General features: G+C 38.3%; 2 protein-coding genes and 1 long non-coding RNA gene across 4 annotated transcripts; 2 read left to right on the top strand and 1 right to left on the bottom strand.

Moving 5' to 3' along the window:
* Nucleotides 1–2386: 2386 nt before the first annotated feature.
* Nucleotides 2387–9123, bottom strand: LOC139137548 (uncharacterized). Of its 2 annotated transcripts, none has more exons than XM_070705710.1 (2): nt 8790–9123; nt 2387–7445 (listed from the first exon to the last, which is right to left on the bottom strand). In XM_070705710.1, exon 2 carries the CDS (start codon nt 6252–6254, stop codon nt 4242–4244), a length of 2013 nt encoding a protein of 670 aa, XP_070561811.1. In that variant the 5' UTR covers nt 6255–7445; nt 8790–9123; the 3' UTR covers nt 2387–4241. Both variants share the same exon structure in this region, with proteins under 2 accessions (XP_070561811.1, XP_070561812.1).
* Nucleotides 9124–12259: 3136 nt separating this feature from the next.
* Nucleotides 12260–20057, top strand: LOC139136234 (uncharacterized). The gene is made up of 4 exons (XR_011553162.1): nt 12260–12417; nt 18935–19069; nt 19247–19417; nt 19794–20057. It is a non-coding gene; the product is annotated as an uncharacterized lncRNA (long non-coding RNA).
* An 857-nt stretch (nt 20058–20914) lies between these two features.
* LOC139137547 (uncharacterized) lies at nt 20915–40602 on the top strand. The gene is made up of 8 exons (XM_070705709.1): nt 20915–21256; nt 21854–21889; nt 22083–22226; nt 22559–22658; nt 22950–23281; nt 23831–24302; nt 34636–34760; nt 39666–40602. The coding sequence occupies exons 1-8, from the start codon at nt 21221–21223 to the stop codon at nt 39717–39719; spliced, it is 1299 nt and encodes a 432-aa protein (XP_070561810.1). The 5' UTR covers nt 20915–21220; the 3' UTR covers nt 39720–40602.
* Nucleotides 40603–60948: the final 20346 nt, after the last annotated feature.

Raw genomic sequence — 60948 nt, 5'->3', positions numbered from 1 at the left:
CCCAGTCACAATCCGCGACCCAGCCACCGATTTTTCAACTCCAGTTAATCTGCAAATGCGGGTGTGGCTTTGACATCTATTTTGGAACAAGTTTAGAAACACTGTATAGTATCACCTTTGGACTCACTACTTCAGTGCGCGAATCAGGAGGTCACCAACCAATTGCATCGGAAGAAACCCCGGACATTCTTTCAGGAGATGCATGGCAGAAACTCTGGGTATTTCAATCTGGTGACCAGATTTCCATCGGACGGGGAGGAAAAATTGACCCAATTCTTACCTTCACAGCCCAACAGTCGGTTTCCTTTCGAGGACTTGCCGTCAACAACTCTTGCGGGATTTGTTACGTCTTATTTTGTGAAGCAATAGGTGGGTACTGCCTGTTGCCTGTCGGCAACATCAGGCATACCATATAAAATGTATATCAAGTGCTTTTGTATGAATACTTCTCTTTATGGAGCTCAGAGAGAGAGAGAGAGAGAGAGAGAGAGAGAGAGAGAGAGAGAGAGAGAGAGAGAGAGAGAGAGAGAGAGAGAGAGAGAGAGGGAGAGAGAGAGAGAGATGAGTGAATGTATGATGAACGAATAATAAATAGATAAATAAAAAATAAACTTAAGGAAAGAAGGGAGAAAAAAAGAAAAACCCAACTAACACTTTTTATTTTCAAAAAAAGATCACCTTCGAAAAAGCAAACTTAACTTGATCTTGTACGAACGTAATTCCTTGAAATTATGTTTTGACCAAAAGTGTTGGCAAAGCAGGTAACTAAATGCGTTACATTGTTCCTTATAACCGAATTTGTTTCGAAAATATTACTTTTTCCGGTGGCAATTTCATGATATTCATCCTTACTGAAAGCACGATAGCCGACACGTTCAAATTTTACCTGTCACGTTCAAATATTGCCTCTAAAAAATTGATGTCTCTCCCTAGACTTCTGCCCTGGTCCTGTATCACCATCAATGGGGATACAGATCAAGCAGCCTGACTTTCCTAACACAGAAGGGTCCAGGGTAACGTACGCATGCACTGGAAATTACACCTTGCTGGGACCGAAAACTCTACGATGCACCGGGTCACAGTGGATGCCGCGAATGCCTTATTGCATGGGTAGGTTTCTTAATCAATAATTATAAATATCATGCGATCAAGTAAATTGCGAATTATGATGACACTCACTTAAATTTCCATTAATATATTTCTTAATGTCACATCGCTTCAGTCGAACTTTCATCTAATCACGTGACCTTTAATTACCGATTATATATATATATATATATATATATATATATATATATATATATATATATATATATATATATATATATATATATATATATATATATATATATTATCACGTCCAAAATATACTCGGAGAAGGCTTAGGCTTATGTGGGAACTTAAAAGAAAAGTATTTTATATATCACTCGTTGCAAAACGAGTTTCTAATAACGGTGAGAAAAAATTGGAGTGATATATAGGTTACAGAGTTGCAAGAATAAGTTTAAAATGAGTGACAAGTCTTGTAGGGATAGTTTGTATACGTTGAATGTGTTTGAAAAAAAACATGGAATTCAACCCGTATAGAAAGGTGATATGAATCTATCTTAGATCGTTTAATTGTTCAAATTTATCAAACGTATCAGGTACCCTACAGCTCAAAGTTACAATATTACAAATTATTCATAAAAACAAGTGAATTGCCAAAAAAAGAAAAGCAGATGAGCTTAAAATCTGCTGATGAAACTAACAATACTGCAATATCCTATTGTCCGAAATTAGTTCCAATCGTATTATATTTCAAAGGTCAGTTTTGTCACAGGGGAAGGAAATCAGTCCCCTATGGTGGGGAGGGAGGGTTTTTTGTGCAACGGTTTACCTTATTTGATTTAATAATTTTGACTGTGAGATTCAAAATAAGGATGTCAGATCCAAACCGTCTGACTGCTTTCTTTATTACTACAAGTCCTTATCTTCTCTCCAACCTATGTACATTCCACTGTAATTGCTCAACAAACATTGCCAACTTGCTAATCAGCTGTCCGTATCAGCGGATTAATTGATTAAGTCAACAACTTAATATTTAAAGCCGTATCACTTCGCTCATGGGTATAGCCTATTGTTATAGGATTGGGCTTGAGTCCTGGTCGGCTAAACCGTGGCGAAGCTATCCAAAACTCGGCTAGGGTGGGGTGGGCGGGATCCGAACTTTTATTCCGTTCCATAAGAGCCCTTCAACTCCTTGTTTCTCTCTCTCTCTCTCTCTCTCTCTCTCTCTCTCTCTCTCTCTCTCTCTCTCTTCTCTCTCTCTCTCTCCCCTCTCTCTATCTCTTCTCTCTCTCATGTTCTCTCTCTCTCTCTCTCTCATGTTCTCTTGTTGTGTCGTCTTCGCCGTGTTGCAATGAAGGAGATAGTCCGTATGGTATGTCTCCTATTTATACCCCCTTAATTTACATACAGCGTAGTAATATCGCTGCGTGATGCGGCTTTGAATAACTTAATATTTAAAGCCGTATCACTTCGCTCATGGGTATAGCCTATTGTTATAGGATTGGGCTGGAGTCCTGGTCGGCTACCTATAGTCAGTCGCCTTTCCCTTACTCTCACCACATACGTCACCATACCACCCATACCCCAATCACTCAAATCTTCTAAGCCCAAACCAGAATATTTATGCAGCACATTTATTTTATTCATTTCGTTATTAAAGCATTATCATATACACCGACATACTGATTATTGACACCAGTAAAATTCTCCATTCGCCAATATCTGCATAACTAATGCACGAGTCGGGTGTTTAACCTGTGAGTAACTTTCAGCAAAGTCTTATAATCGTTCACCCATCCCCTATCCTGCTATATGTGTGTCATAATTTAGAGTATATCATCTCTTTCAAACGCCCTGGTGAATCCAGTGAGTTCATCCATTTTTCGATAGGCGTTTACATTGAAATTAGGGGTTTCTACAAGCTGTGCCAGTCTATCCGCCGGAGCTGCTGGCTGCATTACTTTTGATAGTTGCATGTAATATCTTGCTGTCTCTTCCGCCCTCCAGCCCACGTGGGTCATGAGTGATTTTAAGTCTGTCCCAGTCATTGCAAGGGAAATCGCGCATGCGCTTCTGCATCCGTGTGGCGTTTCTCCAGCATCACTGCCTACTTCTTGCAAATATGATTTTAATCTGCTGTAAATTAACTGAGAGGATAGCGGTTTCATTTCGACTTCTCCACGTGGGCTAGTAGGACGAAAAAGATAGCCTGTTGTGAGGTCGATGTCAAGTTTTCCTGAGAGTTTGATGTATTCTTCCAACGTATTCACAGGGCACATAAGTAAATCGTCACATCTCTTAACTGCAAATAAATTTGTACCTGAACCTCTTAGTGTTTTCCCAAATGTATGGTTGAAAAGGAGGCCAGAATTGTCGGGAAACCGCATAATTTCTTGAGTTTTGACAAAACCAAGATCGTGAGCTCTGTCTCCTGAGAAGATTAGAAGCTTAAGAAAAGCCATGTCCCTGGCTAATATATACATTAAACTCGGAGACTGAACGGCTTCCATTTTATGAATAATGTGCTGACAAATTAGTCTTATTTTATCAATGAAGAGAGGCTTTGCTTGTTTTGGTGATATTAGCGCTTTTGCTTGTTCCTCAGCGAGTTTCTTAACGTACCTGTCAATTAAGGTCGATTCGACAGGATTTGAGACCATACAAGCGGGAGTGCATGACAGCGATTGGTAGAAAGTTTTTAATTTCGAAACTATGTTCTTCACCGTGCTAACCCGAAGTCTTTTCGGGCATGCACACCGATGGCACCCTTGGCGACCTAAGTATGGGCAAGTGACGGTGTGTACTTGAGTTTTTGCGTCTCTGTCTTTATATACTAAAAACCGTAAAACATCATGGGTTGAGGCCGCGATCACACTTTTGGGTTTGCTAAGGTTGACTAAGAAAACTTCAAATTGCTGCACCAGACGATCTTTCTGAATCTCATGAGCCGAACGGTTGCCTAAAACTTCTTCCAGCCGCTGGTCAATGGCAGAAACGTCAGGTTCGCTGCTAATTAAGTGATCTGTCTTCTGTAGTTCTGGTCCCGATAACAGTTTTGTTTTGCAAACTTTGCAGTTGGTCATGTCGTCATTATGTGTTCCGCACATCCAGCACACCTGTTGATGAGGATAGTGAGATTGTTGAAAACCTTCGATAGGAGTTCATTGTTGTGCACAGTTGGGATTGCTGTCTTATAAAAAATTGAAACTAGCTATGTACAACTCGCACGGTGTTTCGCAGGGCGTGTATCCATCGCGTGAGGGTGCCAGGATAACCCCAATGTCCCCCTTGTCTGCCAGTTTGACCACCCTCTCTGCTACCTGTTTGACAACAGGCCAGTATGGCGGATAATTTGAAGGTTTGGATATGATGACTGTCGAGTTAATGCGCTCCTGGATCACATGTTTAATGACGGCATGAGTACAAGAGAATGGCGGATATATGTACGCCCTGTCCTCGGGATGAAAATTGTGGTGGAAGAAATTAGTACCGACACTGCGGTCTTGAGGAAAAGGGGCGACAAATTTCTCCACTTTCGTGTTTGAAAGAGTGGCCATAGCATCTACGGAGTGAGGTCCGAACTCGTACTCTAACCTGCGCCATACTTTGTCCGATATTTTGGCATCTGACATCGTGAGTTTTCTCGAAGGGGCATCCGCGAGATTTTGTTTGGATCTGACATGGATGATTTTTAGTCGTACGTTGTTTTGCACACATAAATGGAAGATGCCTTTGAGGAGCTCATTTAAACGGAAAGATTTCGAGCCGGGGTAGCCCGCGTTCCAGGCATGCATCAGTGTCGCCGAGTCCGAAAAGACATCAAGACGCGAGTTTTTGACATGGGATTTTAGTGCTACCAATGCGCGAGTGAGGGCTTCTGTTTCTTTTTCAATGATCGGTCTGTCCCTCCATTCTTCTTCCCAGCTATCACCGATTGAAACTGATTGTGATGAATTTGGTCGAAATATGGCACCCCATTTATATGAACTCGCGTCAGTATAGGCCTCCAGTGACCCATGTTTTTCATCTAGCCAGGGGAACGGGCCTGTGTTGTTAAGAAGGGTCCGCCACTCGTCCAACTCCGCCTTCAAGGGGCCACGTATTTTGATGATATAATTCGCACTCTTTTGTGCCTTTGAAACCGCCTCTGCCATCCGTCTGATGTATAGCCGAGCACAAGGGATGGCTAATGAGAAAGATATGCATTTTCCCATGATTTTCTGCACTACGGTGACAGGTAGCATAGGTCGCTGAATTGCGTCTTCCAGTATTTGCAAAAACCTGATCTTTTTCTGCGGTGGTATCGCGAATGTCATTTTGACCGAATCGACAATCAAACCTAGGAGAACTAGCGACCTCGTCGGCTTGAGAACGCTTTTACTCAGTGCTATAAAATAGCCGGCATTTATGCACAGTTTTAGGAGGATGTAGGCGCCCGCTTCCGCCAGTTCAAGGTTGCTCCACTCGTTGTGATTTTCACGTCCAGTCTTGGTCATTCTCAACGGGCCCCCGTGTCTATCGTCGATGTATTGTAAGCACGGGACCCCCAACATTCGAGCATAACTAGTTATGGTATACCCCAAAGTATGATACACATATGCGGATAACTTCCATCCAAACGGCAGTGTATTATTAATATACCAGTGGCCCGCCCATTGAAAACCACAATATTTTCGATCATCAACCCTGACCAAAACATGATCATAGCCACTTTTGTCGTCGCATTTATAGTGGTGATCATCCTGCTTTAAATATCGGGTAACCTCTACCAACTTATCCAGTCGAAATGGAATATCGGTGATCCAAAGATTGAGATATCGCATATCTATGCACATTCGAGGTTTGTTTGGCTCGATTGTAATCGGCATTACAATAAATGGTGGTGGGTCTATACCGACCCGCCCGGCGGTTGAAATTGCTCCAGTTTGCAATCTATCTGTGATAGTCTTTGATATAAAGTCAACAAAATCTCGGCAAGTTGGGTTATTTGTAAAGACTTTACTTGGTGGCGTGGGACTATCGTACGCTGTGCCTTTGAAAGTGCCTCGGTATGGTTGGAAGTGTTGAGATATGCTTACACCATCATTTACCCACTCCATAATTTGCTCGAAATTATCTGCGGCTCTTGCGATTGATGACCAGGCGTCTCTGTGCTTATGTATCTCCCCTGCTGTAAACTCGTCCGGGTTACGCAAGGCAAGCATCGATGGGGAGGCTTTTTGTTTCCCCGTGACTACATCCTGGATACTAGGACAGCATTCAGTGGGGCCCTGTCGAGGGGCACCCTCAAAAGTCACCCACGTTGTCGTAGTCCTGACAGGAGACGTCCCCTGGTGAGTTTTTCCCAGCTTAACGGTACTTGCTGCGAAAGTGAAGAAAAGGGGGAAAGCTTTCACAAATTGAGTCTTACAACCTGTAAACTTTTGAGGGTACCCCTAGACAGGACCTCGGAAACCGAGGCTGCATAAGAATGCAAAAGGGTGCTATGGACCCTCCCTGCCTAAAGGGTAAGTGTACTTATAGGGAGAGCTGTGAACGAGGTCAGTGTCCGAAACTACACATTCTACTATGAGGATGTCCACTTCGAGTGGGACCGGGATTTGGTAATGGCAAGGGGAACATGTGCGTTGTCTCTATATGGATTTCGGACTTTGGGAGAGGTATGAGGGACTAACTTTTCTGATGATACATTTCAAAGTTTGTGACAAGAGGGGAAATTCAACCTCAGATTGGTCTCCCGGAATATGAATGTTCCAACACGCAACCACAACTCGTCCAATCACGCCATAGAACACAATACAAGTTGTATTATTTGCAAATGAAAAAGAAAAAGAACTTATTTTATTATCTTGAACTTCAAAGAACAAGGAATGTGCGTACACGTGCGTAATAATTTACCACACATTAATCCGAATTCGGCAAGCACACTAGATTTTCTTTTTTGGACATGACCGGGCCATATGCCCAAGCTCGTGACATGTAAAACACTTTATTTCGTCGAGAGTCTTTTTTTTGCGGGCATAAGGTGCATATCTGACGTCAGCAAATTTTTTGTAAGTGTGGTTTGTGTGTCTCATAAATTTCGATACTTTAGCTGCTATTTCTTCTTCTTCCTTGTTGCCTAGGAGTAGAACCAATAGGCGTCCCGCCTCTTCTCCGAAGTCGTTAGCCTCGAATTGCGCCAAGACTGCGCGAAACCTGGGAAGTTTGGGGTGGGCTGCGATGGTTGCTCTGTCCACTAACGCTCGGAGGGCGCTTATTAGCTGTAGTCTCGTGGTAAGAACCGGTGTATGAGCCAACTCCATTACTTTAGCAAGAGCGTCTTCAACGGATGCCGACTCGGCCATGTCCTGCAGTTTTTTTATCTGCTTCTTCAGAGCAGCAATCTCATCCACCTGTGGATACGGTCCAAACAAAGATAGTCACATATAAACTCTTCCCTTTGTTACTCGCACACCACCAGAATGTAAAACATACAGGTATACATCTTACCATTGTATCTCAAATTATGCATACGCTCACAGTGAACCTTAACGGGTTGACTGCCTGGCTAGGGGCCCGGGCCGTAAATCTAAGACAGAAGCACTTTTTTTTTTTTTGGTCTCGAGATCTCTTTTTTTGATAGTAATAGTTTTTTTGTTTTTTTGTTTTTTTTTTTTTTTGAATTTTGTAAATTTACTACAAAATCGTTTTTTGGCCTCTTATTTTAGTTATTGTTCATTTTTTATTTTTTTTATTTATATATATTATTATTATTATTTTTTTTTTTTTTATATTATTATTATTAGGCCCCACAGTAACCTTTGGGCTGAACCCAAGCCGAACCCTTGTAATTCCTGGCGCCCTCGCAGCAACCCTTCAGCGGATTAACTGCCCGGCCATCTGTGAATAATAGCACCCTCGCAGTAACCCTCGGCGGATTGACTGCCCGGCACTCTGTAAACATGGCACCCTCGCAGTAACCCTTAGCGGATTGACTGCCCGGCACCCAGTAAATCATAGTACCCTCGCAGTAACCCTCAGCGGATTGACTACCCGGCACTCTGTGAATCATGGCACCCTCGCAGTAATCCTCAGTGGATTGACTGCCCGGCACGCTGTAAATCATGGCACCCTCGCAGTAACCCTTCAGCGGATTGACTGCCCGGCACCCAGTAAATCATAGCACCCTCGCAGTAATCCTCAGCGGATTGACTACCCGGCACTCTGTGAATCATGGCACCCTCGCAGTAACCCTACAGCGGATTAACTGCCTGGCCTTATTATTTTAAAACAAAACAACAAAGAGAGATACTGGTAACAGACTATCGTATAGCGCTATAGTGGACTTGCCGTGACCATGACACGGCCACGGCACATAGTACACCAGGTGCGCGTAACAAGCATGCAAATTCAGAATGTAAGCAAGCCGAGCTGACAGATTTGTGCCGTCGCTGGCGTACTGGACAGGTGGAGACCTGCACTGTAATAGCAAGTAGCGAAATCCACGTGGCGAAGTTAGATAAATCTAATTCTAAAAAACAAACACAACCTGCCAACTACCACTAACGGGACCATATCAGGTGCACGATACGCCAGAATGCCTATAGTGGTGGCCGAGGCCTAACAGACATGTGAGAATTATGCACTATCACAACTGGTAAGAAACCAATAAATGACGAGAATTATACACGGTCTAAACGCCCTACACAGAGTCTGAAGGCCTGGCTGAACAAATAAATTCAATGGCCCGGACGTACCTGCGAGCCTTTATTTTCACCAGGTGGTGTTCCCTGTGCATCATTGGTGGCTATAGCTGGCAGCCGTTGCTCCCCCGAAGTGCTCGGGCCTGGAAGAATATCCCGGGGTTGGCGACTTGCTTGGTTGGTATGCGCTGCAACAAACGTATGACCAGCCGTGGCGGGTGTCGTAGCGGGTGCCGTGGCCGGTGCCGGTTGAGACGAAGCCATGGTGTCGGGTGCTGTTGTCTTCGCCGTGTTGCAATGAAGGAGATAGTCCGTATGGTATGTCTCCTATTTATACCCCCTTAATTTACATACAGCGTAGTAATATCGCTGCGTGATGCGGCTTTGAATAAGGCCAAAGCCTCACATACGTAGTAAATTTTTACTACGTGTGTGACGGCTTTGGTGTTGACTTAATCAATTAATCCGCTGATATAATCCGCTGTCCGTATCAGCGGATTAATTGATTAAGTCAACACCAAAGCCCTCACATACGTAGTAAATTTTTACTACGTGTGTGACGGCTTTGGTGTTGACTTAATCAATTAATCCGCTGATACGGTCAGCGGATTAGCCAGTTGGCAATGTTTGCGGAGCAACTACAGTGATGTATACACACATTTGAGAGGAGATATGGACTTATGGTAATAAAAGCAGTCAGAGGGTTTGGAGTTGAAATCTTTCTCTGAATATCACAGTCAAAATTGATAAAATCAAATAAAGTTAACCGTTGCAAAATAATCCCCCCACTCCAGGGGACTGACTGCTGTACCCTATGCAAATACCGTCACAGATAAATCGTGTTTCAAAACTCAAATAAGTGAATGCGTTCCTAACGTCCGTCACTATCGCTCTCCTGGCAAACTGTATGCTTTTGCTCTTTGACGTAATTTTCATTTCACTTCGTGGTGGTAGACTAGTTCTGTCCAAAACCCGAATCCTTCCCTTCTTTTCCCGTGTGCTAACAATTCCTGATTGTTCCACGGCAGCCCACTATAATGGACGTGATATCATAGTTGCACACATTTCTTCTTTCCTTTCAGAATACTCAGTCGAAACCCCAAAATCAACAAAACAAGTCGAATTTTGGGAGAACGATTTCGGAATCGCAAATTTTCAGTTGCAAAACGAATTCATTTTCAATATGACTGTGTGTTTTTGGTTGAAGAGACTCGATAGATCGGATGCAACGATTTTCTCGTACATGTCACTAAGATCAGAAGAAGAGTTATATGTTACAACACCATTTGAAATTTGGATGAAGGGCAAACGCGTGCCCTCTCTTGAACTACCATTCGATACACAATGGCAACATTTTTGCATGAAGTATTTTCAGGTGACGGGTAACTTGAAGTTATTGGTCGGAGGTGAAACAAGACTGACGAAATGGCGTTTCTATCCTAATCTAACATTTTCTGGTGAAGGGTCGCTAATCATCGGTAAAAGACAGGATAGCTTTGCTCACATACAGCCTGACAGTCAAGGCGGCCATTTTATTCTAAGTGAATTTAATGTATGGAACTATGTAATCTACAAGAGTTCTACGATAAAAAAGATGGCTGACTGTTCACTGGGCGTTGATAGAGAACAAGGAAACTTGATAACGTGGAATGACGTCATGTTTCTTAACCAGGAGATTCCCAAAGTTTACGAAATGCAGTCCATGTGTTGTAAGTACTATGTCCTGCGTTATACTTATAGCAGCAGGGTGGCTACATATTGTATTTTCAGTCGAACAAGATCTTTTTTGTCATCAAGGCATGATGTAATGGAGCAAGATGTAAACATATCGTGTAAAAATCATTTCACACAAACACCTATCCAATAGTAGGCCCAAGGTCTTTATTTTAAGCATTGTTTTTCATAGTTAAGGTCTTTGAGAGACTCCGCTGCCAAGTTGCGTTAGCGCGTCACTCATAAATATATATATCTCTTCTCATTGTTTAATGCAGCAATGCCTGAATTAGACCTGGAAATACGGTAAGAGAGAGAGAGAGAGAGAGAGAGAGAGAGAGAGGAGAGAGAGAGAGAGAGAGAGGTCAGTTAGTTTATAACGATGTGATATGGAATATTAATAGGATGGGGCATCCAGAAACTGAAGAGATATGTTTCAGTCTTACATTTCAAGAACATGAACATTTCTGAGTCTAACATAAGGCATGATTTTGATACACACGTGACACAGTACAGTTAGGCACCGTCCCTCCGTGTGCTAGGTCATTGATCGAAATACAATTGTTTTACTAGCAGTGACCTGCAAAGAAAACTTCACGTTAGGCCAGAGAAAAAAAATCTTGTTCATCGGATTTTTTGGACCAAGTTCCAGGAGCGGCGAGCGAAAATTTTTTTTTATTTTTTTTTAGGCCGAAGGTAAACGGGGTTCTCTGGCATTTTTGCACAGATGCAGACAAGGCAAGATAATTTTTTCCCTTTTTACGAGAAATATCTCAGACAAGAAACACTGATACTGGTAACTGAATTCAATACTATATTTCCCAACAATAACATAGGCCATTACATTCACAGTTAGTGTTTGCACAACATATTCTGAGTATTTCAACATTCCCTCAGAATAAAACTGAAATGTTTTTCAAAGTTTTTTCTTTTTACTTTGGCCCCATGTTTTGGCCTCTTTACCACTGTCTCTACACATTTTACACAATGGTCTAACAACACTGTACTGTGATCGGAGTGAAGTTATATAGTCATCATTCAGATCGTACTTTAACATCTACTCAACCATGTGTTTTGTCATTGCCGTAATTTTTTATACTTTTGATGCAATTTTCATTCAATCGGATGCACCGTCCATCTGCTGTCACGATCTTGTTGAACAAATCGCCGAACGTAATATCAGGACAAACACTGAATATCCTCTTTGGAACTAACAGTTGGCCATCACGTCGAATGTTGGCGATCAAATTAATACTCATGATGTGACATGTACTAACCTTTACAAAACGAGGAAATTTCTGGCCAAATCGACCCACTTTGCGTCGTGATTCGCCAAATTCAGACGTCACAACAAAGTGTTGGCGGTCAACTAAGTCCAAACACGTCGGAAGTCTCATTCAAAATCCTATGCCCGTGAAAACCCGACAAAGTGTAGGGCGCCACCAGCGGCAGTACTAAAAATATTTGTAATGCGGAAGTAAGAATTTGCCGCGATCAAAAAAAAAAATTGTCCAAATATGCCAAAGTAGAAGCGGCGATTCCGATGAACAATTTATTTTTTCTTCCTGGCCTAATTAATAGCTATTTGATGTTTTTACAGTAGGTATTACTTCTTTGCAATTATTTCCAGAGTCCCTGCGATCGTGATTATTCCCATATTTGACTTGCTTACTTACAATGTCGTTGTCTTGAACGTACAGAAACGAATTCGACAAGATGTCTACATTTGTATACATCATTCTTACTTGAGTATTACTATGGTTTACCTCGGAAATACTGCTCATATACCTACCCTTTTTTTGACCCTGCAGCTGTGTTTCAAACTGTGGTCCCAAGGTTGTTCTGTCCGCGCCACTTTTAGTCTACATTAGTTGTTTGGATTGCAAGGGAGATGAAAGTCCATCTTACAGGTGGACATTATCATCATCGAATGGTAAAATTGACAACCTCCAAGAAAAGACAGAAACTGGTAAGTAAATATTAATACGCCTAATATAGAATAGTTTACCGGGCGTTAATAATCTCTATGGCCCTGATACGGCTTTTGCGGCCCGAGGTCGTACGGCGGAACCAGAATCGAGATAGTTCAGAAATGCACGCGATTGCCCATATTTGGGCACCGGGCCGGGGCGTGATATGTAAAAAAATGCACGGATCTGAGGGCGCTTTTACCCATAGCTTTACACAGGCACGTGAATGTAGGTATAAGATAACATTCCATAAGGTATATAATAAAACCTTTACGGCCCTGATACGGCTTTTGCGGCCCTTGGTCGTACGGCGTACGGGCCCTCGCACGCTCGGGCCCTTCGACCGTACGGCCTCAGGCCGCAAAAGCTGTATCAGGGCCGTAAAGATTAATAAATATGTAGTTTACATGATATTCAACATTGTTTAGGAGATAAAAATGAGTGCGATATCAAAAATTAATCGCCATTTGTGTCAGTTTTTCATAAGGGAGCCTTCAGTAATTACAGGGGCTGGGTGGGCCGGGGGAATTGGGGGGAGGGTCACTCTTTATAAACCTATATTGTGGGGAGGGTCACTTTTGACAGAAGCTGATTTTATGGCCAAAACTTTGATTGTCTGTGTGATATTTCCTGAATGGGAAATCACCAACAAAATACGTACACATTATCCACAAGTTTCATAAGCAAAGAAGATGCAGTGGTATCCTACAATAAACACCTTGAACAGTTAAAACTGATAAAAGAAGAGCGACAAAAACATATGCAACAGGTGGAAAAGTGTATATCAATTATCAAATGAACATAAATACAAATATGTTGTCAGTTTTATATTGGAAAAAATTGTGCATAGTTCTCTCATAGACTACCATGTACTTTTCAGTGAAATTTCCAAAATCAAATTTCTTGCACAACCATGGACTTATAACCACTCTAGTTTAATCAAAAACATTATTAGTCGCGCTAGCGGCTTACTGACTACGCATGCGCTTATTCATAATATACTATGCGAGTAACCGGAAGTGTACCCTTCTTTCATGGGCGCCGCCATGTTTTTTTTTCGAGTACTCGTAAATAAACAAAAATGAAACGAATTACCATTATATAACATGCCTTTTATAAAATATACCTCTTTTATTAGCCAGTAAATGTTATTATGCACCTTGTCGCTGATACAAAATATCGTGAATATAGATAAAGGGAGAAAACTGTCGTGCATATGAACGGGGGCATACGCAAAGAATGCTGGGATTGAATTATAGAAGAGCGCCCCCTGTGTCAATAATTAAATTCAAAAATTGCCAGTTTTTAGACGAACGCTATAGTTTTCAGCTTGCAAGTGGAAGTTGGTCAGTGCGGTTACCATTGCAATGATAATGATTGCATAATACGTCCTTGTTTTACAAGCTACAGAAAATCGCCCTTTTGTTAAAAAATGTGTTTCTCAAAAAGTACTGTTCAACAGCTTTGAAATTTGGTATACAGGTTTCTATAGATGAACTAAATTTGATCTTTTGAAATGATGATGAAATCTGCAAATTTTATTTTTTGGGGCAATTGTTGCCATTTTTGGTCAGAAAATTTTATTCTCCAAAACACTACTCATCAGATAGCTTTCGTTGACATGTTCTTAGAGATGATCCAATGTGATATATTCAAAGTACAATGAAATCTTCTATTTCTGGCCACTGCATTGAGCTATCAAAGATTTCCACCTTCTTCATCAACATGTGTCAAAAATAGTTATTCTCTACATAAACACAGCGGAGCTATATCGGCCGCTAGGTCGCTTGTTTATTTATTTTATGGATTTCTAAGTAACAACTTTTAACATTTGTTCTATAATAATTGCCTTCATTCTAGAAAGAATAATAAAGATAATGTATATTGGGGCCATTTTGGTCAAAATTATGTTTACCGTTAATTTTAATAGTGTGTTAGAATTAATTTTACATAGACCAGAAATAATTCAAGCATTTTTAATTGTGTTTCATGCAGTCATCCCAAATAAGTGTTATATAGTATATTACTAACTTATTATGCATTTATCGAATTAAGTCTATGCCTTCAAATTAATGTTATGTCCTGACATTAATTCAAATGTACCAAAATATTTATCACAAGCAGTAACAGGAGCACACAGTTTTTTTGTTTTATTTAAAACATAATTCACTGGTACTTATTTATTTTATGGATTTATAATTAACGACGTGTAATAATGTTCATTTTATAATAATTTATTTTGATTTCTTAAAGGAAGAATAATGAAGGCAAATTATATATTTCTGATTGTTTAACTAAAGTAAAATTATGGCCGTGTAGTGGTGCATTATTTTTTGTGTGACCTGGCGTGACCCCATAAACTCTATGATTCTGATGATTAGCTAGATCTTCCCTTTCCATGGTAGCAATGGCTAAATTTGAACATGATCCCTGTATACCTTTAAACATTTTTTTTAAACCCAGCAGGCCAAGACAAGGGGGAATATTACAAGTTAAATGTTTCATGTTTAATATTGCCCAGGGCTGGAAATTAACTTTTTTTCCCTGGTAGTCCACTTGGGCAGCCATATTCTGAAGTTGGTAGCCCGGTGACACTGGCTGGTAGCCCATGCATATTTTAGATCAGGGGTATCTTTTTTCGATAACCAGACAAGAAAGGGCTATTTTACAAGGTTCTGCCCATGAAGTGAATTTTCTAGTCTTTTGATGTGTATACTTGCACACCTTTAATGCCCAAGGAAACAGGTGTAATGTACTACAGTGGGACTCAAAAGTTTTGTGACCTATAAACAACCCGTTTCACTCTCACATTTGTATGCAAATTTTTAAAAGTCGCCATGACAACATGACAACAACATGGCCTTTTCAGCACTGAGACATACTGTAGCAGGGCTAAAAATAGACCATGGCCCTTCTGTTGGGAGGAGGCATAATTTCCGTGTCATTTAGATTGATACATTATTATCAAAATGCAACGAGAATGCGTTTTTATTGGCCATCGTTTCCTGTGCCTGTCATTCAAGTACGTCAGTTCAGATATGGAAACTTTGTTGCAAAGTTCCACCACACGGCCGGTCGTCTCCAGAACAAAGTCATACTATGGCAAATTTCTATGCCCAGCTGCGTTTGACTGCATTTATCTAGCTCGTCCGAAAGTGACGGACGCATCCTTCAACCTTTCAGCTTGGTGAAAAACGCATTTATTGATTCGCCAAAGGCCTGTGGACTCGTTTATTTTTGCACAAGTGCTACATTGACATAGGAAAAAGTTGTTGAATACTATACTCACTGTTTCAGTGAATCCGCCATGATGAGAGTTCTCAAATCAAAAAATGTTGCCGAGCTCGAATACAAATGTCTTCAACGTCATTGTTGTAAAATAGTTAGCATTCCAAAGTCTGTCACCCTGATTGTTTTCAAAGTTTGGAGAAGGCTGGCAGTTCCATCTGAATGATTGAACGACGTGAAACGCAAAATTGCATCGCATATTATCTGGCAATATGTACAGTAGAAATACTGTATACCATCACTCCAGGTACGTAAAACTTATACTCCACAAAATGGCCACAGGCGGCGTGAACTTTCTGAAAGGATTTCCTAAACGTCCTACTTGTTACCTTAGGGACCCACTTGTGATGTCCTGAAAAGTATTTTCTGCAGTAATTCCAGTTTCTGTCAACATGCAAAGCTCAACGACAAGATTATAGCACGAGACGTAGTGTACAGACTACACATTCACGCGCAGGTGAACTAAATTGCGCATGCTCATATTGGCAGACTACACTGGCAAACGAGTGCGCATGCGTGAATGTATATTTGCAGCAAATACACTGCTGGCATATCAATATCCAAAACAAATCAACACATTTTATAATAAGTACCTGAAAAATCTTTTAAGGGTAAATACTAGAACAGCGAACTGTATGGTTTACGGAGAGTTGGGAAAAAACAGTATGGATATTATTATTGAAAAACGTATGATTAACTTTTGGATACACTTGATATCTTCCAAAGAGAGTAAATTGTCTTGTTCAATGTTTAGATTATTGAAGTCCATGCACGATAACAACAGCTATAAGTCGCCTTGGATTGTAAAAATCAAAAGTGTTCTTGACAAGTGTGGTTTTTCTAATATCTGGTATGACTATAAAAATGTAAACGAGAAATGGTTGAAACACAGTTTGGAGTTGCGAATGAAAGATATCAGCATTCAAAATTGGTACAGCGAGGTCCAAAAAATACTTTATGTACAAACTATCGTATCTTCAAGAATGAGTGTATCTCTGAATACTACCTATCTAAGCTCAACGCAACGGACAGAATTAATTTCACTAAATTTCGTTGTGGTAGCCACAAACTTCCTATTTCCAACCGTTACCAAAATAATATTAATACTATTGTACTTTGTGTAATTCAGGCAAAATTGGTGATGAAATGCATTATATATTAGAATGTCCTGCTTTAAATAATGAAAGAAAAAATTATGTAAAAAGTTATTACTATACACGTCCTAACACTGTCATGTTCGAGAATCTCTTCAAAAGTAAGAATTTGCATGATCTCTCAAATTAGCGAAATTCGCAAACCTCATTATGAACAAGTTTAAGTAGTTTTTTCTGCTTTATGTATTTTTCCGTTTGTGCATGTAATTGTTCTACTTCTAGTGCTATTTTTAAATACATTTAAAAGTCTTTTTTCAGAACTTTTTTTCGATGTATTTATCTCCTGTTTAGAGATTTTGATGTAAATGTACTCTCATACCTCGAAAGGGGTCGTAGAGCTCAATAAAATTATTATTATTATTATTATTATTATTATTATTATTATTATAGACTCTCAACAGTCGCTGTGCCTTGTTTTGTGCACGCTTACGACTGCCACGATGGGCCTGCATTCGGACACCTCTTTTTCAGAATTCCCACAGCTTCAATGAACTGTTATTAGATTTCTATATAATACTTATAGCCCCTAAACTTGTAATAATAATAATAATAATAATAATAATAATAACTATTTCTTAAAAAACGCCTTCCATGTAAAATCAACACCTTAAGGCGCAGAACATACCGAGCGAAAGTTTAAAAAAAAAGTTAAAAAAAGTTACAGATTAAAATACTAGTAAAAACAATCTTAGTATAGTGAATCAACATTTCGATGAAATTCCAAAATAAAATTTCTTGCACAACCACGGACTTGTAACCATTCTAGTCTAATCAAGAACAATAATGTTAATAATCCAGCGTACATAAATGCACAGATTTATCTAATTTTGTACTGAAAAACAATTATTCATAGTTTCATCATAGACCGCCATGCATAGTGAATCGACATTTTGGTGAAATTCTAACATTAAATTTCTTACACAACCATAGACTTGTTACCACTCTAGTCTAATCAAGAACATTAATATCAATAATCAAGATTACAGAAATGCAAAGATTTACCTATTTTTGTATTGGAAAAACTATTCATAGTTTCATCATAGACACCATGGATAGTGAACCAACTTTTTAGATGAAATTCAGAAATCAATTTCTTGTACACAAATGGACATTTTACTTCCCAATTCAAGCAAAGTACATTTAAATACATTATCAAACATATATAATATACAGATATAGCATATTTTGTGGGGTAAATTGTCAATAATTTGCCTGATAGACTTAATGTATTATGATTTGACATTTTTGGATGAAGCACTAAATCAGCCACATCTTGCCTTCTTATAGTTGCACAAAATGTTGTTACCCTCCTTCAAATGTATGAAATACCATATCTCTTCAAATATTCTTGTGCGATAAATTGCGACTGTCCCTTCAAAAACACTCTGTAATTTGGCCCTCACATAACAATTGAAAGAACTGTTATGTAAATTAGCTGATTTCATTCCTAAGGAGAAAACCGCAATGTTTTTTTTTGGGGGGGAGGGTCAAGTTTTAGGATGTCGGACAAGGGGGAGGGTCACATTTTAGACAGGAGGATCGGGGAGGTGCGCGGAATTCCCCCGGCCCACCCACTGTAATTACTGAAGGCTCCCTAAATACGATGGCCGCTTCCCGTCGCGGATTGACATACATAATGACGTCATTTGTTTACCTCCAGAATTCTAGAACTCGCAAAGTAAAATGCGTACTATTACGTGACCAACAGAGATTCAGGCTGAAATGGAGGTGTAAGAAGGACAAAAACGTGATGTCAATATCTTGTAATTTATACTGAACAGGCACGCACTTAGTATGCACAAGATTTCACTAGAATTTAGAAATAGAAGCCGATGTCACCAGCGCTGCTCCACTGTCGCCACGTGCAACTATGATCTGAGCGAGCAGATGTTTTCCTAATCTCGCGCTGGCTTTGTGTACGAATGGAGTGTTTGCGGATAGCAACGTACGTAGTAACCAGAATCGAGGTAGTTCAGAAATGCACGCGATTGCCCATATTTGGGCACCGGGCCGGGGCGTGATACGTAAAATAAAATGCAAGGATCTGAGGGCGCTTTCTCCCATATCTTTACAGAGGCACGCGAATAAAGGTATATGATAATACCTTATAGCGTTCTATAGGAGAGCTCTACCTGATAATTACCAACTGGACACTTTCACGGATGCTACTGTTATGCGTGCCCCATCTGAATTTGAATATGTCCAAATGGTAAGTGACCACGGCAACCATGTCTTCCCTTCCTGTGGGTAGTCAGTACTTCCGGATACACTAGACAATTAACAGGAACGATTTAGTACTAAATATGCACCAAAAACTGTGATTTGTGAGGTGGTAATAGCTTTAATACGTGATTTAAACTGTTTCCGCTCATCGGTTGAATTTCAGGAGTAACGGGTGTAGGAATAAAAATCGCTGCGAATACATTACCTATGTCAATGGATTTTGTATTGACTGCTATAATAGAAACTGCAGAGGGCAATGTGATAAGTGCACAGTACCAATTCATAACAGAGTACCCACCAAGCGGAGGCAATTGTAGTATATCGCCCTCGGAAGGTAAGACAGAGCCATTCGCACACTGACACTGCATACATTTGCACAATGAAAGCAACAAGTGAAAGAGTCCAAATTTCATTTCTCTTTGGTCTTGTAAAAAACAGCAGATGGTTGATAGTCTTCATACATTTGGAATTATATGCAAACAACGGAGCAACTGTGGTGTTAGAACTAACAACATTGGTCCGAGTATTGAACCTTGAGGCACTCCTGACCACACTGTGGACCTCTTTGTGTCTGTTGAATCTTGGTGGCATGGTACAAACCGAGTATGTTTGCTTCCATCATAAAATAAAGAAAAATACCTGTTGTATAAATTATGGTTTGTCAGAATAATTATGTGAATGACAGAGTTTCTCTTTCTCTTTGCTTACAGGGACCGCTCTGCAGACACCCTTCTTCGTTGAGTGCACTGGCTGGCGTGTTAGCCCAATATGCAGCAGTTTGAGCTATGAAGTGTGGATTCGAGACAATATTACAATCCCATCCGACTCATATGAAATTATGCACGTTGGGGCCGGTGCTACGACCCCGGCTTTGTACTTAGTACCCGGGGATCCTTCTAAAAATTATCTAATTGATGTAATGGTTAGAATATGTGATGACACAGGAGAGTGCACTGCACAGTATTACAATATCAAAGTATGATAATGAATTTACAACAGATTTTGTTGTATATGTATATGCAACAGATGTTTGCATATGTTTACATGAAATGTAATTGTATGTGACAAAACATGTTGCATATTTTACACTAATGTTTATAAAAAGAGTCACTGATTATAAATTATATTAAACACATTGTAATATTCTAGAAGTGTCCATATTAATAAGGTATACATAAATATTGGTCTTCGTTGTTAAAGCTAGGCCGCGGCAACTGGCTACGTGTGGCTGAAATACGATTGAGTCAGAGACGTCTAGGCCATGATGTTCAAGTTTTTAAAATCTCATCAAGGGGATTCTTCCATATTTAGAAATCGTGTTTGATTGTTATAAACCAGCAAAATCAATACCAGACAGGAAACTCTCATAGATTTACTCTACCTTCTTGGTGAACAACTACAATATGTAGCTCCTTTTTTTCGTGCAATTAATTATTTTAACAGTTTACCTCCTGTTTTTACGGGATCGGTTCTTTACGACAATTTAAACAAGTGTTTAAGACACATCATCCATGTAATTTTGTCTGCTGAATTTCGCAGTGTTTTTTATTGTATATGTCTCGCCTTTTGTTTGCCACGTGATTTAAATTTTTAATCATGTTTTGTATTTTGCCCTTTATGAATCCATTTAAAGTATTTCAGTTTATTTTGAGTCTATTTTATTTTCCGCAGGTCCTCCCTTGAAATCAGTACATTTTGGCGGAGTGAGCTAACCAGTATAAAATAAATAAATAAATAAATAAATAAATAAATAAATAAATAAATAAATAAATAAATAAATAAATAAATAAATAAATAGTTAAGAAAATTGACTAGGAAGTTTTGTAAGAATGGTACAAATGTACAATTTAGTGTATTGGCAGAATTGGGTCTCAGCGGTGTGCAAATTATGTTTTTCGTCAGTGAAATGTGTAAACTATGCAGGGAATTTATGATTGTCTCAGGGACTTTACGAATGTAGTAACAATAGCATACTCACTAACGTTGTACAATTAGACTAAATGCATGTTCTGTTTAGGCCCAGGTTGAAAGCCCAATTAACCTCACGACAATTCATGGAAAGCTAGAGTCAGACGATTCTTGCTTGAAACGTATCCTGGAAGAAGACCCCATTCAAGCCATCGGTTTCATCTTCCTCATGTCAAATTATGTCGATCAAATGACATCTGATGAGGTAAAGATATTCATAACGCACTCCCGCTACGTGAAAACTATTGAGGCTCCGGTAGAAATAGATCATTCATCAGCCTCAATCACACATGGCAACAATACTTAAGGTAGTATGCGCCTCGACAGTGAAAGACGTAACGTTTTTGCTCAAACTTTCCTCAAAGAATCTTTCAACCGTTCTCTTTCAAAATCAAGAATAAAAATCGGGGGTCAACGTGCAAAGTTTGGTAGTAGAGAAACAACCCAAGATTTACCGATATTTGAAATCCAAATGGCCACCATCCCTGTGTTAACTCTATGGAGGAAAAAAGAACCTATGCCGGTGAAAGTTTTTTCATTCTCCAAGAGCTTCAAAATGAGCCGCCACAAGCGGTAGATCTGAAAAGAATTGTAAAATTTTGAGAAACCGAATATCTGTCCCCGAGGCTCGATCGACCTTAAACCTACAAGGAGTACTGAAGCTACAATACCGTTATATCTACTGGGCGTGATGATAACTATCGTAGGGGCAAATTTTCTGAATTTATTGCTGTTAACAAATACGCACGCCAAGTCCTCTTTGAACCATTGAAAATGATTCTTGATCTCGTATTTTCCCCAGACAATGTCCGAGGCAGAGATTGCTGCTGTAGCGGAGGTAATTATGATATTGCAGAACACGTTTTTCTTCTTGTTTGTGTATATAGTACCTTGATTTATGATACACAGTGAAACGTACGATCAAGCAGAATGCAATATTACTTAGTGGAAGAAAGTAAATCATACAGTGAGGAGAAGATAAACTGTTTTCGACGTGTATGTTGGCCTAATATGCGACATTTTCTGAGCAGATACGTGAAACTCTCACTGATGGTCTCCTTGAGGCGACGTTAACCGACGTTGACATCAATGGAATGAGTATACTGCAGAGAGCCATCGCACTAAAATCAGTATCATCTTATAGTAACCCGAAGGAACTGTCACTGACAACGCAGGTATCTGCCCTCAGTTTTGATCGACATGTTGCTGAAATGAGAATTAAGAGATACCTCAGTGAGGGTGTACGACCTACTGTAAAGTTTATGGAGCACACAATCTTTATAGTGCACACGTTCTTTGACAATATATGGCGTTTCGATGAAAATAATTAAACATTTATTGCACGTGAGAGGTATTTTAAATAGTTTTGGTAAAGAGAGCAATTTTATGTCTCTGAGGGTGTAGGTCATAAAATGAATAAAAAAATACTGATCAAAATTTATTTAGTAAATTTGCATTTACCAGTCTATCATTTTCTTACAAGCTGTAAATATTCACAACTTTGTAGATAAAAGTTGCTGATACATGGATGAACATCGCGTCTGCATTTGAAGGAAAACAAGGTCAAGGTGAAATCCAAGTGGAAACAGCAACGTCAATAGTAAAGGGTACGTATGTCAGAGGTCAGTTGTGTTGGGAAGTGAAACTCTTTGGTCAGTAACTATTTCTGTCAGTGTATCTGTGTGTGTGTGTGTGTGTGTGTGTGTGTGTGTGTGTGAGTGAGTGTGTGTGCACAGACTGAGTGACAGAAGAATATTGGTGGCGTGGACTTATGTTTGGTTGTGTGGGAATTAGTATGCGTAGATAATATCAGCTTTATAGCGACCAGTAATCCATACTGGTGGAGAGGACAACATATCACTATATCAATGACAAATTGCTATGTTTACCTGTTTCAGAATTAATTCAGTCAGCAGACAATATACTCTCGGCCATTGACGCTGTAGTGAAATCCAAAATGATCTTCGAAGTGCCGGAGTTTTCTCGAAAAGCTAAATTCATCGTTGAGAAAACACTGGCCGCTTTGAATTCAACGCTCTCCTCCGCTCTCAGCACCATGTTGCCTGGACAATCTCGAAGGACCTATCAAACAGATCTCATAGAAGTTCAGCTTATGAAATCTGAATCATCTATGCACGTAGAAACACAGTTTATATCGAAATATGGCACATTGAAAGTTCCAATGGGTTTACTAGATATTGAGGATAACTTAAAGCCAATCTCGACAAAGGTAACACACTTTACATTTATCAGGCATATGACCAAAGCCATGTTTAGTCTGTGGGTTTGTAGTCATATTTCCACCTATCATTTGTAATAGCAATAATCCAACATATTCTCGGCCAGTCACTCCTTGTTAGTGTTACTAGTTTAACTCCTTGTTAGCGTGACTCCCCATACTTGGGTTTGATTCGATATATACGCAAAATGTTCTTCCCGAATTTACAGATTTTGCATGCTCTAATAACATTAATATGGCTTTCTAAAAGTTTTGAAATCATTGCATCAACTGATTCTCTGCAAGAATCTACTCACCAAATCACATCAGAAGGCAAATAATCATAATATTGTTGGTGGTTTATATTTTAGATCCCATTGAAATTGCTCCCTTCTTAATTTCAAAACAACCCGTTAGTCCTGGTATTGATGACTTAAGATTGACAAAATAAAAGATTAATTTATAAGTACTGCAACGGGGAAGCATTTTATAGGCAAAAAATGCAGTATTTAACATTTAAATATGCGATTACTGAAATCAATATTTATTGTACATTTTCAGTTCATTGCCTTGGCAAGAAACCCATTTTTCTGGTCAAGTGAAAGTTATCTTCTGGATTCACCGATATTCTTGTTGGAAATGATGTATGAGTCTGGTCAGTCTGTGTCAACCGTTCAAACTACAGATTCCGATAGCCACCTTGAAGTTGCGATAGCAAAGGAATCTCAAATCAACCGAACAAAGTCAAAGGGGCCAAACAAAAAATCATGGGCGAATTTTCACGATTTTGAAATAGCAGGGACCCAGACCTACATGTTGGAAGTAAACGTTCCAGCCGACAACTCAGTCATGCTGATTTCGGTGGCTACCAATCAAACGACGGCTGCACTGCTACTTTACATCCATTCGGATAACTACCAGTTCAACACATCATTTGCTTGGAACGAAACGCTCAACATCGATGAAGGAATGAGACAAGTTGTAATTGGACCCTTGGGAGACGCTGCAAGGTACACTTTAGCAATGGAGTTAGGTAAGAGTAAGTTAAAATTTTGTTTATAACTCCCTAAAGCTATGCCTTCAAATAGAACAAAACTTCTTTCTTATCAAAGTACTGTAATCAAAGCATCTCCTTCCGCTCCTTCTTTTAAATTAGGGTTCAGACTTGACCAAGAAATCAGCTGGTCAAAAAAATTCGCCTGCCTCTGCCGAGCATATGGCTATCGTCTGATGAAATTTGTCCATGTCAGACAGTGTATTTCATAAAAAGTTCGCAATGATATTATCTCTTTGTTAGGCTACTGCGACACTGTCTGTTCCAACTAACACGATTGGAACTAATTTTTGGATAATCGTATCGTGTGGCAACGTTGGCTTAATCTGCAAATGTAAGCTCATCTGCTTATATTTTTATGCAATACACCTGTTTATATCGAGAATTTGTGATGTTGCAACTTAGAGCTTTTGGGCACGTTACTTTTTTGATAAATTCGAAAATTTTTAGGATCCAGTTCTCCACAATTAGTTCCAATCGTTTTAACTTTAACATCACTCTTAAAGCAATTCGCAATGCCTGATTAATTTTGCAGTTCTCGTTCAGTGTGGACTCAAAATTCAGACCATGTTTCATCTGGTCAACCATCCAGGCAAGTCACGACCGGCATTTTTAAAACCTTGTTAAGAAATGTATCAATAACAAAATTACCGTCTACTTTTCTGACCTTCTCATCAAATATTCAACAATTCACCAGTATAACACCAGAAGTAAATATCATGTCTATAACATTCACGGTCGTTCATTCAAATATCGTTCATCCATCATTACCAATGCTATAATTTAAACCAGAATTGGATTGCAACCTTTTCCGATCACCGCTCCCATATAACGATTCACTGTGCCTGTTTGTTCTTTTCTGAGTCATTGGTTGATCAATATCGCCTTCCTCCTGTGTCTTTATAGAATTTTTTGGTGCTCACCCACTTTTACTTATGCTTATCGTTTGTAGTGTCGTTCTATATTTATATATCCACAGTTCTTTTATTTATTTATTTCTATATTGTATTTATTCAATGTATGAAAATCCATCTTTGGTGCATTGACTTTGAGTTATAAAATAACAATTACATTTACAAATAAATAGTAAGACATTTTTATCTCGATGTGCAGTTAATTTCGCTATAATTCTGATTTCTTAACCAGAGTGAAGTGTTGAATCATCGAAAATCTCACAGCCCGTTCCCAGAAAAATTCTTGTTCTCCTTCATTTGATGTTTGTAGTGGATACGGATGTTCTAACAACTCTCCATTACTTTGTATTACTTTGTGAGGATTCAATTGCCGATTTTGGAAATCGCCTCGAATTGGTTACCCGCTGTTAGCTTATGACATCTTTTTGTTACATTTGATACAAAAATGTGTCACGGTTCCGCCCTTACATGGATACACGGCACTCCAGCAATGGCAGTTGAAACAGCCAACTTTTATTATGCTGAAATATACAGAAACACAGTTTTACATGTTGCCGTTCTGGCTACAGGCTTGAACTGAATACTATACAAAACACAAAACACTTTCATTAGAAAATACATTGTTTGCTGGAGAAAGTACACGTACATACATATATAATCCCGACAGAAAGAACTATTTTGACAAAGACTGATTACAACGCTTTCACATTAAACATTAAACAGAAACTAACTGAATTATTCTATTTCTGAGTTGCAAAAAGTACATTAAAATTGTGAAAATATAACTGGCTGTGAAAAATATAACTACTAACCTGAAATATATAGAAACACAGTTTTACATGTTGCCGTTCTGGCTACAGGCTTGAACTGAAGCACGTTTCCTCGCACTTTGCGTTTAACGGACTGAAACGTGGCAAAAGGTGCGAGTACTGCTAGGTCTGTATTACTATTGGTGGATAAAAATGCAAATGCGACATACAGATGTACACAAAACGTGCAAGTAATGCGACGTGTGTGTGTTTCTATTGGTGGATTAAGATACAATTGCGATATGTACAGACTAATGATTGGCTAAATGAAAGTCAGTCAGGTGAAAACTTGACAAACACTCAGCGCACATTGAACCAACATATAAAAAACAAAACGACCAATCACGATAAGACAATTATCCTGGTATCCAATCAAATTAAAGTATATTGCGCACTCGTAAAACCACACACTGCGACATTCACGCCCCCGTAGGGAAATGGCGTCCTCGACATCAACTATTTACTATCACATGAAATAAAGGTTACATCCTTAAGGGTCAAATGTATGAAATTTCGAGTATCTAATTGGCCTGGACAATATCTATCAGGTGGTTTTCTCTGCCTGGTTGAGCGCCGTAGAACTGGTGGAGCACTGTCCCATTCTATTGAAGAGATATCCGAGTCACTTTGACTGTTTACATTAGTAGACTCCGAGGAATGATCATTACCATCAATTGTGGGAACAGAATGCAAGTCTGAGGAAAGTAAATAACCAATGTCAGCAGTTACTGTGTCTACGTGTAAAGGGGATCATTATTACCATCATTACTAGGGTCAGAATGCTGGTCTAAGGTATCCAAGTCATGACTATTGTCAGAAACCTCATATGAACTATTAGGTGGTGTGGTGTCATTATATACAGAAACTAAATCATTGGCTATACTATAATCTGATCTGGGTGGGATATCGGTGGCAGAGGGAGTTATGTAGGTGTTTGGATTAGATGGGATAAATTCAGGGCTACAAGGGTCTAAAGACTTGTTGAATGTAGGTGAAGTTACCTTTGATGTCACGTGGATTAGGTGTGGAGTTTCATCATCTTCCTGGATTTCATCATGATTGCTTGACGTGCTGGGTTTTCTCGGTGGTGAAGTCAGTTTCTTCTTGACTGTATCTTTCACCTCGTCTACACCATGTAGTTCTGTTGGTAGAGGAGGCAACATATTTTGGTGCAATGTTCGCTTTCGGCCCTTCCCTCCTTGCTTCTGAACCACATACACTGGAATATCTTTTGAGGGTTGAGCGAGGACAATGTATTGATCATCCTCCCATCTGTTGGCCAATTTGTAATTTTTCTGTGGTGTAACATTTTTCACCAGGACTGAGTCTCCAGGTTGAATAGTTGCTTCTACTACTCTCTTATCGTATGTAGTCTTGTGCCTCACCCCACATTCTTCAGACTTTTCCATGGCAGTTTTGTATGCAAAGTCCAGTCGGTCAGCCAGCTGAGTTACATAGCCAGAAACTTTTCCTTTCTGTGGTTTCCTAGAGCACGTAAACAATTCCACATCTATAGGAAGTACTGGCTCTCGTCCAAACATGAGGAAAAAGGGGGAATACCCAGTACTATCATGTTTTGTTGCATTATAAGCGTGAACCATTTGTGGTACATATGTGGCCCATGTAGATTTCTTGTCTTCTGACAGGGTCCTAAGCATCTGAAGTAACGTCTGGTTAAAAGTTCACACATTCTATTTCTTTCTGGGTGAAATGAGGTAGTTCGTGTCTTCTTGATATCTGCCAATTTACAGAGTTCTCGAATTGTTGCGGACTCAAAGTTCCTTCCTTGATCAATGTGTATACTTTTCGGAAACCCATAGCGCAGAATCATGTGCTCAAATAAGGCTTTAGCTGTTGTTGAAGCTAACTGGTTTCTTGTTGGAACAGCCATGGCATATCTTGTAAAATGATCAGTCATTACCAATATATTGCAAAATCCTCTGTCAGCAGCTGGCATATGCAGATAATCAATACATCCCATTTCCATAGGTTGTGATGTCTGGATTGTAACCAAAGGATCTCTAGGAACAACAGATGTTTTACGACGAATACAAGGCAAACACCCTTCCACCTTTTGTGTGACATTATTGATCATTCCAGGCCAATAAAATCTGCACCTGACAAGATCCAAAGTTCTGTCCTTGCCTAAATGTCCCAGATTATCATGCAGTCCTATCAAAGCCTCTTTCCTGTACATCTCCGGTAACACTATTTGTAAGTGCTCCTTGCCATGAAGTATACATTTTCTGTAGAGGACACCATCCTTAAGAACAAGACGCTTCCACTGCCATAACAGCTGTTTTACTTCTTTACGTTGATTTTTTTATTTTTGGTCTCTGTCCAGTGGTAAACTGATGCATGATTGGCCCAATTACTGGATCTTCCATTTGTTTTGTTTGCCAGTTGATAAGGTTATGAAATGTAACTCCAGTTACTACACCATGGTCCACTGTCATAGTAAGTGACTCTACGCATGATGCATCTCTTGCATGGTTTGCTGCCAGACAGACTTCATGGACTATGTCACTTTCCACAGTAGTTTCATCTTCAGGTGACTCTTGTAATTTCCAGGGAATTCTTGACAATGCGTCTGCTTCAATGTTTCTCTTCCCACATCTATACACAATGGAGAAGTCGAACGTTGAAAGGTCAGAAAGCCAATGGTGCCCTACCGCATCAAATTTGGCAGAAGTGAGTAGATATGTTAATGGGTTATTATCATTATATACCGTGAACTTGTGTCCATACAGATAATCACTGAATTTCTGTGTAACAGCCCATTTAAGTGCCAGGAATTCAAGTTTGTGTGCTGGGTAGTGACGTTCCGAGTTTTTTAATCCTCGGCTTGCATATGCAATGACTCTAAGAACACCTTTCTGGCGTTGATACAACACTGCACCCAAACCCTGGGAACTTGCATCAGTATGGAGCTCAAATGGTAAAGAATAATCTGCAAAAGCCAATATGGGTGTTGACATAAGTGTCTCCCTCAGACTATCAAATACTTGTTGTGCATCATCTCCCCAGTTGGAACTTCCCAGACTTGTTTCTTGCTTGCAGCCCACATAGTAAATCATTAAGTGGTTTGGCTATGGTACTGAAATTCTTTATGTACCTACGGTAATATCCGACAAAGCCTAAAATTGTCTCACCTGTTTTCCAGTAGTAGGAACTGGCCATTCTTTCAGGGCAGATGTTTTATTGGGATCAGTTGCAATTCCTTCGGACGAAACGATATGTCCCATCTTTCGACGGAACAGGTCACACTTTGTTGTCTTTAACTTCAACCCATTTGCTGCCAATTGTTGGAATATGCGCTCCAGCCTTTTCAAATGGTCGTCAAAGGTCTTGGAAAATACAATTATGTCATCTAAATATATACAACACTCATGAAATGACAATTCTCCAAAACATTTTTCCATGAGACGTTGGAATGTTGCTGGTGCATTTGTCAGTCCCATTGCCATCCGATTGAACTCGTACAGGCCCAAATTACCTACAGTGAATGCAGTTTTCTGTTTGTCATCCTCTTCCATTTCCACTTGGTAGTACCCAGAGCGAAGATCCAAGGAAGAAAACCATTCTGCACCACTGAGGTTGTCAAAAGTATCCATTACTCTCGGTAGAGCATAGGCATCTCTGATGGTTTTAGCATTTAACTTCCTGTAATCAATGCACACTCGTAATTTTCCATCTGGTTTCCGGACACAGACCACATTTGAAGACCAGGGGCTGTCAGACTCTCTAATTACGCCACTTTCCTGCATATCACTTAGGTACTGTTTTAATTCTTCATGCATCCCAGGTGGAATTCTCCGGTACTTGTCTTTGAAAGGTGTTTCATCAGTCAACTTTATCTTGTGTTTGACGAGTGTTGTGTGGCCCAAGTCCATTTCATTTTCAGAGAAAACAGTTTTTCACTTCCCGATGACTCTCATAGCTTGGTCCTTTTGGACTTCGTTTATTTCGATTTCGTCATCCATTAAACCAAGGTCTTTGATAAGCCATTCTGGTGCTATGGGTCCCGTGGAATCATCAACAGCAAATCTAGTGGGTTCTTCCTGATATGGATCTAAGGGTTTAGAAATATGGGATGCTTGGTTGACATTACATAAAATGGTCTTTTGTAGGATGGTGATGGCTTTCACTCCAAGATTCGTTATAGTTACTGGTACTCTGCATGCGGTTCCAACTGAACGCAACTGCATCACTGTAGGGGTGACAAGTAACCCACCTGGTAGAGGTATATGATCTTCTGGTTCAATGATGATTTGTCTACTCTGCAGAATCCATGGATTACAGTCCTTTGATTGGCAGCTATGGTGATGGGCTTGGTATTCTTGACCTCTATAGATTTACCTTGAACTTGCTGCTGTTGTTGTATGGTCTGATACGTCAGTCTCCATGGGCCAGACAATTTCGATGTGGAACCATCCTGTTGTGGTGAAGACTCTGTAAGGTAATGCTTTAGTATATTTGTGCCAATAACCGCCGGTACCCTCAGGTTATATTCACTGTCATCTACAACTAACAAGAGAACATTTTCTGAGACATGTCTTCCATAACAATCAGGCATTATGATTTCAGTTTCGATATATCCCAAGTGTGGAACTTCCATCCCATTGGCGGCCTCAACTTTCACAAAATCAGTTAATGACCGGATTGGTTTTTGAAGTTTCTCTTTATTACAGGATTCTGATATTGTTGACACCATTGACCCGGTATCTAAAAGAGCCAAGCAAGGAAATCCTCCCAATAGGATATCGGCTTCATTTGCATCACCAATCAATGAATCTAATGTAGTTGAGGGACTGGGAATCTTCTGGTCTAGTGCATGTCCCTCATAGTGACTGGCCGTTGTCCGTTTAAATGGCATTCAGCTTTCCTGTGTCCTGCCTGCCCACACTTGTAGCACTTGCCTGTAAAATTAGATCTCTGCTGGGTATGCTGATTACTGTTGCGTTGATGAGGCTGGTTTTGACTTGCTCTCTTTCTTTCAAGGTCTTCCACCTTCTTTGTCAACTTCGCTAAACCTTGAGTAACTTCTGCCAACTTAGCCAGCACGTCTTTATCAGCAACTGTAGCCTGTTGAATGCGAGTAGTGGTAGAGGTATATGATCTTCTGGTTCAATGATGCATATCAATAATTTGAATAATTATAAACATCAAATGATACCAATAATTTATGCAAATTGATAATTCAAATCAATCAATTCACTACAGAACCAAATTTCACAAATTGTAAGGATGGATTCCAATGTTCTGTGGAAATTTTACTAACCGAAGGAATGAAGAAATTCATACTGTATGAAACTAAATCAATTCTATATCAGTTCTGTAAATTACAAATACAACTAAATCTAAGTGATTACTACACAGAAAATTAGCATAATAATCTATACCAAATTAATAATCTATACCAAATTAATAATACAAATTAATTTATAAATACTCTAAATCTAAATCTATAATTCAGAGAACACATAGGAAATCAACTTACAGTAATTGAAATAATAAACTATTCAAAATTGTCAAATCAAATTTATGGAATCTGAAGAAAAAATCTAGTCTCCTTCATTACATTTCTAGAAAATGATGGCTTGGTTGCTTTTGAATATTCAAAGCACAAAGACTGAAAGAAACAAACTATACTAAGCGAACATTCATTTAGACACAAACATCACATAACACAATTACATTAAGTTCTAAGCGTGTAGCCTCGCACTATAATAACTTCTTAATTGCGGTATGTATCCAACATTAAAAAAATGGCGGTCAACCAAATAACTGAAATTCGTTGGCAATTATATCACCGCGACCTGGTGTCCCGTTGTTCACGAATGCACTAAAATCACGTTCAAAGCAACCAGTTTGGTTTTTTTTTCAGTCTGAATTCTTCTTGACCTGTAAATCCTGAATCGACCAATGATGAACACGTACAGACACGAAACTAACGCTGGCCAGGCGAGGTTCAGGTCACTACTATCAGTTCACTATACACACACTCTGCGCAGAGAATTTCCCGACTTGGATTGAAACAGCGTGCCTACCTGATAATTCACCAAAGTCCAGTTTGGCTTGGTTTCAGTTCTATTGCCACTATCGCAAATCCGCCACTCGAGGGGTCGCCGCCCCCAGTCCGGAAGTATCAGCTTTTCAGCTACGGTCATGTCCTCTAACCATTCAGGGAGTGGCATCCACGGAAACACCAGTACACGGAATTGCCATCCTGCCGACTACGCCAAATATCACGGTTCCGCCCTTACATGGATACACGGCACTCAAAGCAACTTTTATTATGCTGAAATATACAGAAACACAGTTTTACATGTTGCCGTTCTGGCTACAGGCTTGAACTGAATACTATACAAAACACAAAACACTTTCATTAGAAAATACAATGTTTGCTGGAGAAAGTACACGTACATACATATATAATCCCGACAGAAAGAACTATTTTGACAAAGACTAATTACAACGCTTTCACATTAAACATTAAACAGAAACTAACTGAATTATTCTATTTCTGAGTTGCAAAAAGTACATTAAAATTGTGAAAATATGACTGGCTGTGAAAAATATAACTAATAACTTGAAATATACAGAAACACAGTTTTACATGTTGCCGTTCTGGCTACAGGCTTGAACTGAGGCACGTTTCTCGCACTTTTGCTTTTAACGGACTGAAACGAGGCAAAAGGTGCGAGTACTGCTAGGTCTGTATTACTATTTGTGGATAAAAATGCAAATGAGACATACAGATGTACACAAAACGTGCAAGTAATGCGACGTGTGTGTGTTTCTATTGGTGGATTAAGATACAATTGCGATATGTACAGACTAATGATGGCTAATGAAAGTCAGTCAGGTGAAAACTTGACAAACACTCAGCGCACATTGAACCAACATATAAAAAACAAAACGACCAATCACGATAAGACAATTATCCTGGTATCCAATCAAATTAAAGTATATTGCGCACTCGTTAAAACTACACACTGCGACAAATGTCATAATACAATGGCAAACTGACTTCGTCAGCATAGCCACTAAAAATATAAATTACCCCGTCGTTAGGGATTGAAGACACATCATATGGTAATATTGTCATGTCTACAGGTATCAAGAGAATGACGCAAAGACCAGTACTGCATTGCACTGAAACATCTTAACACGATTGGCACTAATTTAGGAGAATTGGATCTTTATATTGTTCATATTTCTCAAAAGCGATGGGTACCCTATAGCTGAATGTTGCAATATTACAAATTAATCATAAAAGCAAGTGTTTTGATAAAAGGGAAAGCAGATGCGATTACATTTACAGATTAAATCGACATTAGTTCACCATCCAATTATACCAAATTAGTTCGTATCTGATCGTACGCAGATCATATTTTGGTTTACGTTTTGTTACGATTTCGAAAGGTAGAAAAGTGACATTCATTGAATGAAGTACATTCGTTTCCCTTCAGTTGTACATTTCCAAACGTTTTCTTTCAATTATGCGAAGTGGTGACAGCATCATTTCGTGAAACCTTGAGATAAACTGATAGAAGACGAAAAAACCAGGATTGGAACTGAATTGGGATAATTGGATGGTGAACTAATGTCAGTTTAATCTGCAAATATAAGCTCATCTGCTTTTCTCTTTGAACAATGCACTTGCTTTTATGGGTACTTTGCAATATTGCAACATTCGGCTACAGGGCACCCAACACCATTGAGAAAATATAAATATCCAATTCTCCCAAATTAGTTCCAATCGAGTTAGCATTGCTTAGACACGTTGAAAGTTTTACCGAACGAATTTCTTTTCAAGATAGGGAGTCTGCCTTCAAATTAATACTAAGTTGCTTGTGAAAGTTTCAGGAAAAATTGCAATACTCCAATGGAATCGTCTTCTATATGGAAATCAAAGGACTGATCTTACACTTCAATACCCATAACAGATTACGTCAGTGAGTGTCCGTCTTAGAGGCTCAAGAAAGAAATGTTTATTGCTTTTTCTTCCATGGTCCTTGACATTTAACAAAAGTGATGCGATTATCCTTTTACATTCTTTTCGTTTTCCCCTGAACCACTTCACCACAACAGTAGTGTTTTAAACAGTCAGACATACTTTCTCTAATGGGAAAAAAATGGAGAACACGATTGGAACTAATTTGGAATAATTGAGTGATGAAGTAGTGTCATTTTAATCTGGAAATGTAAGCTCATCTGCTTTTCTTTTTAAGTGGTACACTTGCTTTTTTATTAGTAATTTGTAATATTGCAACATTCAGTGTAAGGTACCCAACACTTTTGAGAAATTTGAAAAATATGAAGATCCAATTATCCCTAATTAGTTCCAATCGTGTTGGAGGCAGCTTCATGCATTGTGTCTGTTTTAGTCTATTTCTTTATCTGAAAATTTATTTTATGTGACAGTGGTTATTTTTGAAAAACTATAGCTAGTTTTTTTCAGCTCATCAAACTGTATAAACCACAATGCGCAACTTAAATGCGCAATGGTCAAAAATGGAATTAGATGCTTGTCAGTAATATGTTCGAACGTCATACAGGAAATCTTTATTTCTTTCCTTGCAGGAGCCGTGAGCAAAGAGAGGGCAGCAAATCAAACAAACGTTTTCATGGGGAAAATTGCCGTGTCCATACAAGTGTGTAGATACTACGATACCACGCGCGAGATGTGGGCATCTGAAGGCTGCAAGGTAAAGAACTTAAGTCCAAGAAAAATAAAATTTGTGTTTCTCATCCTAGACATATTGCAAAAATGATGCGGTGACGCGGTTTATTTCTTCTTAGTTGTAGTAGTGAGGATGAGAAACAATTTTTTTATTTTTCTTGGACTTTTTTTTTTTTTGAAAAAGAATAAATTTATTTCAACATAGTCACAAATAAAACAAATCTACATAACTGTGAATGCGTTAAAATTACAATGCGTCTTGTGTGAAAAAACAAATAATTAGCTGTTTGATTACAAAGATCATCATATGAATGCATTCAGGATGCATTCTTCTCCTTCCAGTCTTACAAGGCTTGAAAACTTTGTGATAAAATCCTCAGTTTTGTTCATCATCTTATAAATGAAATACAATGTATTCATCCATGAGGAGAGATGACATTTCAATTGCATGACATAGGATTGAAGGGAAACTTTAATCCCATCAAGAGTAACCGAATTTCGAATATTCCAAACTGTATATTTTACAAAGGAAGTAATACAGTAAATAATGTCAGATGTTGCATTATTATCATTTTCGATTCCTGCAATTGCTAATCTTTTGATATTGATATTATTATCAAAGTTGTGGTTTCTGACAAAGAAAGAAATACATTTCTGCCAGATTTCTTTAACATATTTACACTCAAATAAGATGTGTTCCAGTGTTTCTTCTTGGCCACAAATATGGCATTTCCCATCACTTAAATTGAAAGTTTTGGCCAAGCTTCCTGTGACTAGGCCTCGATGGAAAATCTTCCAATTTAAATCATTTACTGAATTGCTGACAATTTCTGTTGAATTAAGACGGCTGAATAGAGTAGCTTTGTAACTGTCAGAAAGACTTAGATTCTCAGCCCATTTTTGACCAATCTGACCTCTGACTGCATGCCATTTCTTATCAACTAATTTCCAATACAGTGACTTGGTTTTGACCTCACTTTTTGTCAGACCATAATTCTCTAAGTCTAAGATATCATAGTTTTCTTCATTTTGGATGTTTGAAGAAATGATTTGTTTCCAGGAATCTGGAATAGCATTGAGGAGTGTTTCATACTCTGTTTTGATTTCCTCTTGCACATGTCTATTTGTACCTCCTCTAATTTTTGCAATTATTTCCCATTGTTGAAGCCAGTCATTTCTGTCATCATTCCAGATGTCCCTAAGCCTTAAAATTCCACTCTTTGACCATTTGTCATAAAAGAGGACACTTCCTTCATTCTTAATATTGTCGTTATACCACAGAACTTCTCTAAGAAGATTCTGTTTTGATGTTGGCAGATTCACTCTTGTAAGTCTAAGTGACTTCCAGGTATTTAACATATCCCATACACCATTGGGGTTCGTTTGTTGTGTGACTTTGAAATTGAGATGGAGGTAGTGATAATCACTATTAAGTTTATTGTCATAACTCGCTATGAAATATTTTGATAAGCTGGCCCATTTAGGGGTCCCCTTATCTGGATTTTTCGCAAAAAGTTTCATAAGCCACTTTAATTGGAGTGCATTAATTTTTCTTCAATGTCGACAACTTTTTTGCCACAGTCATCATATCTTTGAATGAAAATACCCCTTTTTATAACTTCTCGTTTACCTCTCCAAATAAATTTCCATAATTTACTATTTGCTTCATTAATAATTTCCTTAGGTACGTGATCAAATGATGCCAGGTACCATAATTTTGATGCAGCCAGCATATTAGCTACTATTGCTCTGCCTTTAAACGACAGATTTCTAGTATTCCAGATCTTAAGGCAATTCGTAAATTTTTCCATCACTGTTTTCCAGTTTTCTCTAGATGTGTTACTGTTTCCAAACCCAACTCCCAAGATCTGTAAAACCTTGTTTGAAAATCGATCCCTTCCACTGAATCAGTGCGGTTTTTAAAACTCCCAGCCCATAAACCTTTGGATTTCTTTTTGTTCAGCTTTGCACCTGTTGCTTTTTCATATTTGTTGAACATTTTCAATGACTGAGTAATGCTTTTCAATTTCTCAAGTAAAGAGTCGTATCATCTGCAAAACTCTTAATTTTTTCCTCTTGTTTGTCTGGTAGTATGAATCCTGATATGCTGTCATCTTTACGAATATTTTCGGCTAGCACTTCTGCTGCCATGATATACAGTAACGGTGATAAGGGGCACCCTTGTCTCACACCCTTCTGAAGTTGAATGCTGCGAGAAAGAAAGCCATTACACTTAATTTTGCATGTAGTATTATTATAAAGAATTTTTATCCACTTGATAAAGTCAGTGCCAAAGTTAAATTTGTCAAGGACTTGAAAAAGGAAGTCTCTGTTTAACCTGTCAAAAGCTTTTGTTTGGTCAAGACTTATGACAATAAGAGGTTTATCAGTAAAATTAGCGTATTCAATAATATCTCTAGTAAAGACAATATTATCACCTATCTCCCGCCCGGGATGTATCCACATTGATCTGGGCTACATATTTTGCCTATTACCTTCCGCACCCTATTAGCAATTACTTTTGCAAGAATCTTATAGTCTACATTGAGGAGACTTATCGGTCTCCAATTGTTTAAGTCTGCCTTATCTCCCTTTTTATAGAGCAAAGAAACTAAACCAAGTTTCTGGCTGTTCGTCAATTCCCCTGAATTAAAGCAAGCGTTAAATGTTTCAATTAGGTCAGACCCTAAAATATGCCAGAAGCATTATAGAATTCCACTGAAAGGCCATCAGAACCTGGTGACTTATTGTTGGCCATTAACTTTAAAGCGTTAAGAGCTTCTTCCTGTGTAATTTGACCTTCAAAACTCTGTTTATCTTCATTATTTAAAGCAATGTTGGTTTTATCTATTAATTCCCTCTGTAGTATGGTGTCAACATTTTCTTATTTGTAAAGATCTTCATAAATTCTGCTTGTATGTCTAATATAGAATCAATATCAGTGACTATTTTGCCACTCTTGTCTCTAACCTCCTTGAATAGTTTTTCTTTACCTCTCTGTTTTTCTAGATTGAGGAAATATTTTGAAGACTTCTCTCCTTGTTCAACCCATTGGGCCCTTGATCGAATTTGCTGTCCTTGTATTTGATTTAATTCGTATGATTTTAACTGGTTTTTAACCTCTTCAATATCACTTGCGGATTGATCTGATGTCATCATATTGTGCAGTCTTTTTTCCAACAGATTACGGTGTTTCTTATTACTTCTGTTTTTCTGTAAACTATACTTAATGGCCAATTCTCGAAGTTTATCCTTGCCTTTGTCCCACCAAATTGAAATGTCATCAAAAAGAGGCTTTTGACCTTGCCAAAATTTCCAGAGGTTTTCTACTTGGTTTTTGAAATGAGTACATGACAGGTGACTGTTATTGAATTTCCATGTCCCTTTCCCACGTTTTACACCTTCTAAAGATTCCATATCAACTACAACTGGTTGATGATCTGAAATAACACAAGATAAAATTTCACACTTTTTAACCTCAGTAAACAAGTCACTCGTGAAGAGCCACCGGTCCAGTCTGACTTTTGTCTGATAGTTTTTTTTGTCTTTGCAAAGTCTGTGCCACGTGTATTGGAGAAGATGTGGGTGTAATCTTCTCCACACATCAGTCAAATTGAACTGATTCATCATAGCTTTAATCTCCTGTACACTACTATCATTACACAACCTAGCTGAGGATATCTTATCTTTGGATGTATCTACAACGCAGTTGAAATCACCACCACATATTATGGAATCTGATTCATGATCTCGTGAGGCTTTTTCAATTTCCTCACTGAGTAAATTGAAATAGTTTTTTCGTTCTTTAACAGAGTTTGGAGCATAGATGTTCAGAAGTAAAATATTAACATTGTCATATTTTAACATAGCTATAATAGTTCGTCCTTCGTGAGCCATTTTAATTACCTTAATGTCAAGTTCACAGTCTTTCTTCCAGAGTATGGCTGTTCCTCTGCTATTGTTTTTATAGTTGTTCCATATTCCCTCACCACCCCATTCTTTTGTCCATGCGTCAGCTTCAATCTGTGATGCACAGTGTGTTTCCTGTAGAAATATGATGTCTGCTCTCTGTCTTTTTATGAATTCAAAGCATTGCTTCCTTTTTGTTGGGTTTCTTAACCCATTTGTGTTAAGTGTTATCAGCCTGTTCTTCATTTATCTTAGTAGTAGTTGTTATGTTGTTTTGCTTTATTCCACCATTTTCGTTTTCCGTATCCACACTATTCACATTTTCCACACAATCCATGGTGTCCTCTTCTCCTTGCAAGTCACCATCTTCCTGTGTATCATCACCATCACCATCATCATCATCACCACCTATTTTTCTTGGACTAAGTTTCGCCCAGTAAAGACAACGCCCTCTACGTTACGTTGACACTTCTACTTCTATACGGTCTTATCTGTTCTATAAGTATGTTAACACCAATACGCTATTCTAACTATTCTTTCATAATGATAGTATTACGATATTTCAAAAAATTTAATTTCTAGCTGCCTCTCACAATTTCCAGAGTCTCTGAACACCTCATTTATTTTGGGTTTTTGCCTATAGAGTTTTTCCTGCATGCGCCATCACAAAATTTGATCATTATAAGAAGAGCTTCCAAATATATATTGCAGTACGGGCACGTCTACCAATATAGCGCTAGCTATTTTGCATTATTTTTAATCAAACCTAACGTTAAATGACTCTGCAAAAACTAAATGAGAGAACCAATATACATGAGCTGGTGTTACATCTTACCTGAAAGTAAACTATCAGGATTTTAGTTTTTACAGAATATGGAAGAAAGTATATATATATATATATATATATATATATATATATATATATATATATATATATATATATATATATATATATATATATATATATATATATATATATATATATATATTTAAAAAATTGATATCTTTTGCATTTTTCCAGGTGTCATTATCGACCACAAAGGATCATATTGTATGCAAATGCGATCGTCTGTAAGATGAAGGAAGCCGAGGACCCAAGTAATAATAAAGTACCATCGTTCTGTCGTTTATAGACCTTATTCATTGATTTACATTTAGCTTACTTTTTGGAGAGTATGCGAGAAGTTTACAATATTTCACGACAGCAGTCGACTCTGACTTAAACCTTGAATTTCATTCTAAATGGTACAGGCGCTAATCTTTGAGGAGATGATCTCGCATTTTCGCATTCAGAATATTTTATTAGTTTTACCATGTCTCCGAAACAATTTTTTTTATTTGAAGTATATCGAAACGTACCACTGTGGTGTCAGCCAATGCTTATTGGGAATGTAATTACAATCAGATGACAAGATGGCTCACGCCTCCCTGTCTCGAAGGGCGATCAGCAGGCAATTAGAAAGAAAGAAAAGAAAAGATGGGCTCGTCGTCATCAGAAACATCAATTTTTGCTAGATTATCGTTCAGATGACCTTGACGTGGTTTGCAATCTCCACCGACTTGAGCAAATCGAATTCTAAACATCTGATATCTATCAGATCGTTGTGTTGCACCAGAGCAATCATGTAGAAATGACTGGCGTTCAAGTTGTGGAAACGACCTGACCCAGTCTACAATAACATTGCATTTATAACGACACAATGCATTGCTATTGCTAGGTCACAGTCCCTCCGTGACAGATTTCAATGTGAGGTTCAGCATGTTTAGGGAAAAAACGTGGCATTGTTTTGATGTGATTAAGCAAGAACAGTAATGAAAATATTATCAAACGTCCCTGCTACTGCCTCTTTGATGAATTTCAATTAAAATTCAGTGTCAAATGTGATAGTCTCATTGCAATAACTTTACGCAAAAAATATAAACCATTATTTCACATGCAACAAATAGGAAGATGAAGTTTAAGCCGCAAAAGTGTGGATTTGGATTTATCAATTTCTAATTACTGTACATGGACTAGAAGTTATTAATCCTGTATATATTTGCAATTGTAGTTTTTTTATGATATATATCGATAAGATATCACTATAATACAGTGATTACATATTTCTTTTAACTTCTTTTACTTACAGATAATTCAGTAACATAATTATATAATCACTTATAAACTTATTACATACTAACAGGACACTTAAAATGTCAGTAATTCGTACATACATATTACTATTGTGATATGGTGGTTTAGTGTTCATATACTGCATTTTCAATCTCTTATCTTGAATGTTAGGTACTGTAGTTTACGTCATCAATTTTCTTATGCACTTTTTCATATGCACATCGTAAGTTGTTCCGTAATGGTTTAAGGCTGTATTGTCCCTTTGATGAAATTCATCGAATTAAACAGTTTAGCGCGTAGTTATGGTTATTGCTTATTCCTGTCACTTTAACAGTGATACTTAAAGGTACACGGTCACCGTAAATTTGCATATTCCATACATGGTAAGGGGGCGGGGCTTAGCATACTACCCCGTAACACCTGTAGCTGTCAATCCTCCATATTCGATACGTGAAAGCTCATGCAGACGACGCTGCTAAGTATGCCATGGCTTGTCGTGTGGGGCGCCCTTTTTAAAAAGCGGCCACCCGCGTAAAATCCATAATTGGCCGTTAAAAAACAGGTGACCGAATACCTTTAATGACCTTCGAGACTGTCTGATTCATGTATAGCCGTCTACGGCAGAAAGAATGAACATTCCAGTATGAGGTAGTCTTGTTACCAGTACGTCACTTCCTCTGTCAGAAACCACAATGAGTTGCACTTCCGGTTGCTAACAGTTGCGTGAAGGATTATTGAAAATGGCTTGATTTCAACATCATTGGAATAGAACGTTTAGATCACCGTCATATTCTCGTTGTTTGGTTATGAGGTATTTCATTAAAAATTCATTATTTTGTCAATTTCAGCTTTATCAAACTTTTTAAAAATAATTCAAATATCACTGATGTCTTTGTACATCAGTGATATATGTATTGTTTAATCAAGTACAAATAAAAGTACAAATTTATTTATAAAGAATTAAAACAATGGAACGATTTTAATTTATTTGTATATATTTTACGTAAACAATTCAAGCACTTTGTTCATTAGAGGCACAACTTAATGAATAAGCATTTGTATGCAAATACTTAACAATAAAGAGTTTTGTTAATATAGATATAATGTGTGTCATTGTCGTTCATCACTGCTTGTTAATAAATCCCCTTACGTAGATATTATACGTGTGTAAGTGACATGCATATTTTTAAGGTAGTATGCGCCTCGAAAGTGAAAGACTTAGAATTTTGTTTAAACTTTCCTCAAGGAATCTTTCAACCACACGCTTCAAATTCAAAAATCAAAACTGGGGTCTACCGTGCATTTGATTGTACTGTATGACCAAAGATTTACCAATATTTCAAATTTAAAATGGCCGCCATTCCTGTGTTTACTCTATGGGGAAAATTAAATTGTGGATCCTTCGAAAAATTGAGACGGTTAAAGTTTTTCTTTCTCTAAGAGCTTTAAAATGAGCCCCCACAAGTGGTAGATCAGAAAAGAATTGTAGAAATTTGAGAGTCTGACTATTGTCCGCGAAACGCGTTCTACCGGAAGCCTTAACCCAAGACATACCATTCGCTCGCACAACCAGTGTTCACCAAGTTCAGCCCCGAAAAGTGCATATTTGGCGTCATCATTGGTTCAGATTGATCACTAATCAATTCTCAAAGTATCATATCGAGTATTTGTATGGGCTGGTTGTTTGTCGTGGAGCTACTGGAATGTGAGAGAGATAATTATTATGCTCTTTTAATGCTATCAAAGATGGTATTTTTCAGCCACAATAAGAGGAAAAGTCACTCGCTTCATCTCGGTGAAATAACACAAAAGCTTTACAATCGAGGTAAGTTACTAATCTGAGGACATTGTCATCAGATTATGACCACATTAATTTTGATAAAGTCAACAGCGAACGCACGTACACCTTGCAAATGGTCAGAGTCTGGCCTTTCTGGATTACAAAAATCAAGTTGTTGCACTGTGTAACATTTCTACAAGAGTATCTGAAGCTTTGAAAAAAATCATTGAAGTCCAAGAAAAGCATAGAAATTATTAGAAAGTTTAAGCTGTATTCACCATTCCAAAATAAACTATCATTTCAATATAAGGTTCATTCCAATTGTATCTAACGAACCAATCGGTTTTACTATTCGCCACAATGTTATCACATGATTAAGCAGACCTTACATTAAGTATAACGAGCAAATGGTAGTGTCTAGCCTTTCAGAAACTAAAAAAATCACTGAACATATCAAAATTATCGAAATTGGAAAGTACATAGACAATATTACTGGCTCCAGAGTCCTTAATGGAAGTAAAATGACCTAACCCCCTATCGCTATGAATCCTCTTCCTAAGTATTCTTGGTCCCGAATTTCTACATAAATCTAATAGCACTTTACCATAATTATTTACTGTACGGCCTTTTGAAGATCTGGAGGGTAACTGTTCATCACGTAAGCTGATATTATCATCAGAAATAAAGTCACTATATCTGTCTGGATAAAGTCTGGTTCCGTCCCCCGTTCTGGCATTAAAGTCGCCACAAGCAAGCAAAATAAAAAAAGAAAAAAAAAAGAAAAGAAGAAGGACATCCAATAGTTCGCCTGCTCGTCCTTAAGGATTTGACAACGGGTGTGATTTGAATAGCTACTTGAGTCTTGTGGTGGAAAATAAACAAAGCTGCAGCAAAGTTTTTAAAGCTGTAGATTGGAATAGGAACCACACAATATCATTTGAGAAATCAAAGTGAAAAATGACAAACTTCAAAATTTTAAGAGAATGAGACTTATAGAAAATCCTAATTTCACCTGAAGGACAATCGAAACGGTTTTTTTTCGTGTCGAATGTGATGATAGCTATCATAGCCATCTAATTTGAAAACACGATCATCAGAAATATATCGTGTTTTTGTTAAATATATGATATCAAACTGTTTCAGATACAGCATAAAGACGGAATTGCTCCATTGTGTTTTTAAACCATTCACATTCCGTAAAACAAATAAAATAGACGAACAACTACTCTCTGTACTTTGCGCTTCAACACTGCCAAGCTGACTGCCTCGACCATATCCCTTTATTTTACCGTAAATTACAGGACTCTCAGTATCGCGTAGCAGAAGATTTCCCGCCGTCGGTGCGCGAAACCAGAAGAAAGCGCGGCCCTCACCTCACTAAAGCTAGAAAAGACGGAAAGAAAGCTTCTCTCAGATATGATAAGCTGGTTACTGAGAGTGAACTATTTTACCTACGACAATATCAACGATGATATTAAGAAAATTGGTTGACTTGCACAATTCCATGAAAAAATAAGCTGTTTCTCACGATCCTGCTCTTACTCCGTTCTCTGCAGTCTGTTTCTATATTCGATGTTTTCCGCACCTAAATCAGCAATGCAGGTGTTTGCTTTCTGAATTGTCTCTCAACTTTTTCTAAACCATTTTAATTTCCTCGTTTCTATTATCCGCCTTTGCTTCTAGTTTGCTGAATCTATGTCCAATTGAGTCCTGTACTTGGCCATCGTGGTTTCAATAAACGCTTTCAATTGATCGACCATGCCGAGCTGTATATTGTTTGTACCGCTGGTGTTAACAGGTGGTGGATTTAAATGAAGAGAGGTCGAGGCCTTTGATGTATGTTCTCCAATAACTTTATACAAATATTTTTTATTATATCATACCAGTATATTGATGGTGCAAATACAGCGATTTGATTGGTCGAGACGCGAAAAGAACCATGGTATATTCGCGATTAACCACAGCTGGCACCCGCGCGACCTGTCGGCAAGAGCAAATGTCCTTTTTGACAGTTCATGTCAGAATTTCAATATACTGTTACGATATAATAGCAATAAATCACACCCAGCGACAGTATCCCACTCGGTTTTGACCATTTCACTTCATATATGCACTCGCTATCACTCGTGCATATATGTCGTGAACTGGTCAAATTCTCGTGGTATATCGTCGCTGGGTGTGCTTAATTGCTTAAACAAATATTGACTATCTTACATGTACGTTTTTCGTCCTTCCTATTCAAGTTAACACACCGGCTAACCATAGATAATGTTAAAATACTGAATATATGAATGATCTATAAAACATGCATGTTCCTGAAGTTGACCACCAGCACCCAAGTTGCAGACCTTATTTGCTCTTGTTATTCTTGTTTTTCTTGTTTTTCTGGTTTAAATATTTCTTGAATGGACCAATTCAAACTGAATGTGAGCACAGTGTCCTTGACGTGATTTATTTTCAATGTCCAATACACTAAATATCCAACTTTACAATTTCATTTAGGGCGTTGCTCAGTATCTTTGGATAATATTGGGGAAATAACTGTTACAGTATCAAGGTGTACCATTTTTCTCTGTGTGACCAAATGTATTTTGGGGGCTCGGTAACGATAATTCTGTTCTTTGGTTGGCAGTGTACGTCTTCTTGAGGCAATGGATTAAGTTGGTCCGTTCAGCTGCAAGAAATCCAAAAAATAGTTGATAAAGGAAGTTACCGCGAAATAAGTGTTCTTCACCAAAATACTTTGCCAAGTGCAAGTGGTATCTCTGCACGAACTGTAAGACGATCTGTAAAACATGATATCAAACACCTTCAAGGTCAAAATTTGGATGGGGTTGTAACGGATGCAATTCATAAAGCGGGCCTGGTACTTAGATCACGGTCCCTCCTTAGATCATTAGGCGCTTTAAATAAAATTCTTTGTTTGCCGTCCGCGTGTTAGTAGGTTTTCAGATAAATTAAGAAAACAAATACAATGTTAACATTATTACAAATAAAACTATAACTTTTCCTAAGGGAACCAAATAAAAAGTAACATTATGTTAATACACCTGTGTTTTTTTCAGTGTTTGTTATTTTCGTGGTCGGCTGGTAGGTTTTTCAAAATTCCAAGGACGGCAAACAAATACTTTTTAAAAAAAATGGCTTTATGCGCAGAACATCATTACGTACAAGATTAACAGCTGAATAAATTAATCAGATAAAATTACATGTGAATGCTGCACTCTGATTGGGCTGATGCTGTCACAATTTTTACACATACAAGTTTGCGACATGGAAAACTTCGGTCAAACTAATTATATCGGACTTTCCTTTCCTACGGCAACACAATCGTTCTTTGTATGTTCGTTAATCGATCCATTGAAACAAGTTGTCCACGCAAATAACTGTCACAATTTGATGCATTCATAGGCCAAAAATAGATACTATAAGCTGCCAAGCCCCAAATAAAATTGGAAATGAGATCTTTGATGAATTCAAAATTGGGAAAACGGAAATATGCATTGTGGGAAATTTGAATGGCGACAAAGTGCCATCCTCACGGCAGTATATTTCATATATTTCAATTTCAGACTAAGATTTTAAATTTTAAAAGAAGCCTAAAAGTAAATAATTAAGATGATAAAACCATTTGAAAACTGAAAATTACCTCCATTTCGATTTCTGTTTTTGTAAGTGCACATTCGTTTATTGGGTGGCCAATATGTGCCACGAATGAGTGGCATATGTCAGCGAACCAATAAACCAGTGTGCGGCCATCCAAATTCTTCCTCTGACAAACTTTATTGCCAAAAATGCGCCATTTCCCTTTTCCCGATTTTCAATGTACCAAAGATCTCATTGTCCTATTTTAGTTCGAGATCGACGAACGCAATGATGTTCTCCGCATAATGATTTAAGTACCGTGTCATAGTTTTTAAACTGAACGCCGGCCCTACTTCATGAATAGAAGATCCAAAATTTTGAAATTGAAGGCGTTGGATATCATTTTGGAGACAGTATCGTCTTCCACTTCGTTCAGAGATACCACTCGTACTGGGCAAAACATTTCCGAGATGAACACTTATTTCACGATGACTTCTTCCCTTACTGACCATTTCTTGAATTTCTTGTGGCTGAATGAACCGACTTGAATCCATTGCCTGAAGTACACGCACTCTTCCAACCAAAGAAAAGTGTTTGCTACTCTTCTTGTGTAACTATGTCGGTCGTGAAAGGATATTATTCCTGCAAATTTTTAAAATTATGCTGTGCAATTATAATTACCGAGCCAACGCCACCAAAGTACATTTGGTAACGCATAGACGTTTGTTATACCATAATGCCAATTCGATACATTCAATTTAAGCCATAGTGTCAAAAGATTCTGAGCCACGCCCAAAATGGAATAGGGAAAATTGGACATTTAGTATATTGGAAATTGAAGAAACGGAAATTAGAGCATTGTTGGAAATAAAGTTTGTTAGAGGGAAATGGCCGCAAAGTGCCATCCTCACACAAGTATATCCCTATTTCCTATATTTCAATCCCGGTGGTGGCAGTCCCCGGGTTGGTGGGTACCCATGCGCGTTACCAAATTCACGGAAAAGGGGGTGTTTTTCTTCAGTCATCTCGGAGATTCTAGGTCCGTGAAATCGAGAAAAAGGGGTACTTTTTCAGAGTAACCTCCGAGATTAGGGGTAGTCCTTTCATAATCTCCCTAGGACACTAAATCTGGTCTAGTCTCACTCACAAAGAAATGAAAAACAGTACCGTACGTTTGTATGTGCATATGACGTATACATGCCAAGATCCAAACTCCAGATCCAAACGGATAAGGAAGATGATTGTGTATGAATGTGATTAAAATCAGGTGAGGACAAACATTTGTGATGTATGTACATGTATACAAAGTCAACTTCCAGGGTCAACCCTGGAAGTCAACATACTAACCTCCTAGATTTCGAAAATAGGGGTATGTTTTTTACAGCTAATTTCTCTCAGATTTGCCACTAATAGGGGGTGTTTTTCTCAGAAATATTCTAGTAAAGGGGTACTTTTCAAACTTGGGTAACAAGCATGGGTACCCACCAACCCCGGGACTGCCACCGCCGGGATTTCAATCTACGGTCAAAGATTTTAAATTGAAATATAGGCCTAAAAGTTAATAATCAATATGATGATATGATGAAACCACTTTGAACAGTGAAAATTAGCCCTATTACTATTTTCTTTTTTGAAGATGGAAATTGATTTATTGGTTGGCCGAAATGTGCCACAGATTGCTAAGCACAAACATGAAAGGCAATTTTTAGCAATGATATTATTCAGGCACCAATTCATTTACATTTTGAATCTGTTGAGACGTTTCGCCTGAAAACAGAATCTAGTCATAGTTACCAGCTGAAGATTTATTCTTCTTATTTTATTCTAACTGTATCTTTTCAAATGTTCAGCGCCACTAAAATTCATTCAGGAGAGTTAAATGTCTTTTCCGGGCGCTGTTTTAAATGAACAGCCTTTGTGACGTCACTTTCGAAAGGTCTAAACTCGTAAGTGAAAAGCAACATAACAATTTACTACTTCTATCACCTTTATCATCCTTTGCCTCTTCGCGCTGAGTTGAAATAATATTATTTCAATATTTTATCTCCCATCTCTGCGCCGTCATGAACATACGTCATTCATGTCAAAACCAGTAATCCGTTGACTTTTATTGCAAACTGTTTAAGAAATTATTCTTAAGAGCTTACAGGCATAGGATTGACTGTGGTATATGTGTCAGCTGGTAATAAAAGTCCAAAACAAGAGTGATCACTTGGAAGAATATCAGAAGTGGATCTCGTAAGGTAAATTTGAAAAGTCTTGACCAGTACAGGTACCCCTAGGTGCAATCTGAGAAAGGCAATTGTTTTAATCAATATAATCAACTTTTAGAAACAATAACAAGTACTTCGTTTGGGAAGGAACGAGAGGGGTATTCTCATTGGACGACAACTTTAAAAATTTGAAAGGGAGGGTGGAAATTTATAACGAAGTTAAAAACTTTCTGACATGAAAATGTGAAATGTCTTTCACTAGAATATTGAACGTCATTTTCTCGTCAATATACATACTAAGTTTCCTCAACTTTGGCCAAGTCTTTCCAGTTAATTTCACTAATTGGGAAAGTTCATGAAATAATCATAGTTGAATCACTAAATGGTTTTCACGACTGTCATATCAGTATAATAGATATCTAGCAAATGTCATCAGCTTTTGTTGGGAGAGTCCAATTCGCTGTGCCGAAGTGGAAAACTTCATAAAGTATGCATATTGGTAATTAGCTAATGTATACATGCGAAAGGACTTTCCTTATGGCAGTATGAGCCTCGAAAGCGAAAGCCTTCAACTTTGTTCAAACTTTCCTGAATGAAACTTTCAACCATTCGCTTACCAAACCAACACTTAAAATTGAGGTCACAGTGCATAGTTTGAAACTAGCAAAACAAATTACCCAACATCTTGCGATATTTTAAATTCAAAATGGCCGCCATTCCTGCGTTAACTCTATGGAGGAAAATTAATTCAGACGGTGGCAGTTTTTCGTTGTGCAAGACCTTTAAAATAAGTTTCGACAAGTAGTAGATCAGAAAAGAATTGTAGAAAATTTAGAGTCCAACTATATGTCCAGAGGGGGGTTCTACCTTAATGATATATCATAGTATCTCCAATGTACACAGGCAGTTGCATGGACACTGGTCATGTTAATCAAGTCATATATTCTTAACTAGGAAAGATCTTTAAATAAGCAAATGAGTGGTACCATTGTCATAAAACTTTTACGTGACCTTGGAATCTACCATATGTGTCTAGATAATCATCTGTAAAAAGCTTCATAAAATATGATAATGTAATTTTCAGCATGTTTGATTTCTGAATAAATAAAACGAAAGTTGGTATCAATTATCCTTTCTTGCTATGCCGAAACAGAATCTATGTACCATGTTTGATTCCAATCCGATAAAGCGTTGTGGAGATATCGCACAAACAGACTGACAAACAGACTGAGAGATACCAAACAGATATACATTGGAACAACAACAAACACGATAGGAACTAATTTGGTTAATAGGATGGTGAAGTAATGTCGATTTAATCTACAAATTTTATCTCATCTTCTTTTCTTTTTATATACACACTTTTTCATGGGTAATTTGCTATATTGCAACATTCAGCTATATGACACCTAATACTTTTGAGAAATTTGCAAAATATGAAAATCCAATTATCCCAAATTAGTTCCAGTCGTGTTAATAGCTAATGTGTGTGAACATGTGACCTAAAAAGCAAACTGACAGCATTTAGGGAGGAAGAAGGTCCCTAAATGCTGCCAGTTTCGTTTGTCATGCGCGGAAATCAATTATGCAAGACCGCAAAGGAAGACAGTGAAGAGATTTGATAAGTTTCATTTCACCATGCAGCTAGAGGCGAAGACGATGGTGGCCGCTTTCCTGATATCTGCAGTGTTCCTTGTCATCGAACACTGTGGTGAGTATCTGTTCTTATATTGAAAATAAGCCTCTCAAAATTTCCTATTTAAGAAACGGAGTACGAGATCGGAAAATCTGGCTACAAATGAATGATCATTTCTTCCGTTATATAAGACCAATGGCCTTTTGAATACAAAACGAAATTCAGTTATGCATTTACCATCTTGATATATCTATCTAGGTTCGTAACAGATTCTCTCTTTTTGAAAAGCAAAAATAAACATTTACTCAGCTGATTCAGTAAATAAACGTTTTTTGTTGACATAAGTTGATAAAACTTATATTCTACTGGGGGGGAGTCAAAGAAATTCTAGAAATGAATTAAGCTCGCAGTTCTCTATATACAGGACAGATAAGACACACGTGGTATTCGTCATAGACTTGCTGGCAATTACATATATGTACTGAGCATTTTCTTTCGGTTCTTGGGGGTTTTATCCTTGCCCATCTACATTGTTCGATGCGGAGTACATGACTGGATAGTCTAAAGAGAGTCAGAGCACTTCTGTAAATCTTCTTTGCTATTACACAGAAATATTATTTTTTTCAAAGTGTGGGCTAGATTTAAAACAACAAGATGTACTCAACTTCCTAACAGATTATAAGTCAGACATGAAATTTTGCATCTATACCTCTTGACAACGCTCTTTTAAATGTTGTAAAAAGACTTTCTCATTTGAAACATCTTTTAGCAACCCAGCCTCTGCAAAACCCAGGTTACATAACATATGCTTAACTTGCAGTCCACAACAATGTATATTCTTTTCTGCCGTTTCGTATTGTAGTTTTTAGCATACCTTCCCCCTCTACTGTCTATGTTTGTAGCAAACTGACAGAATGACTATGTAATAACGCAGTCGGACTCTCAAATTTCTACTTTCTTTTCTGATCTACCACTTGCAGGTGGTTCATTTTAAAGCTCTTGGAAAAAGAAAAGCTTTCACTATCTCAGTTTTTTGAAAATCCAAAATTAATTTTTCCCAATAGAGTTATCATGTTTTAAAGGGGAATGGACACATTGTATATTTAGTATCAAATTCAAGTATCTGAAGCAACCTGAAATCGGTTCTGTTGATGAAACACTGTCTACCGGAAATTTTACGTGATGCGAATGTTGTACGGAACGATGTACGAAACGTTGGTATTACTGCTAGCACGAGAGTAAAAACTGATTTTTGATAGGCATTCAGTAAACTCGGTTGCTTGCGAAGGCGAGTTTCTAGATCCTCAGCAAAGGTTTCCGTATAATCTAGCGATTCTCGACATTTCTACAAGCAATGAACAAAATTATCCTTTCCTCAACTATGACGCTTTAACCAATATGGCAATTGTCTGATAATCTTAAACAGGTGCATTTTGCCCAGCTATTATGAACGATATAGATTGGACGTTATCTTACGGTGAAGACTCTGTAGCCGGGGATCACAATGATATAGACTTCCTCATGTACTGTTCCTTCCAAGTCTATGGCAAAGCCGTTGCCTGGGAGTTTCGGCCGAGTACATCTGGGTCGTTCTTTGTAAGTGTCTGGCAACCCGCTTACCTACATTCGGGGACGTATAACTTCGTTGGAGAGATGGAAGTGTCAACAAATAAAAGCGTCGCTCTCGATGGCTCCAGTCTCTTCATCAACTCACAAGCCTCTGGGGTAGATGTAAAAGAAAGTGATATTATCGGATTGAGATCACACCAGTCTATACTACTCTACAGCATCGGTGGACTACAGGTTAGAACCGTGTCATTTTCTCCTACATCAAGCCCAACTACTACTGCTGGGATTCAGGTCGACCTATTCGATTCTAGTACTGTTGATAGAAGAGGGCGGTTTTACCCAATAAGCGTGCTAACAACAGGTATTCTTTAGAAACTTGTACATCAAACATATTTAGTCATAGCCAGTTTACTTGTATCTCCACTCAAAGCCAAAGTAAACCATCAATCCTTCTTTTCCAAGGTTGTATCCCTCAGTAGCTTATAGAAATCTCATTGTTTTTGTAAACTGTCAGCGTGTCTCCTTCCGCATGGTTTCCCATGACTGCATGTCCTTCATTGTGTTTGTATGTCCAATCAAAGCTGTCGCTGTCGATCTGTCTTTCTGTGTGTCTGTTTAAGTCTTAACGTTATCTGATGTCACCTATCTTTTTAGATTCGGCATGTCTCGGTTGGCAAGTTATGACACAGTTCACATCTCCGTTTACCCAGTCACAATCCGCGACCCAGCCACCGATTTTTCAACTCCAGTTAATCTACAAATGCGGGTGTGGTTTTGACATCTATTTTGGAACAAGTTTAGAAACACTGTATAGTATCACCTTTGGACTCACTACTTCAGTGCGCGAATCAGGAGGTCACCAACCAATTGCATTGGAAGAAACCCCGGGCATTCTTTCAGGAGATGCATGGCAGAAACTCTGGGTATTTCAATCTGGTGACCAGATTTCCATCGGACAGGGAGGAAAAGTTGACCCAATTCTTACCTTCACAGCCCAACAGTCGGTTTCCTTTCGAGGACTTGCCGTCAACGACTCTTGCGGGATTTGTTACGTCTTATTTTGTGAAGCAATAGGTGGGTACTGCCTGTTGCCTGTCGGCAACATCAGGCATACCATATAAAATGTATATCAAGTGCTTTTGTATGAATACTTCCCTTTAACGAGCTCAGAGAGAGAGAGAGAGAGAGAGAGAGAGAGAGAGAGAGAGAGAGAGAGAGAGAGAGAGAGAGAGAGAGAGAGATGAGTGAATGTATGAACGAATAATAAATAAAAAAATAAACTGAAGGAAAGAAGGGAGAAAAAAAGAAAAATCCAACTAACACTTTTTATTTTCAAAAAAAGATCACCTGCGAAGAAGTAAACTTAACTTGATCTTGTCCGAATGTAATTCCTTGAAATTAAGTTTGACCAAAAGTGTTGGCAAAGCAGATAACTAAATGCGTTTCATTGTTCCTTATAACTGAATTTGTTTCGAAAATATTATTTTTTTCGGTGGCAATGTCATGATAGTCATACTTACTGAAAGCACGATAGCCGACACGTTCAAATTTTGCCTGTCACGTTCAAATGTTGCCTCTAAAAAATTGATGTCTCTCCCTAGATTTCTGCCCTGGTCCTGTATCACCATCAATGGGGATACAGATCAAGCAGCCTGACTTTCCTAACACAGAAGGGTCCAGGGTAACGTACGCATGCACTGGAAATTACACCTTGCTGGGACCGAAAACTGTACGATGTACCGGGTCACAGTGGATGCCGCGAATGCCTTATTGCATGGGTAGGTTCCTTAATCAATAATTATAAATATCATGCGATCAAGTATATTGCGAATTAAGATGACACTCACTTAAATTTCCATTAATATATTTCTTAATGTCACATCGCTTCAGTCGAAATTTCATCTAATCACGTGACCTTTAATTACCGATTATATATATATATATATATATATTGTTATGTAGGTCATTTACCCCACACTCATCATGACCAGAGTTCAATAGTCTAGAACATTCTCAAGGTCACTGCCCTTAATGACCTCACAACCTTGAATTCAATTAGTCATGTTTGGAATGTTCTGGAAAGTTGATTAGTTGTGTAAGAGAGATAATTTTAGAACAGTAATTAGCATGTCAATAAAAGTTCTAGATTGTTCTTATATGCCTTTATAAAAGGGACGTGCACAGCTTCCAGTCAGACTTTTGGATCGTGTCTCTTGTGTGTTACTAAACTCCAGCAGTAGTCATTCTCAAGACTTTTCAAGACCTTCACTGTCAACGCTGGATTTATACTGTGGACTTTGTGCAGCTTCAAGCCTGCAAGCCAAAGGACTGTTCATTCATCGACTGACTGTTACAACTCTGAGACTGGAGCTTTGCCGTCCCAGCTGAGATAAGTAGTCTGTACACTTTTAAAGCTTGTACTCTATCCCTGACTTAGCAATTAGTTTTATTTTTGTAATAAATTCTGTTTAAACGTTATTTGCTGAGTTCACCCTTTTGTTCGTTTTCTCTGACGTAACAAATTGGGGGCTCGTCCGGGATACGAATATTTTGAGCCGTTTGACAACATTTTGACAGCCTTTTCAAAACTACTGTATACTGTGAACTCAGCGAAATTTAATCATGGCGGAATTTAAACCAGACGAATTATGGATGACCTTGATCAGGACACATTTAATTCCCTCAGAAAAGACAACCTCATAACACTGGCCAATTTCCTTAAAGTAGAAGTCAAAAGATCTATGCGCAAGAGGGAAATACAGTACCGTATTGCCAAACATCTAGTTGATTTAGGCCAATTTGAGGAATCCACCCTGAAAGATTATGAGCCCGAGTCTACCTCTGAACTCAGAAAATTAGAATTAGAAATGCAGACAAATTTGGAGATCAAGAAACTAGAATTACAAATGAGAGAGAAAGAATTACAAATGGAAGAAAGACAGAGAGAAAAGGAGAGAGAATTGGAAGAACATCGACTACAGTTAGAAATGAGACGTTTAGAGCTTGGACAGTCAGGAAATTCTTCCCTTCAGACAAGTTTGACATCACTAAGCATTTCAGGTTAGTTCCCCCTTTCCAAGAAAAGGATGTTGATAAATATTTCCTCCATTTTGAGAAAATTGCTCAGAGTCTGAATTGGCCTAAGGAGTCCTGGTCTATGCTTTTGCAGAGTGCTTTGGTGGGTAAAGCCAGAGAAATTTACATTCAGTTGTCAGTAGAGCAGGCTTCAAATTATGATTCTGTGAAGGAATTAATTCTCAAGGGCTATGAGTTGGTGCCTGAAGCTTACCGTCAGAAATTTAGGGATTGTGAGAAGGTGAAGGATCAAACTTATGTTGAATTTGCTCGAACAAAAGAACAACTGTTTGATCGTTGGTGTTCTTCTGAAAAGGTCAGTCAGAATTATGACAAATTACGACAGCTTGTTTTGATTGAGGAATTTAAAAGGTGCATCGGAGTGACATCAAGACGTTTATCAATGAACACAAAGGCAGATACATTGGAGGTTGCTGCACGTTTGGCCGATGATTATTCATTGACCCACAAATCTTCATTTCTCAGCAAACCATCCAGTCCTTTTCATACAGAAACAATGCAGGTAAATTTAACTCCTCCTTTTCATCCAAGAATTTTTCAAAGGAGAGTAGAAAATCAAATGACAACAGTTCACAGAGTTCAAGTAACACTCCCACATCATCAGATCCCAAGTCTCAATCTCCTTCTGACAAACAGTTTGGTACACTTTCTTGTAATTATTGTAAGAAAGACGGCCATTTAATGTCAGATGTTTCAAATTGAAAAGAAAACGTGAAGGTCAAAGTGGTCAAAGTGGATCTAAGCCCACCGATTTTATTTCTTCATCAACTCAATTAGAGTCTAATAATGTGTGCAACACATTTTCTGAGGTTAAACCCCTCTTATCCCCAATTAATGAGGTCAAGGTCAATTCTTTTCAAGATAGCATTATGGGTATTTTCGAACCATTTATTCATGATGGTTTTATATCACTTTCTAGTGATTCTCTTCCGCTACCCCTGTCAAAATTTTAAGAGATACCGGGGCTTCCAGTCTCTTTTGTTGGCAGATACCCTGCCGTTTTCTGAAAAGTCATTTTCAGGTTCTAAAGTTCTTATTAAGGGGGTAGATTGCAATGACTACATTCCTGTTCCTCTCCATAATGTCTACTTGTCTTCGGACTTTGTTTCTGGACCTGTGACTTTAGGTATTAGGCCTTTTTTGCCTTTTGAAGGGATTCACCTTCTTCTTGGAAACGACCTTGCTGGGGACAAGGTCATTACTAATCCACTTGTGACTGATAATCCTATGTTAGATCAGGATCCAGAGCCAATTGAACAAGAGATACCCGATCTATTTCCTTCATGTGCTATTACTCGAGCCATGTCAAAGAAAACTTCCGAGAATCAAAATACTCTCAAAAATAATGTCACAGATGTTGACTTAAATGACACCTTTCTCAGTCAGGTGTTTGACACGGATCATTCCGTTATCCCTCGTGGATTTGAAACTTCCAGTAAAACTTCTGCTGACCAAAGTCAGACATTTTCTAGATCAAATCTCATTGCAGAACAACACAAAGACCCAGATATTTTGTCTTTGTTTGACAGGGTAGATGATGAAGGTAAAACTTCGGATAGCTCTGTTTCCTATTATACAAAATCTGGTATTCTCATGCGTAAATGGAGACCTCCAGATGTTTTGGTTGATGACGATTGGGCTATAAAACATCAAATTGTGGTTCCAAAGCCCTATCGTGCTGAAATATTGCGCCTGGCCCATGAAACGCCCTGGGCTGGTCATTTGGGAGTAAGGAAAACTTATCATAAAATTCTCAGTCACTTTTATTGGCCTAATCTCAGGCAGGATGTAGCACATTTCTGTAAAACTTGTCACACATGTCAAATGGTAGGAAAGCCAAATCAGACCATTCCAAAGGCCCCTTTACAGCCAATTCCTGCATTTCAAGAACCATTTAGTAGGATACTAATAGACTGTGTTGGGCCCCTACCAAAAACAAGATCAGGAAATGAGTACATGTTGACAATTATGTGTACATCAACTCGGTTCCCCGAAGCCATACCACTGAGAAATATAAAGACAAAGACTATAGTGAGAGCTTTAGTCAAATTTTTCACTTTATTCGGCCTCCCTAAATGTGTCCAGTCTGATCAAGGCTCCAACTTTATGTCTGGAATTTTTCAACAAGTAATGGATCAGCTAGGCATTAAACAGTATAGGTCATCCGCCTATCATCCAGAAAGTCAGGGTGCTCTTGAGCGATTTCATCAAACTTTGAAAAACATGATTAGGACCTACTGTTTTGACACAGAGAAGCAGTGGGATGAAGGAATTCATTTTCTGCTCTTTGCTGTTAGAGAGTCAATTCAAGAGTCTCTTGGTTTTAGCCCATTTGAGCTTGTATTTGGACATACAGTCCGTGGCCCACTTAAGCTCGTTAAAGAGAAATTCCTATCAGACGATGATGATTGTCTGAATATTTGCAATATGTGTCAGATTTTCGTACAAAACTCTCTAAAGCATGTGAATTAGCCAGAGAAAATCTTGAGTCATCTCAGCAGTCAATGAAAACCAAATATGATAAAAGCACCTCAAAACGGAAGTTTGAACCAGGTCAAAAAGTTCTTGTTCTACTTCCAATTCCTGGCAAACCACTCCATGCTCGTTACTTTGGGCCATACCTAATTGATAAGAAATTGAGTGATTTAAATTACATCATAATAACACCTGACAGGCGAAAACAAAACAGCTATGTCACATAAAATGCTTAAGCCATATTTGGATAGGGATAATCCTACTATAACTCAGCTGTCAGTGCAGTCAGTTCAAACCATTATGAAGATAGTGATACTGAAACTGACTTGAGTGAAAATACTCTAAACTCAAAGCTGGGCTCGGTCAAGCTTCAGAACTCAGAAATCCTGGAGAAGCTGGAGTCTACAAAGTTGGCACACCTCCAGCCAGAACAACAACAACAGGTGAAAGAACTGCTCCATGAATATAAACACCTGTTTCAAGATGTTCCAACGAGGACAAACGTCATCTATCACGACGTTGATGTTGGGGACAGTAAGCCTGTAAAACAACATCCATACAGACTGAATCCAACAAAAGCGAAATATCTCCAGGAAGAAGTCAAATACCTGCTGGACAATGACTTTATTGAACCCAGTAAAAGTAACTGGAGTTCGCCGTGCATACTTGTTCCCAAATCAGATCACAGTTATCGTATGTGCACGGACTTTAGGAAGGTCAACACTTTAACAAAGACAGACACTTTCCCAATCCCGAGGATTGATGACTGCATCGACCGAGTGGGAAAAAGCCAAGTATGTGACAAAATTTGACCTACTGAAGGGATTTTGGCAAGTCCCTCTGACGGATCGTGCTCGTGAAATATCCGCCTTTGTTACACCAGACGGATTGTTCCAGTACAAGGTGATGCCATTCGGAATGAAGAACTCTCCGGCAACGTTCCAACGGATGATCAACGACGTCATATCCGGGCTAGACGGGTGTGCAGCTTACGTTGACGACGTCATCCTGTATAGTGACACCTGGGAGGAACACATCAAGCTCATGCGGAAGTTCTTGAGAGACTGAGTAAAGCAATGTTGACTGTCAACCTTGCCAAATCTGAGTTTGGTTGGGCGAGGGTAACTTACCTCGGACATACTGTAGGACAGGGTGAGGTAAAACCTGTTGATGCCAAAATCAGTGCCATTTCAAGTTTTCCCATACCAAACTGCAAACGACAACTGATGCGCTTTCTCGGTATGGCTGGTTACTACAGAAAATTCTGTCCAAATTTCTCCACAATTACTGAGCCTTTGACTAACTTACTTAAAAAGAAAGTAAAGTTTGTTTGGTCAGAGCAATGCCAACAGGCATTTGATACACTTAAAGCCATACTGCAAAGTGCCCCAGTGTTGTCTGCACCAGATTTCACTTTGCCATTCAAATTAGCTGTGGATGCTAGTGATACGGCTGCTGGTGCTGTTTTATTGCAAGAGGATAGTCATGGTGTAGATCATCCTGTTTGCTATTTTCACGCAAATTTAACAAATCCCAGAGAAACTACTCTACAATTGAAAAAGAGTGTTTATCTTTGATATTAGCTTTACAGCATTTTGAAGTTTATGTTACTTCTTCAAATCAGCCAATAGTGGTTTATATTGATCACAACCCTCTTGTTTTTCTGCAGAAATTTAAAGGCAAAAATCAGAGATTGCTAAGGTGGAGTTTAATGTTACAGGAGTTTAATCTTGACATTACACATATCAAAGGCAGAGACAATTTAATTGCAGACTGTCTCTCTCGTATTTAGAGTTTATTGTTGTTCACTTTCAAGAAATTTTATTGTTGTTCACTTTCAAGAAATTTTACTTTAGAGTAAAACAAAATTTGAGTACTTAAATCCTTTTCAAGATTACATTGTAAAAGAAAGATTTTTCTTTGAAAAATTTTTCTTTTTTGAAGAGGGGGTGTGTTATGTAGGTCATTTACCCCACACTCATCATGACCTGAGTTCAATTAGTCTAGAACATTCTCAAGGTCACTGCCCTTAATGACCTCACAACCTTGAATTCAATTAGTCATGTTTGGAATGTTCTGGAAAGTTGATTAGTTGTGTAAGGAGATAATTTTAGAACAGTAATTAGCATGTCAATAAAAGTTCTAGATTGTTCTTATATGCCTTTATAAAAGGGACGTGGCACAGCTTCCAGTCAGACTTTTGGGATCGTGTCTCTTGTGTGTTACTAAACTCCAGCAGTAGTCATTCTCAAGACTTTTCAAGACCTTCACTGTCAACGCTGGATTTATACTGTGGACTTTGTGCAGCTTCAAGCCTGCAAGCCAAAGGACTGTTCATTCATTCGACTGACTGTTACAACTCTGAGACTGGAGCTTTGCCGTCCCAGCTGAGATAAGTAGTCTGTACACTTTTAAAGCTTGTACTCTATCCCTGACTTAGCAATTAGTTTTATTTTTGTAATAAATTCTGTTTAAACGTTATTTGCTGAGTTCACCCTTTTGTTCGTTTTCTCTGCACGTAACAATATATATATATATATATATATATATATATATATATATATATATATATATATGTATGTATAATATCACGTCCAAAATATACTCGGAGAAGGCTTAGGCTTATGTGGGAACTTAAAAGAAATGTATTTTATATATTACTCGTTGGAAAACGAGTTTCTAATAACAGTGAGAAAAAAATTGGAGTGATATATAGATTACAGAGTTGCAAGAATAAGTTTACCGACAAGTCCTTATCTCCTCTCCAGCTTGTGTATACGCCACTTGTGTGACGGCTCTGGTGTTGACTTAATCAATTAATTCGCTGATACGGACAGTGGATTAGCAAGTTGGCAGTGTTTTCGGAGCAATTATAGTGGTGTATACACAAGCTGGAGAGGAGATAAGTACTTGTCGGTAATATATAAAGTAGTCAGATGGTGTGGAGTCGAAATCTTTATTTGAAATACCACAGTCAAAATTAATAAATTTACTTGTAGTAATAAAGAAAGCAGTCAGACGGTTTGGAGTTGACCTCTTTATTTCAAATATCACAGTCAAAATTAATAAAATCAAATAAGGTAAACCGTTGCACAAAACCTCCCTCCCCACCCCAGGGGACTTATTTCTTTCCCCTGTGGTTTTGTCGTCATTAAGGCATACAAAATTTGCAGACATCCTGAATACAATAGCTTCAAAAACGCTAAACTCGAGATTGTAGGCGATTCATCAGCATTAGTCAGACATGTGGAGTGAGAAGTTATCAGCGTAAAAGATATCAATATGTCCAAAATTGGAATGTAATTCTCTTAATGGAGAATGCATTAAAAAGAAGCCCATAAACCGATCTATGGAGTAACTCTACACAAGTATCAGTAGATGCAGATGTAGAAAGAACACTGAGTCTAATTTATTGGCACACACCGATAATTATTTGAAAGACATTACTAAAGCCACTCGAACTTGCAAGAGCGAAATAGTCTCATAAACAATTTGGTAGAAATGCAAGATCTGCAGTCGTGACACATGCAGAAACATCGAGAAAAACCTACGATACATCAAATTTCCACAAGGTGAGTAAAATATCATATGACACTTACAAAGGCTAACTTCTTTACTGTCTCAGACGGATTGCTATGGCTTATCGAGTGAATGGCTAACAAATGTGGATGGTCATTTCAGCTGCAATAATGCTTTATAAGCTGTTTGATAAAAATGGTAGATTGGATCAGTTTCTACTCTACTCTCTAAGATTGGATAAGTTTGGAAAACCTTTTGTGAATTTCACGATCCACAGATCGTTTTATCAGGTGGTCTTCATCACCGCATTTGCTGAAT

Source organism: Ptychodera flava, chromosome 7 (genome assembly GCF_041260155.1).
Source record: "Ptychodera flava strain L36383 chromosome 7, AS_Pfla_20210202, whole genome shotgun sequence".
Taxonomy (NCBI): domain Eukaryota; kingdom Metazoa; phylum Hemichordata; class Enteropneusta; family Ptychoderidae; genus Ptychodera; species Ptychodera flava.
This window is presented reverse-complemented; position numbering and strand designations above follow the sequence as displayed.

Coding starts and splice junctions, on each gene's coding strand:
- LOC139137548 (XM_070705710.1), bottom strand. CDS start 6,254: ATGCTTGCCTTGCGTAACCCGGACGAGTTTACAGCAGGGGAGATACAT.
- LOC139137547 (XM_070705709.1), top strand. CDS start 21,221: ATGTCAAATTATGTCGATCAAATGACATCTGATGAG. Junction 21,257..21,853: donor ATCAAATGACATCTGATGAG/GTAAAGATATTC, acceptor TATTTTCCCCAG/ACAATGTCCGAGGCAGAGAT. Junction 21,890..22,082: donor AGATTGCTGCTGTAGCGGAG/GTAATTATGATA, acceptor TTTTCTGAGCAG/ATACGTGAAACTCTCACTGA.